The 71,467-nt window shown below is 45.6% G+C and overlaps 2 protein-coding genes and 1 long non-coding RNA gene across 10 annotated transcripts; 1 reads left to right on the top strand and 2 right to left on the bottom strand.

Annotated features, from left to right (window-relative positions):
* Positions 1-13,256: 13,256 nt before the first annotated feature.
* On the bottom strand, positions 13,257-40,705 carry LOC109281624 (uncharacterized). 3 transcript variants are annotated; one of them, XR_002088323.2, is made up of 5 exons: positions 40,299-40,702; positions 27,607-28,590; positions 26,742-27,233; positions 20,625-20,980; positions 13,257-18,381 (listed from the first exon to the last, which is right to left on the bottom strand). It is a non-coding gene; the product is annotated as an uncharacterized LOC109281624 (long non-coding RNA). The 3 variants fall into 3 exon arrangements; XR_009459791.1 differs by having other exon boundaries at positions 26,742-28,590; positions 40,299-40,705; XR_009459792.1 differs by lacking the exon at positions 40,299-40,702 and adding an exon at positions 28,711-30,756 and having other exon boundaries at positions 26,742-28,590.
* A 6,265-nt stretch (positions 40,706-46,970) lies between these two features.
* On the bottom strand, positions 46,971-49,656 carry HAND2 (heart and neural crest derivatives expressed 2). Its single transcript, XM_014594167.3, has 2 exons — positions 48,890-49,656; positions 46,971-47,764 (listed from the first exon to the last, which is right to left on the bottom strand). Exons 1-2 carry the CDS (start codon positions 49,448-49,450, stop codon positions 47,666-47,668), a joined length of 660 nt encoding a protein of 219 aa, XP_014449653.2. The 5' UTR covers positions 49,451-49,656; the 3' UTR covers positions 46,971-47,665.
* Positions 49,657-49,749: 93 nt separating this feature from the next.
* LOC132248563 (uncharacterized) lies at positions 49,750-69,174 on the top strand. Of its 6 annotated transcripts, none has more exons than XM_059721876.1 (3): positions 49,750-49,892; positions 50,516-50,602; positions 53,080-69,174. In XM_059721876.1, exon 3 carries the CDS (start codon positions 66,675-66,677, stop codon positions 67,632-67,634), a length of 960 nt encoding a protein of 319 aa, XP_059577859.1. In that variant the 5' UTR covers positions 49,750-49,892; positions 50,516-50,602; positions 53,080-66,674; the 3' UTR covers positions 67,635-69,174. The 6 variants fall into 6 exon arrangements, 5 of the variants coding, with proteins under 5 accessions (XP_059577859.1, XP_059577860.1, XP_059577858.1 ...); XM_059721877.1 differs by lacking the exon at positions 53,080-69,174 and adding an exon at positions 51,531-52,607 and having other exon boundaries at positions 49,752-49,892; XM_059721875.1 differs by lacking the exon at positions 49,750-49,892 and adding an exon at positions 49,899-50,117.
* Positions 69,175-71,467: the final 2,293 nt, after the last annotated feature.

Genomic DNA, 71,467 nt, shown 5'->3' with positions numbered 1-71,467 from the left:
GAAGGGAAATAACTTTTGCAACACAGCACAGAATGAATCTCCTGGGTACCTGGGTCCAGCCTTTGATTTTGCAGGCAACTGCATTAGATAGTTTTAGGTCAGATTCACTATGCCTGGCGCGGGGAGAGGTGAACAACCATACCTGCTAATACATTTATTGGTGCCTCACAGTTTGTTTAGCTAATCTCCAGCAAAAAAGTAAGGGTAAAGGAGGAGAAAGGAGAGGCTTAAAAATAGGTTTCAGACAAGAATACCCTCAGTAAACCCTCTTCATTTCCTAAAACTGGCCCTGTCTTCTCTGTATTTGTGTGGGGGAGGATCAGTAAAAAAAAAACATATACCTCTTATATATCAATTAAATTTGCCACTATCATTCTACACAGAGGACAGAAAGTTTCTTCCTTGATTTTTAAGGTTTGATGATATCTACAAGCCATTGTCTATGGCTAATAGTTTCATCTTCATTACACTGCACTACCTAGCAACAGATAGTTACAAACCTTTAATGTTAACATGTTAGGAAGAAATAAATATTTTGATTAGAAAATTCTGAAACATCTCAACACTTTGGGAGCATTTCCTGAAAACATTACAGTACAAATGTAGTGTGCAGTAAATGAGGGGAAATTATAATTCTTTATTAATTTATGTTCTATTTCATACAAGTTCTTACACAGTATTTCTACCTGTAATAGCTGAGGTCCTTTCAGTAGTGCATAAAGTGATGTGACCCATAGCTAACGCATGTTGTATCCAAAGCTAGAAGTGTGAGCAACAGATTACAATCTTTGTTTAGCAGTAGTGTAATTAGGGGATTCAGCAGGGCACCAGCCTCAGATGCTGATTTAGGAGGGAACCAGTATGGCCCCTTCCCTTCAGGAGTCTTTACTATAGCAGGTTCAGCCCTGCACTTTCGGGACATAGGAGCTAGGCAGGCACAGCCCATGCCCAATAGTTTATCTAGAGGGAAAAGGGGATGGAGTGATGCTCTATCCCCCTATGGGAAGCTTTGCTACAGGAAATGCAGCCCTGCACCTGTGGGGAGAGGGGAGCAAACAGGGCACTAGGAATGGGCCCTAGGGAGCCCATGTTGCTGCCTGTCTCCCAGAATCAGCAGTTGCAGCTGCTGCCAGAGTGACAAGAGCTGGGCATGTAAGACTCGCCCACCTCCACTGGGTAGCATAAGTCTCCCCCATCTCCCACCTCTGCTCTGGAGATGGCTGAGCTGTTGTTTATACACATGCATTTCAGTTAAGTATATGACAAAGAAGAAAACACACAGCCTTGGCCCCAATGTTTAATTTATTCCTTTTTATTGTTTTCTGAACCCTTAACTCGTTGTCATTTCTTCATTTAGAAACTACCAGATCACTTTTTCTCCCAAGCTGTTAAAATTGTTTGGGAGAATTTAGTGCTGGTGAAAGGTGCCTGACTCGATTCTGCAAACCAAAGTTCTCCATTATTCATAATGCAAGTGCAGCAGGGTAAGCTGCTCTGTGTCAGTATGCCTCAACCCAGATTGAGAAAAATGAGCAGATAATTCAGTCTTCTTGCTATCTCATTCTTTGGTTTCTCTACTCAGGCCAGGTCTGCACTACAAAGTTTTGCTAGAACAGCTGTGTTGGCCAGGAGTGCAAGAAAAAATCTTTCCCCCTAGACAACCTTGTTATGCTGGCAAAAACCCTGGTGTAGACATAGCAATGCTGACTGAAGAGGGCTTATATTAGCTTGGTCTTTTTTTCATTTCAGGAGTTGGTATTAATCTCTTTCTGTAGGCACATGTGGTATTTCCTCTAGCATATGTCTACCACGCACCAGCAAAAGTTCTGTAGAGCAGACGGCCCCAGAATCTACAGGGACCATCATAACATCTTCAAAAATCTCTTTTGACTGTCCTACCAACTGTCTTTTATTTCAGAAAACTGTTCTATATTAAGAGTTATTTACTAGGAGAGGGCACATTGATACCTTCTACCATCAAAGTGCTCCTAGTTTTACTGTAACCATAGGCTGCTACACATATGTACCAGTTGTGAGAGTGTTTTTTGTGACTTAAACTTTTATCCCATAGTAATCAACCTTAGATAAACCAGTCATCCAATCTTACCAACTTTTAGTTACTATCTACTGGGGATAAGTAATGTCTTATTTCAAACTGGGGTGTATCTTCACAAGGTGGCACAAAATGCCAGGCAGTCAGAAGCAGGAAAAAGGAACTGTGGGGGATGCAAATACATATTGTCCTAGATCAACCCTTTGCTGAGGGCAAAATGGTGGATTGTTCTCAAAGGTTAAGTACAGACAGTCAAATAGCCCAAGATTGAATCAATTCAATCTTCACAGGTTAGTCTAAACTGTGTAGATTGACCCAAGAAGCAAATGAAGAGAAATTCCCTTTTGAATCTGGAAAAGGCATCCACTTTTGGGCCAAGGGTAGTCCATCCACCCATCCTACAAGCGATGGTTTGCAGTGGAGCTACAACGCATCCTAGGCTGCTGGGGCACTGTGAGTTAACTTGAATCTGGAGGGGATCTGGGACAGAAGTTCAATAAATAGACATCACCTAAATCAGTTAAGTCTGATACTACATCCATTCAGGTTTATCTTAAACTGGTTTCAGCCATTTTGAAAGCAGTTTATGAGCACTGACTGGAGAGGCAGAGCTGTACTGCTACCCAGCACATCCAGTGCTACCCAGCACATGGCAGATAGTGGAATGACCTTTAGGAAAGGTTAACTGAAATGAGCGAGGGTAACTGATGAATAAGCAGTCACGAACCAAACAGCAGCACCCCCAGGATGTGGTAAGGACAGCAGATAACAATGGTTTCCCTCCTGAAAAGCCACATGTATCTTTTGATGGTGCTGTGACATGGTGAGTACAGGTCAGTATTATACTAAGCCTGCCTAGCCCCTAACCATGGGTCTACAGGTCCTCAATGCCTGGCTGTGACCTGCTGCACACCTGCCAGACCCAAATGGGGACTGCACAGTCAATAGAGGCATCTGCCTCTCTGGGCCAGCTGCCAGTGGGCTGTGGCTGCAGAGTTGGCCTTTGTGCAGCTTTACTGCCATGTGGTCCCTGTCCAGCCATCTGGGCAGCTATCACCCAGAAGATGTTCCCAGTGTGGTGGCCTGCTTTGTACTGTCAAAGCATGTCCTCCTGGCCTCAGTTAGTCAGGAGGTCAGCCACCTCCAGCTGGGTCCAAGGTGCCAGCTCTGAGCAGGCTCCTCTGCCTGGGTCCTGCCACTTGCCTCCCTAGCAGGAATTCTAGTGTTCCCTATTTGAAAATGGAAACATACCTGATAAAAAAAATCCCAAAGTCAGTCTGTAAAATACCCCGAGATCCATGTTCCTCCACAATTAAAACAAAAGACCACTATAGAGAGAGTGAGAGCGAGACAGAGAGACAGTGATCAGTTGGGCAATGTTTTACTGATATATCTACAGTGTTAGAGCAGTTTGGAAGCCTACAAGTGTCTCTGTCATCATAATAAAATGAATTCTAAATACCTATGTTTTGCTGTTTGCATTTTGGTTTTCTTACCATAGAACAGTTAGAGCTGCCCCTGACCCATTCAGTAACCAGTATGTGGGGACAGCTGCCCCTGCAGCCACAACTCCTGCCAGCAGGTCTCATCCTGTCTGGCAGCTGGGCACACAAGGTGTGTGCTGGGGGTATGTGGGGTTTGCAGAAGCGGGGGGGGGGGGGGACAGATCTGTGTGGCTGTGGAGGAATGTGGGGGGCCATGGGGTGTGTGGGTAGGTATGGGTGGATCATGGGGGGACTGTGGGAGTGGGGACTGTTCAGGAGGGGTGGGTCCCATGCCCCTGCAGGGTGCAGCCCCCCTGAACAGTTCACAGTCCGCCCCCCCCAGGGCTACAGCCCCCTCCACAGGGGCTACAGCCCCCCAACAGAGGCTATATGGCCCCCACAGGGGATACCACCCCACCTGCAGGGTCTACATGCCCCACCGCTGCTTGTTCCCCCAGCCCACCCCTCAAAAATAAAGCCCTGCACTCACCAGCAGTAGCAGTGGCCATCGGGGTCACTGGGGCCTTGGGGTCACTGGCCTGTAAGTAGGGGGGGGGGGCTGGAGGAGGGAAGAGCAGACCATGGGGCTACCCCCACTGGCTCCATCCCCTGCCTGCCCCACAAACTCCCCCATCACTGCCTTGCCTGGCCCCAACATCCTGGGGGGAAAAAAAAGCTCACCAGCAGTAGCAGTTGGGGTCAATGGGGCCTCTTGGCAGAGCTCGCTTACACAGCCCCTGCTCCCCAATCATCCCCCCCCAGCCCCAGCAGTCTGGGACTCAAAAAAACAAACAATCCCCCCCCCCCCACACACACTCACACACACTCACTCACTGGCAATAGCAGCAGCTGTTGGGGCTCTGGGGCCTCCTGGCAGAACCCCCCCCTCACAGCACAGGGCAGTGGGGACTGGCAGGGGGTTGCAGGGTGCTGCATGGTTCTGCGCGCTGTCAGGCCTCTCCGCTCAGCCACACGGCACCCTGCTGACCCGGGCCGCACCTGTGTAATGGGGCAATGGCAGTGCAGATGCCAGGTGGCCGGGCTTTTATTTTTTTTAATTGCCAGGATGCTGGGGCCAGGCAGGACAGCAATCAGGGAGGCTCGGGGGGCAGGCGGGGGGCAGGGGGCTGGATGGGGAATGATCAGGGGGCTTGGGGAATGGGCATGGGATGGGGATGGGGCCAGGTAGGGTCCCCCCATGGTCTCCTCCTCCAGCCCCGCTCCCAGGCCCTACTTACCAGCATGCAGCCTGGATCCAACTCCCTGCGGCTGGCATGCTGCCTGCCCTGCACAAGCACCGGGGTGAGGGCCAACCATAGAGACATTCTGGCTGGCTACCAGAGCATCTCTGTGGAGGACCTGAGCTTCTGGTTGCTTCAGGGCACAGTCCTGCACCATGCCCTGCCCCGTTTTTTTATCTGAGGGTATTTTCTTGACCCCTATATCCAGGGGTGTAATTTTGTCCCCGCGCTGCAAATTTGCAGCACAGGGAAGATTTTTTTGTTCCTGCACGTGCCTCTTGCAGCATCTCAAAGGTCTTTGAGATGCTGCAAGAGGCACATGTGCACACATCTGGATGCACCTTTTGTGTCCTGTTGCACCCTTATGTGGTAGCAGCATTCATGTACAGAGTTACAGACTCAGGAATATGTCTACCTGTTCAAATTTCTCCTCAGTTTATTGCTATGACAAACCAGGAGAGAATACTGGGCAAAGGGACTGCCAAAAATCTTCCTAAATCTGAATTTTGAAGCTTAGAGAATATATTATTTCAAATTGTAATGTGGTTGCAAAATTAGGACAATACTTGTTTTTACTTTCAAGAAAGGGCTAATGTTATAATGTTTGCCATTTGCAAAATATTTGTCCTAGACTGAAAAGTTTCCTTCCAAAATCCTCTCTCTCAGATTAATCTGTCTTTATCAGTGATAGCTTTTTAATGAAATAGCTGGGCACATGTATTGTGGAAACATATCACTCCAAAGGATCTCTCAATATAGTCTTACAAATGGTACATTGACTGACATGACACATCTATCATGTGGTGTTGAGGACACAAGAGGAGATCAGTATATGGGGAGGCTGTGGGGAAATAGGGAAATAGCATGTTGTGGAAACAAGGAAACAAATAAATAAATAAATAAAGATGTGTGCACACGTATTATGGTCACTTGAGTTCAAGCTTATTGGAAGAGGACATGAATATTTCAGCTCACTGAAGAGATGGTAGCCTCTAAAGGAGTGTCTAAACCCCATACTGGGGAGTCTATAAGAGGGCATAGGAATATGGAGACAGGGTGAATGAAAGAATGCGAGACTTAACAGGAACTGGATGAGGCTGAGGTGGCTATAATTATAAGTTTTGTTCATTAATATTAGCTTTATTAAATGAATAGGGTTTTATTATTTTGTTACCTTTTATTAATTATGTTTAGACATAAAGAATCATGGGATGCTCCATTGCTTCTGGAGGTACAGACAATAATAGAGAACCAAACTGCTTTTATTACTGCTGCTTGGCCAGAAATTTGTGACCTTTTCCCTTTAAATTCTGATCTCACTATAGCCATTAATTAATTGCTATAGTGCAATTAATGCCTTTTACACTCTTAGATGGATTATTCTAACACACTTAGAGGAGCTATACCTTAAATATATTAAAAGACAATTCCTAGTATAGAATGCTACGGTGTTTCTCCCAGAGAACACATTACACCTTAGTCTGCTCCAGTATCACAACTGTATTTCTATTCATTTCTTTGCGCAAATGGCTTTAACCACCAAAACATTATAGGGACACCATATTTCTCTCTCTCTCTAATATTTCAACAGCTGAGATAACAGTGTAATCTTGAAATCTGAAGGCAGGTCATTTCCAAGGAGGACCCTGACTACTTCAATTATTTAGGAAGCTGTATGTGAAAAAAAAAAAATCTGTATGTGTCTCTGACCTTTAGGTAACATTGTAGGGCCCATTTGTTCTCATATGGTATCCTTGCAGAAAAACAGAAAAAAGGGACTATTGATGGAAAAAGTGGTTGGAAAATTTTAAAAGACTACTGGGTCTTTGGAACAGTTCTATGTATTAGAGGTTGTTCTGGAATGCTTTGGTAACAAAGGCATGTACATAGTGCTCACTGGATCAGCATTTTTTCTAGTTTACAATAAAATCAATACATTTTGGCAGAAAACCTACTCTGAATTTTCCAAGGTTCCAGGATTTATTGGCTGCTTAAAAGCTGAATTATATCTCTCAAGCTGAATCAGCAGCACATAGAGGTGTCTGGGAAGATGTTCTCAAAATCAAAATAGTAAAGTTCATGTAATTTTTTTTTGTTTACTACGGTCCTTCTCTACTTCTCTTTAGGACTTTATAGACAGCAAAAGAGATTAGGAGGGAGGTGGTAAGATGGCAGTACCACCAGGGTTACTAATAAAAGCAATATATGTTATTGTACCAACACCCAATATAATGCCTGTCTAGCTCAGGTCCCTTCCAACCCTACCAACTATGAAACTATGAAACTATAAGTGCAGTGGTTGGTGGAGAGGGTGGGGCCCCTGAGCCTCCCTCCACTTTCTAGGCTAGGAGGCAGGGGGTGCTCTGCAGCTTCCTGAGGCTTCTTTACTGGTCAGAAATTTGACCAGCGTACATAAGTTATTTAAAACACTGTAGGTTGCTAAAGTGCCATAAAATACAGCACTTCAGATTTAATACCTCATTTAACAAGGGTTAATTTAAAGCTCTATACCTATTTTTAAAGTCACAGCATACCTTCTGTTAAGTCACAGTAAGGAAGCTTTTTAAATGATGAAAAAAGCAACTTCTGTACATACCCTAATAAGTCCTATTTTAAAAATGTTGACTGTAGGTGCTTCCCTGAACCAAGAATTTAAAGAGCATAGATGGTTCTTCCACCTGCCTCTTTAAAAAAGGAATGTGGAAAATCTTCCAGATTACACATCTGCTCTTCCAGTTTACATCTCAGAAGATAAGCCTGACCACAGAGGGAGCAAAAGGAAAAAAAAAATGCCTGTGGGCTGGCAGTCTAGAAACTGTAGCAGCTGTATGCCAGACACTCTGTGTGTGCTAGTGCTGGTCCATCTGCAGAACATGCACATGCCAGGTGCTTTGCTTAGAAAATTAAGGGACCAGGGAACCTTCAGAAGAAGAAAACCCACATCATGGTTAAGAGAAGGCTTTCTTCAATCTCTCCCTTCTCATGTTATCTTGCCCTGCTGTTTCTTACTTCTTTACAATTCCAGTGATGATTTCACTAATCACCCTTGCAGTGGTACTTAATGTCAATAAGAAAAAAGATTTCTTACAGTCTTAGCCTTTTCTTAACATAGGGCAATACCACTTCCTGGCATGAGGGAACCTACAAAAGGGACAAGTTATGGAGAGGATTCTGGAGATCTGAAGCATTTTGTATTTATTGTGCCATTGGCAATGTAGTTTGCTATGTTGCAGAAATACTATTTTTAAGAAAGGTATATTATAGCTAGTAATTGTAAGTGTCTCAACATGGTGCAATCCTGATCTTCAAGCAGGGTTTCCAGAGGAGTCTGAACAATTCAGTCTCGAAGACTATTCAATCCTTTAGATCTGTGACAAGAGCACAAAGTACTCTGCGTCCTAGAAAACTCCAACTAAAGGTTTTGTTTGTTTTCCTTTCCCCCACCATTTCCTATATTGCTTCTGAATATCTAAACCAACCTATTGAATCTGCCTTTGGAGTAAAATTGAAAGATTTCTTAAATTTCAATGAGCCTTGGACCAGCCAATAATTTGACATGATGTCTCAAACACAAGTTATGCTTTTGTCAGAGCACCCCTAGGAGTAACTAGGAATAATGGGTGCAAACAAGTGGAGAGTAGATTCAGGTTAGACATTAGGAAGATTTTTTTTACAGTAAGGTGGCCAGAATCTGGAATGGGCTTCCAGGAGAGGTGGTGCTATCACCTAACTTAGAGGTCTTCAAGAGGAGGCTTGATAGTCACCTGGCTGGGGTCATCTGACCTTGGTCCTCTTTCCTGCCAGGGGCAGGGGGTCAGACATGATGATCCATTGTGGTCCTTTCTGACTCTACAATCTATGAATCCATGGTATTTAATTCAAAGAGCAGTGATTAAAATTCAGTCCTTTGTGGTACACAAAAGGTTAGCTAGATGATCCAACATTGCTTTCTGGTATTAACTGTATGAATATATGAGAGCAGGGTCTGGAAGATGATTATTCCCAGCCCTGGCTCAGCGACCAGCGAGGGAGCTGAGAGCTTCCTGCTGCTGGGCCAGGAAGACATTGTCCCCGCCTGGGCTCTGGTAGCACAGCCTGGCCTAGCAGCAGGCGGCTCCGGTGGGCAAGCAGCAATCTTCTGCCCCCTGCTGTCTGGCTAACTGGGAGCCAATTTGCTCCTGGTCAGCCGTCTATACCTGTCATACTGCACAGTAATTACTCCTGAGTAAATTTGATGAGCTTTAGTTAAAGGGTCCCCACCACCATTTTTCGGTGTGGGGATGCTGATACAGGAGATGCTGGAGTCTGCTGGAGTGTGGTAATTACCATGCTTCAGTTGACTCGATTAATTGAATCTGCTGCAATGAACTGTAATTACAGTGAATCGGAGCATCCTCACTGCATGTGTATAGGTACCCCCAATGTCTCTCTGAAAGAGTTGAAGTGAAACGATGCAAGTTGATATCTTCCAGTGTGTCCTCTGTAACTCCCCACTTCAGAGCTGCTTCCAAATGGCACAACAATGGCCATATAGTAAAGCCATCTTGATCCACACAGGTCTTTATAGGGATTCATGGAGGTCATTCCCTGCAGCACAGAGGTGTTCTTTCAACTGGTGACTTACCCATTCAGATTTTGCTGAGCTCATAGATGCTGACAGACTCATAGCAGAAGGCATATGGCTGCAAGCCAACCTACAAAAAAAAAAGGAAGCTATCTTTTGAAATGACTTGAATCACCTCCCCCTAAAACCTTTCCTGTCTTGCTTCAAGGCAAGATTCAAGTAAGAGAAGGATTGTTTTGAAATCTGAGTAGCAAAATTCCTAGGCCTATATATGCCCTCACATGCCCCACAATAGATCTCCAGATTTGATTCCTGCTTACAAATTAGATTTCTTTAAATAAAGTGTGCTCTCCCTTTTTTCTCTTCCTGTCCACTATCACCTTCTCCACTTCACAGTAACTCCTGTAAAAGCAAACCTGAAAATCCAGCATCTCCAGTGTTTGTCTTAATTTGACTATTTCACCTTGCCATTGTCACCTAACTTACTGAATGTGATAACAGGGAAAGGAGAAGAAAGGAGTAGTGACATTCATCCCAAACACAGAACCCTCAAACATGATGAACAAAAATGTTGAAAACTGAGCCCCTTAATCATATGTGCTTCTACACTACTCTGTATGAATCTCTGAAAACCTTTAAAGTAGCATCCAGGTTCTGGATGCTTTTCTAATATTTCTATAAATTCCTCCCCCAAAACCTTAATAGGCTTATGTCCCTTTCTACCAACTGTTGTTTTTTGGAGGCTCGGAGATCGTTCTTTTGCCTGGTGTCTGCTTTTCTTTTTCCCCACTGATAAAAATGTGACAGGTACTTTCTCCCTTCCACGACAATTAAACAATGATATTGGAGACTGACTTCCCCATTCTGGAACAGTGAGACAAAATAATACAACACTACGACCCACTGTTCTGCCTATTTAAAAGTTAAACTTCTCTGTCCTAAGCTATATGGTAGAACAGTGAGATCCACCGAATAGATACTACTTTCTAACTCTCTTCTACCACGTATTAGACTTCTGGTCTCCCTGAATGTCCCACAGACCTGTTCCTTATTTCTGAACAGGAGAACAGAATTTGAATCTCCATATTAAAACCAATATTGTATATGTATGCTTCCTTAACACTTGAAAATGTTGAAAAATCCATCCATACTTTTTAAGTAGCAGGCCAAGACTCAGGACATTTCCATATTAATTTTGATTTTACTGTGTCCTTATGCGTTCATGATTTTAACTGAAGGGGGAAGTCAAGATGACATATTTATCAGTGTTTTAATGACCTGCCTTTCTTTGCCCTGGTGAGCTTTTTGGCTCAGGTTGCCAAGTTTTTAATGGAGGCATTTAACTCAATCTTTGTTAAAATGCCCAGAGACCTCTGGCTGAGGTCACTAAGAAATTCAAAATGATTAATTCTGATCCTGTGTGCTCTTTTTGGGAATTAAAGGGTTTTTTTTAATTATTTAATGGTGGTGGTTGGGGCAAAAATGACTTCAAGTCACATTTGGGTCCCTGGATCTTCAGAATAAGTGGTGTCCACCCTGTTCCTCTGTCCCTGAAGTAAATGAGAGTAATAAAGGATTGCAGTAGCCTCTGCCAGTTTGTGACAAGCCCCCAGAAGCCACTGTCATCAGATATGACTTGCTCTATCCACATTGGTTCCTACTTTAGCATATTTATAGCATAGCCAGATCACACAGAATTCAAGAAGGTTTAATCTGGTTTGGGGATTCTACCACATTAGTTTGGATGTCAGTTTGTGCCTCTCCAACTGTGGAAACCTGCTCCTGTACATGCCAGGATCATTACATTTTTAAGATATTTCAAATATTCTAGTGAATATAGTTGCTCAAATTAATAGTAACACAGTCAGCCAAAGCATAGGCTGAAAGAGATCCTCAAAAGGGTTTGTTAAACACTTCTGAATGAGCTAATTTGTAAAAATAAATATGTTGGTAAATAGTACATAGCACATGAACAGAAAAAAATAAGTTAGATCAATGAGTCACTATGACTTTTTCACTGAGTCCAGATTTATAAGTTATAGTAGGTTTAGGGCAGCAACATTTTCAACTACAATCAGATTCCCTTCTCTACTGTTACCAGTGACATCTGCTGATCCTTTCTTCTGGTGCTACTCAAATCCCTTTAATCCCTGGAATGTGTTCCTAATTTAATTTAATTTACATATGTGTCTGTTAACTTCACTGAAAGTACCAGCCATACTCTTCTTCTGTTAATGCTCAGTTTGGATAATGTCATTTTTCTAGTGCCTGGAGAATTTGGCTTCCTGTAAACTTTCTGAATTTGACTTTTTCCCTTCCAGTTCCACGTTAGATGTTTTTTGCTTTGCAGTTCTTTCTCTTTTATGTGTACCAAGGGATTGGTAGATGTGTGCCGCACTCTCTGGTAGGCAACATTTGATTTTAGTGAGATTTCAGTATGAAAAATAATAAATGAGTTTTTAGATTGTGTTTGAAGTGGGTGCAGGCAGGCCATGTTTTACATCTGAAGACCCATGGTCTTGCAGGAACTGAGGGAATGGAAATGAGTCGTCTGTGAAGCAAATCAAATTGAATCAAACAAAATAAACCCAAATGAAACTGAATAAAATTATGACAGAGCTAACAGAGACATATCAGTGACTTTTTTTTTTTGGTAATTGAGACTATTGTCTATGTAACCCCTGTTCAGTTTGAGGTGGTCAGAGCTGACTAGCACACCACCCTAGAATAAGGACTGTTGACTGGCACCAATATGGTTAAGGTGCTTCAGTCATACAAGGAGTCAGCATGCCCCAGAGGCAGCCTTTACTTTTTAAAGGAGAAATATCTAGAAACCCAGCACCTGTTTTAGGTACTGATATCCTTGATAAAGTTAACATCTGAACATATATTAACCAATTATTTTCTGTCCTGCTGTAGGCTGATCATTAGTTGCACGCTTATCTTCCCTGGTTTTACCTATGTCATGGTGTAGAGAAATACCAAAATGCCAAGTTTTGTGCCTTGTAGGTGTTTGTGAGGTTTTGAAGATGTGATTTGGGGGAATCCATGGGTCAATGGTTGCCTGTGATCTTTGGAGGCCCCTTCCAGAACTATGTCCCCATGTAGAGCAAATAAATACCTCCCCAAACTTGTTGACAAGTATACCATAAATTAACCCTGCAACCTCCTTGAGAGTCACTCTGATCCCCTTCCCCTGCCTAGTCTGCTGCTCTACTTTTTCCTCCCTGCCTTATCTGCCACTGTGCTGCTCATCTTCTCCTTGATTTGCTGAGTGCCACATTCATGGGCTGCCTGTGCCACTTATGGCATGCATGCCACATGTTGGCCACCCCACTGTTAGAAGATCCACAACATGTAAAACCCACTAGCCATCAGCCTTATCCATGCTGTTGTTCTGAGAGAGAGATTTTACAGGGATGTGCACCAACTTAGGGGTTGAAAACAGTCAGTGGCAGCACTCAGTACACCATAGGATTAGCCCAGCAGAAGAACATTTACTAATGCATATTCTGGATTTCAAGTATTAAAGCCTCAATCCTATAAATCCTTACTCATATTAGAAATCTTTACTAGGTGCACTCATGAGCAAGAAATCCAGATGATCGTGGGGGCTAGACTAAATCCTTATATTATTTTATGGGAAAATACAGACATCTTTAGCCTTTATTCCAAATAATAAAATGAAGGGAAAAAGAACTTGACAATTTATAAGACAGTTACATTTGTTTAATGTAAAGGAAGATTGTAACTATTTGGATAAAAAATACTGATATTAATACAGGCATTATTCGTTGTTCCTGGAATAAAATATTGGCTGGGCAGTCTTTTGTTGTTAGATACGAACATTAATTTTGTAAAATATATATTTTATATGGATATGTATGTATGTGTATATATATATAAACAAAAGATTTGTGATACAAATGTATTTAACTTTATTCTGTCATTGTATTCCTCCATGTTTTACTATTCATTCCATGAGGAAAAGGTGAGATAATATAAAAATTCTCAACTATAAACCATAAAAATAAACATAGTATAACTGCCTCCCATTCCCCTATAGCTTAATCACAAATCCACAATTTTCCTAAATTAAAAAGAAGTTAGTTTAGCTCCAACATTTAACATTGATCAGTGTATACTTATTTATCAAGAACCTCTATTCCATTAATTAGAAGAGCACCTACAAAATAATCAATATTTGACTTAAAAGGAGGCAGGCTAATGAGGGCAACATATTCCTAAATGGAAAAATCACTACAATTCAAAACATGTACATTGGCAAAAAATATTTGACATTTGAAATGAATACAGGGTTTATTTTATTGATTTCCCATGCTATTCACATGCATTCGATCTATTTATTCCATAAACAACATTCACCACAAATTACAGAAATCAAATGACAAAAATGTACAGGTACTTTTTTCTTTAATAATTACTACCAACATCAGGTTTCAGTGTGTGACAGCTGATATGACAACAAATACCCTATAGGTAAATAAATTGATGCAGAATAACATGTGCTTTTTCATTTCTTATGACTTAAAAAGAACCATGCACAAAGTGATATTAATTTAATATGAGATGCAATATAAAACAAATATTTTAGGATTTTCCCTTGCAAGGTATCTGAGAAGAATATTTGTCACATTTGACCCTTAATTTCTAAACTTATATCTGGCAAATTTCCCATATTTCATTTTTAATATAAAGTGTACTGTTTGTATTTATTAATGGTTTCAAAATATCATCTTGTAATTCTGGTGAGAACTTAGAAAACAGTGGATTTTTCCAAACCAGTTATCAAGTAAACTATTAACTTTCCAGGCCCAATTCATCAGGTCTTACTTATTCAAAATGCTTATTGATGTGCATAAGTGTTTGACTAAGTATGGACAATGATATTAATCCCTCCCCTCTTCATCTACATATATGGCATTCTGTGTTTCGTTACATCTTATCAGTCTTCTTGGGTACAGATTAGTCTTGTATAAACATCCAAGAAGTATCTGGACATTACACAGGACATCAAAGCTACTGAATCAAAATTTATGGCTGCCTGACATTTCAGCATCATCATGATGGCAGCACTACACTCCCTTGATGCAATCCAATTCACAAGACGGTTATTTCTTTAGTCATCTTAGTTGTAAGATCAACCTGAAAAACCCATATAAGAAAAGGTAAGGGATAGTATAAGAAAAGACTACTAGAGCAGCCTAAATCTGCTCCCATTGAAATCAGTGGTAAAGCTCCTGTTTATTTCAACTGGGGCAGGGTTAGGCCAATACTGAGCATTTCTTAGGACCTCCAGAATCCCTCATATAAGTAAATTATGTTTATATTTTAATATTAAATGTTTGCAGATCACTCCATCCTTTATGTACCAATTTATCTGCTAAGAGTCTCTGCATTTTCAGTTTGCCTTATAACAGCCAAGGCTACCACAACAATTTAAGGCCCCATCTTGCAATCACTTATGCACATGTTTAGCATTTAGCATAAGTAGTCCCACTGCAAAGGATGGAACTGTTCTTCGGCTTGATGTTAAATGCATGTGGAAGTATAAGATTGGGGATTAAGACCTTAATCCTACAAAGGTTCTATGAGCAGGGAACCTAATTCCCACTGACTTCAATCATTAAAGTGTGAAATAGGAGGATTTTCATTTTACGTTGAGTGAAAATCTCACTGCAACCTTAACTGTGAAGGCCGAAGACATTCTGAATTTCACTTTTTGGATTGTTCATCAGTGAGTGGAACTGTACTGTCTCCCTCTGCTAAATCAATGGAAAACAGGAGCAATCTCTCAACCCTGCTTCACTCTGGACTTAGTTCTGCAATGGGAAGTGTAACACTTTTAATTAGGACTATATGTGTTTGTACATATGGATATGTATGCATATCTGCCTATTCATAGATGGATAAATTAACTAAATATGTTACTAGGATACATAAAGGAAACCACATCCACCCAAAAATCCAATATGGAAAAACTGTTAAAAGATCTCAGCATCTGAGACTTTATTCTGTGTGTAGATAAATAAGATTACAGGATACCAGACTAATATGTTGTTCTCCTCTTGCTGGCATTTTAAAATGTGTTTAAATATAAAGCAAATCTGATCTCTACAAATAATCTGGTATTCATAATTCAATTGTATACCACAGGGAAACTTGGTTATGATCTTGCTAGTGAAACTGGCACTTGGGAACTCATGCCAGCTTTTATTTTAAATTACAAAGGGTGTGAGAGGCCTCAGCTAGGGACCCCAGACTATGATGTTAGATACAGTCACCAGGAAATTCTTTAGAAAAGCACATACAGGAAAAACTAACGCTGTTTCTTCAGTGTGCCTTATGCTGCACACATGATACATCAGATAAACTCATCAACTTGGAACCAGTATCAAAGTAGGGGATTGGTGTGTACACTCTGAGATCCAATTTTAATCTCAGTGGGGCAACATTTCATGTGCTGCCTGGTAAATTTGCCCCATTTTCCCTTTTCACACCTTTTAATAGCATATACCTAAATGTACAGACCTAAGGATCTACTCCAGCATCATACTCAACTAGTGGACTTTTATCAGTTCTGTTCCTATAACTGAGATGACTTCACTGGAGTTAGTCAGTCATCACAGCTGAGAGAAAACTGGAACCCAGTACCTTCACTAAAAGCTAACATAATTCAGTGGTAGAGAGAACATGCTGCATACACTGCAGATAGAACGGGTTGGTGGAGCAGGGTTACCTTAGGAGCCTGGTTACAAGGAAGCGTGTAAGTATTTGTGCATATTTCAAAATGATAGCTAGACCCTTGACAAAAGCAATTAAAAAAATTCCGAAAAACCTGTTTGTTTGTCAGAGTAAAGAGTACAGGACCAGTTGAGTTAAAAAGCTGAGACACCCAGTAATTGCAAAGTATATTGGCAGTGTGTTACTACAACAATTGTGGAAAACAAAGTAGGGAAAAATTGTCCAACTGTAGCAGGTGCAATATGGCACAAAAGCACTACTTGTGTGAGGAAAAGGCTCAGCTGTATTGGTAATTTCTTCCAAAATGTCTCCTCTCTTTGACGTATCTCCCCATTGACTTTCATGGAAGCAGGTTCATGTCTTTGAGAAAGATTTTAGTGTAGCAAAGGAAAATATGTTTCTCCTTTTTAAGGTTTTTTCTATTAATGTGGAAAAATTAAAAAAAAACTTTTCAAAGCTATGATTTTTAAATATTATAATCTCTTGCCAAACCTCATCAATCTGCTGGATTATAGTCTGAAAAATTCTTGTTGTTTAATGAAAAATGGCACAGGCAATAAGAAGTGCTTACTAAGGTCTTTTCTGCATATTAAGATCCATATATTCTTTACACAAAAGAGGTTTTTTTTAATGCAAAATTATGTTAGAAGGCAATACAATTCTAACAATTGTAAAGGATTATAATTGTGTGGTTAATTTTACACAGGTCCGATTATTAACCTGGGAATTAAATGTATTGAACAGCCTTCTGAGCTTCCCCTTTCCTTTCACTTGCCCAGAGATTATACATCCCAGAACCTGGTTGCGCACAGTATGGGAAACTCTAATGTGATTGTCAGAATGAGAAGCTGAGATTTCCATTTTTATTACCAATGCTTGGCTCTTAAAACATTTATCTGAATAAATTACTTTGACAGACTGGATTGAAATATGCAGGAGGAGAATTTGGTTCAAATTGCTTTTAGTTATACCTGATTCTCCACTCCGTATTTAAAAGTTTCTCCAGTTACTTTCAGTTCCGTATAATAGGAGTGCAGGATCTGATCTTGCATTTATTTTATGACCTGAGTAACAGTTTCTGATCTGAGGTCTGGTTATTTTATCCAGTGACTGCTAAATGTAAACTGGTCTGCAGGGTAGGAGGCAAGCACCCGTAATGCAATGTGGGGTGGGTAAGGGGCACCAACTTATTTGGGGTACCAAAATGGTAGCTTCCTGGGTGAGGCCATGCCAGGGTAGCAAACTGCAGCCCTCCACTGCTGCTGTTGCAGTAGCAGCCAGGTGCAAAGACCCTGTGGTGTCACTATAGTATCGATAACTGGGGTAGGCAGACTTTGCTGTGGCAGCAGGTAGGACTTCCAGAGCAGTGAAGTAAGCAAACAAACCCTGCTAATTATACGTTTGGAAAGAACTCCCCTTCCTAGGTGAGTGACGTAACTACAGGGTAATGTTCCTACTTGCTTTCTGACCCTGTGAATCTTGAACTATGCCATGCAAAGACTGAGATTCAAGGCAGAGGTGCTTATGAAGCTTTGCTAGTAAAGATTTATGTGCCTACAGTCTTTAGGCCCATAAAGGGTTAGAGAATGGTTTTGAGGACTGTAGTTTTGGACTATTTGAATTGCCAAAGTTCCTTTGCTAAACTTAGTTTAAGTCCTGATGCCTTCAGGTGACTTGTATTACAGTATGCATGCAGGTATTTTCAGGATCAGAACCATAGAACAAAGATGTCATTTGAAGTTGCAGCAGTTCATTCCAGATACCATATGTCCAAGTAGTAGCAAAACAATTACACTACATTGCCTTTCCCCAAGTAACTTTTAGCCTACAAAGAAATATAGAAAGTACTCACTTAAGTGCATTTCCCAAGTGCCATTAGGAAACATGGGGTTTATTTGGACAGCAATTTGGGTTATCACCATTCAAAGACAGGGTTCTCATTCTTTTCCCTCACAGGACCTTAAATCACCTGCAGTTCCTTATTATAGCACACTCAAATTCCACAATGCCAGTGAGTGGTGATGGCAGGTAACCTTGGGTAACATGCAGATTTTGAATAGGGATTGCTGGTGGGAACTGAGATAATGAGAGTTGCTTGATCTGTGTGTAAAGTTGGAAGGGGTTGTGCTTAGAGCTGGCAGCGTGTCACCTGCCTGGTGGTTAAGATGCTGGCACTTGGTATCTGTCAGGTTGTGGAAGATTAAGAATGAGTTTCAGAGGCTTGTAGTGGATGGGGGAAGAGCCAGTGTCACTGTCTGCTGAATGCGCCTAGTACTGGAAAAAGAAGGAAAAGGGTTAACCCAAAGCAGTCCAAAGAGGTAATAATAATAATAATAATAATAATTTTTAAAAAGGCCACCCTTTGATCTATTCCCAAGATCCCACACAGAAGGCAAGGGACCCCTCATTGCCCTCCTCTCATCTGCATGTTGAGCTAGCTAAGGCCTGTGCTCTCTCTCTCTTTCTCTCCCCCTCTTCTGCCTGTGAGAAGCCTGTAGGGATATCACTATATCTAAAGCCCCTCTCCTGCCTGTTTAAAAGAAAGGAAAAGAATAAAAAAAGTCTCCAGGAAATACATTCTGGCAGAAAAGCCCTGTGAGCCTCCCATATGCGATCCATATTGCCTGTCACACCCCCTTTGATGTTGCTTTGCAGGCAAAGGCACGGTCCCACTTGTGACTCCAGGGTAGTCCGGTGTACAATGGCGGATGAGGACAGCAGCACCACATTTTTTATTTTATTTTGTTAAGGAAAATATTTTTGTGTCCTAGGTCAAATTACACAGAACAGATCCAAATCCATTTGGATCATTTGGGAACCACATATGGGCCTGCTACCAGCAAGTATCCTCCAGCACTGCATACTTAAGAACAAGAAGCTGATAGGGCGAATGCCCGTGAAAGGAGAAAGCCCCTTGCTGTGTGGCTCCACTTATCTCCCATCCCTGCAAAAAAAGGACATCACAGGTTGTGACAGGCAAGGTTCTTTGAGTAGATGTGATATCTTTTATTAGACCAACAGTGACACTGGCTGTTCCTCCATCCACCAATCTTAATCTTCCACAACCTGGCAGATACCTAGTAGATGTGATATCCGACTGAGCTGGTCTAATAAAAAAATATCACATCTACTCAAAGAACCTTGCCTGCCTATGTCCTTAGACCAGGGATGGGCAATTATTTTGTGTGGAGGGCTGCATACTGAGTTTGGCAAGCCACCGAGGGCTGCATGACAGGCAGGCAGGGGCAGATAAATATTCATTTTCTAAATATTTTAGGGGCGCTGCAGGCCAGATAGAATGGCATCCGGCCTCTGGGCCATATTTTGCCCACCCCTGCCTTAGACCAACACAGCTACAACCAACAACCCAGCATCACAGGTTGTGAAGCATGTATATTCTGTGGCAATGGGGACCCTATGAGCTCCTCACCTAGAAATGATGATCTCCTATCTGAAGTGCTTATTCAGGAAAACCTTTCAAAAGAAAGTCGTGGATGAGACTCTTTACCATTACCTGGTTTATCAGGGGAAAAAATGGATGAGGGGAGAGGGGGAATTGCCTTATTTCTCGTTGCTTGTGATTGTTTGGTAATAGTGATGGTTTAAAATGGTGAGAGAAGCTAAAAGATAGGATCTTTTCTTGGGGGGGGGGGGGGGTTCTCCCTCCTGCTCCCTCCCTGAGAAAGGCGGGGAGCAACACCTTCCCAAAGCCGCTGCTAAAAAAATGCAGCTGTTTCCTCTCCTTGGAGCGGGGTCAGGCTGGGTCTGAAAGCCGGCTGGGACCCGCAAGCCTGGCCCCATCCTGAGCAGGTCGGCGCCGCCGGCGGAGCCCGCCGGCCCGTGCTCAGCGCGCCGCAGGGGAAGCAGCGGGCAGTTTCTCTGTCTTGCGTGCCCAACTCCGGACTGGAATCAGAGCGCCTGCTAAATTTACACCGGGATCTTCTGGGAAATTGTTGCCATAATATCACCCTCGTATTTCTTGTGCAATGCTCGCAGCACCGAAAGCAGACGACAGACAAATGAAGCCGCCGGAACGGGCTGTATAGGGGGCTTAAAACAACGGGTTGGAAGCGAAGTGCCATTTCGGCACTGGAGGAAAGCGGGTGCTTTGCAAAGCAACGCCAGCACAAAGGGACAAGACCTGGTCCATTGGTCCCTCCCACGTGCCCTGCACTGCCAAGTGCAGAGCGGATCCCAGGCGCCGCTCCCCTGTGGACAACAAGGAGCCTTCCCCAGTCATTCCTTTTCGTGATAAACTTTAGGGCCTCGCCCTGCTTAGGGGAACCTCCCCCAGACTTCCCGGGGGGCTCTGCAGACCTGCACCCCCAGCATGGTGTCTGCAGGAGAGCTGGGCTTATTATAATAATTACAGCTAAACTCCTATCGGTTCTGCATAGCGGGAGTTTGTAGTGACTCAGGCATTGAAGAGGATCTAGGAATCAAACCTCCTGGAAGAGCAGGTGTATCTTTGGTTAGACCAGCTCGATATTTGCAAACAAATGATGGTCGTTATCTACCTGCAAGCTGTCGGGCGCACTCGCCCTCCTCCAGACATGGGAGACAGCAGGGGTTGCACAAGTCCTTCTAGGTCGAAATGCAAATCCGTATTTCACAGGAGAGCTGAGCTGTCATCCTCATCTGGCAGTCGCGTTGGATCTGTCTGGAGATCCAGGCAGCCTCAGGTATTAAGAAGTGGTTTAGCAAAATTAAGTCCCAGCTGTGATCGAGATCTGGCTCACCAAGGGCTGGATCCAGAGGGTCCAGGAGGCAAGGAGAAATGTTCAAATGCCTACAGCGGACTTTGGCTCCGGCCCGATTGCCCTGACACGTTTCCACTAAGTTGCACATCCTCTTCCGTCGATGCGGTAACAGACTGCAAAGGAACAACAGGATTCCTGAATCCCTCCGAAGAAGAGACAAGGGGAAGAAAAAGATGCACGGGCTCTAAGTGCAGCTAGGGCTCCTCAGCAAGACGTCGGAAACACTTAACATGCGAATGCCCCCCCTGGCTGAGCATTTCAGATGCACCCTAAAAACCTGGCAGCGAGACTGTAGGGTCGGATCCTGCCCTTGCTGAAACCCAGGGAGGGGTCCGCTGTCATTCTGCTCTCCTCTTGTGAGCCGCCCCGAGCCTTCCTTGGGAAATCGAGTAAGTAAATGTGAGCAGAAAAAAGGGCAAGAGCTGCTGTACTGAGCACAAAGCCAGCTCCATCCTGGGCATCTCATCAGGCAAAGGCAGTCGTCATCTTGCCAGAGTGATGATGCAAAGCGATGCCCAGACCGTGAGATATTGCTCCTGTGAGCATCGAGTTTGATTTTCCTGACAGTGTTTTGGAGAAATATTATTTGATTTTTTTACAAAGACCCCTAGGCTTCAAAAACAACTCTCCTGATTAGGTGGTGTCCTAATGACGTCCGAATAATATATATTGCTGCTTGGACCGGGGCGGCAGGAGTGCTATCAAGCCCACCACACCACAATGAGGCAAAAGCAGCTGGCCAAACCAGATGCTTTTTGTTCCTAGAGCAAATATAACAAAACACCAGCACTGATCACCATGGACAGGACAGCTTCCTGCCCCACAAAGCCATGGAAACGGCAGGCACAAAAAGACACTATTAGTTAGACGATGGGAAAAAAAGGGTTTGTTGGGGTTTGATTTAAATGACATATATTTCAAAGGAAGAGCTTCAAGTATGGTGATAAACTAGAAAAGAGCTAATCAGAGAAATACTTGTGATTTGTGGTAGATACAATGTGAGAAATCGCCTCTCCCTAGGCTAAAAATCCTTCTAAAACTTCCCGAATTTAGCCTATGGAGAGGCGATTTCTCACTTTGTATCTACCAGGAATCACAAGTATTTCTCATTAAATTAAAACAAAAATACTGATTGAAGAATGTTTCCAACTATTTTATTTGGTCTAATAAAAGATATCGGATTTACCCAGAGAGCCTTGTCTGATTGACAGATGGTATTATTTGGACTGCCTTAATATTAGCAATGATATTGCTAATATTATCAATAATACTGCTAATTATAGGAATAAATCCCAAAACTTTGAATAGTTGCTGAACAGATTTGCAGAGCTGAAAAACGTTTGGTTCCAGGAGTTAACGTTATTTATCCACAGAAATGATCACCATTGTTGTTGTTGTTGTCTTTACCTCTAGTTCTGGAAATCTGATTTTAACTATGCAAACAGACCCAATGTATTTATACTTTTTATCATATGGGTAAAATTTCAGTGTGGCTAATAACATTTAACAAACTCTCTGTAACCCAAAATATATTTTTATTAAAATGCTGCCTTTTCAATCCACATCCTATTTAACTTTTTTTTAAAAACCTTTGTTTGGCATCTGGATGAGGGACATTCAGATTTGGACAGTTCATTAGGTCTGTGGCAAATGCCATCATAAATTTAAAAAAAGGAATGAAGCAGGTAAGTACTGGGAGCTCAGATGAAATAGAGAATATCACAAAGTAAAACCATGCTACACTGCTAATGGGCTCCACTCTGAGTCTATGCTTCATGGGCCTCTGGCTCAGGTCTGAAGTTTAGCAAGATGGTTTAAGAAGCACCTCTCAAACCACCATTTGTTGGCAGAAAAGTCCTGAGGGACAATGAATCAAGGAGAAGGGAATGGGGGCACCTGCAAAGGCCAGGTCACAGGCACTGCAGTGGGTTGATAAAAGCGTGGTCTAGTAGTATCTCGCAGTGTTGATGCTGGTTTTACTGCCTACAGTCTAACCCTCCAGTCCTAGCTGGGGCAAACATTGACCAATTCCTGCAGACTTTTTTCTGGCAATTTTCTTTCTTAGGGGGTTCACAAAGAGGTTTATCTGACAATGACCACAGAATCACACCAGAAGTCACCATCCTCCTATATGCTTTAATACACATCTTAGGTCTTTAAAAAGAAACAGTGAATGCAACAGGCCCCTTAGGCAAAGCCCTCTGAAGTCAATGGAAAGACTCCATTTGGCTTTCCATCAGGCCCTAGATGAGGAAAAATTAAATCCCTGCCTTTTCTGGAGGGTATGAAATAAATATGGAATAAAACATGATTTCTGAGTGTGTGCCAAGAGGAAGGATGCTGGACACTGGGCCTCAGCTCCTCAGTTGTTGAATAAGGTTAATAGCTTTTTATTGCTTCCCAAGCATCACAGATTTTGAAGCATTTATATTCTGTGGTAATGGGGACCCTATGAGCCCCTCATGTAGAAATTATGATCTCCTATCTGCAGTACTTATTCAGGACAACTTTCTTTCAAAAGGAAGATGTGAACTAGAATCTTTTCCATTAACTGGTTTATTAGTAGAAAAAAAATGGATGGGGAGAATTTATTTCTCTTTGCTTTTCTTTGTTTATTTAGTAACAGTGATAGTTTAAAATGGGGAGAGGAGAAGCTAGAAGATGGAATATTTTCATCTTTTTTCTTGCCTAGACATAGCTGAGGGTTTGTAGATTTTACTAATAAAAAAGCAAGCCCTAGCATACAGGAGCACAGTGGTTTACTTGACAGCTAGCTCAGACAGGTTTACAGTGACAGCGGAGTGGGTAAAATAGCCTTGGTTTGTAGGGAGTAGAAAAACTAGTAGTAGTGCCACATGTTGGATGTGTGTATGTGTGCCTTTGTGGAAGGGAAGGAGAAAATATGTGAAATCAGATGAACCATTCAACGCCTGTGTACTCTCCAAGATGTTAGTTACCATAAAGGCCACAGAATTGGGCCTGAAGTTGGCATCCTCATATGTGCTTTAACATAGGTCTTTAAAAAGAAACTGAGACTGCAACAGACTCCTCATCCAAAGCCCTCTGAAGTCAGTGGGACGACTCCTATAATCTATTCTTTTAGGATTCACCAGGTCCTTAGCAGTGCCTGAGCAGGCTCAACTTTTCTCTGGTGAAAAGAAATGCAGATTCAGGAGCCATTTTGTTCCCCTCACTGCTTTGGGAGAGAAACAGAAGCCAAATATAATTAGCAATAAAGTGTTTTTTAAATTATAAAGTGTTATTATAAAGTTGTTTTTTAAATAATAAAGTGTTTTTTAGCAATAAAGTGTTTTTTAAATTATTTTTATCATTGCTCCCTTTTCCCTCACTGTCACAAGGTTTTCAGGTGGCTCTGATTGACAATGAACCTTCAGGTAACAAAATTTTAAAATCATTTTGAAAGGCCCAGGGGCCAAATTGACAAACTCGGACTAGTTGGTGAAACTGAACTCAGTTCTGAAGTGCTCGGCTGCCTCTGATCAGATTTGTTAAATGAAAATTTTAAAACAAAAATTTTCACACACACACACACACACACACACACACACACACACACACACACACACATCCCTGGTTATGAAGAAACCCTTGTAATGCTGAAGAAGGATCGTTAATAGGAAACAAACCAGAAATTTCAAGATAGTCATAGAAATTATTGACTAGAGGTCCAATCTGAGGACTTCCCTGACACAAGCTAAGCTATAGAAAAGCTATAGACAATCCAACGAAATAAACTCTATTTGGGTTTTATTTTGTGTTACCTTCTTAGCAAACCGGGAGGTTTTAAACAGCCAGCTGCTTTGAGGCTGTGAGTATAAAAGAGAGAGACTCAAAACTCGTGAAAGAGGAGGCATCATCTTTACTAGACCAACTAGATGTTTACAAGCAATGTATTTTATTAAATTAATCATTTAAATATTAATATTTATAAATAGTCATAATAGTCATTAATAGTTCTAAATTAATTATGTAAATAAAATAATTTGTTTGCAAATATCTAGCTGGTATAATACAAGATATCACCTGAGTGTTGATTCCTTTTGCCTCTAGACCAATAGGGCTACAACCTGGACAGCGGACAGAGAAAGAAGGAATTGGAAAATGAAGGCGGGTTATGATAGTACAACTTTCCCCGGGCTGGTCTGGAAGGACCCATGATCTGGCCCTTTCCAAAAAATGTTGGTGCCTGAGTTTTAATATGTGCTTTGACCTGGGTCTTCCTTTTGCATGAGATGAATTGCAAGGAGATGAATTCAGGTGTAAGTTTAGAGGATGGAACAAATCACTTAAGGGTCCAAATTTTCCCCCAGAGGCTCCAAAGCCAGCAGAGATGGGGTGGAGAGGAGGTCACCCTCCAAACTTTAAGCTGCGCTGCACCTCTCTTGCAATCTTGTTTATGCTGGAATGGGAGAAGGCATTGGCAAGGGGCAGCTGAGGGATGTTCAACATATGAACACGTTTGTTAGCATGAGATAACATTGCCCTCACTTCTCTGCAGTCTGCTAAAGCTCTCAAACCGGTTATGGAAACGAAAGGACCGGGTTGCCAAACTCCGTCAGTGGACACCCAGTGAAAAGGGGGAGGGATGGCTCCAGCTCTCCGGGTCGGATCTGGTCCATTCCGATGAGGCAGATTCCCACTGGCTTCCCAAGAGTAGACACCCAGGGACTTCAAAAACTGCAGGGGAGGCGTTTTGACAGGGCTGGGGGATACTGTCTTCGTTTGCAGCGAAGAAATAGTTGTGTAAACTAACGCTATTTCGTCAGGCTTGGGTCTTAAGCAATGAAGCCGGAGTAGAGATGTTTTGCGGGGCTGGGGTTTTCAGAGCAGAAGAGATGATGCTTTGGCACTGACCATTCCCAGACAGTCTCCTAGTCCCAGGTGGGGAGATAGACAAGGGACCTCTCAAGAAAGGCCTCCCGAGACATTGATCAGGGATTGGCACCATGGCTTTCAGGAGGGAAGCCCGTTGGGATATGCTCAAATTGACGCCTGTCCTAGTACAGGGGGTTGCACTCCACTGACTCTCCGTAATGTCATTTAAAGATCTGAGTTAAACATTAATTTTCATTGCTGACCTAATCCCGAGGACTGCAACCCCCAGATTCGCCCCATCCTCTCACCCTAGCGTCCCAAGCAGGAGAAAATCAGCATTACTCTGGAAGAGGATGCTATTTCCACTGCCCCGTGCTGCTGTCAGTCAAACCCCAGGAGTCTACCGGGAAGCCAGGGCAGGAGCGACTTGAGCTCATCTGCAGGCACGGTGGGGGAGTATGTCCCGTGTCCTGTGTCCCGGCCCCTGCCTCTTCTCCATGCCGATTCAAGCCAGCCGGGGGGGGGGGGGAGGGGGGGGGGGACGGGACAGCGGCTCCCCTGCAAAGAAGCAATGACTGTATGCCCACCAAGAAGGGTGTGAATCCACGTGAAATGGTGACATGTGCGTGGGAAAGGAGAGTGGAAATCTATTTTGGCTTCTATTTTTTTCTGTAGGTGAAGACAAAACCTGCTATTGACTCCCCTGATGCGGCGTTGGGGACACCCTTTCTTTTGCTAGAGGGTCCCTTGGACATGATGGGAGAAAAGAAAATCCCAAGCCCAAGACAAAGTGTGTTTCCCACGGAACTGGATTTCACTGCCCGCAGATCTCCTCTGATCGGTCTCTGGGGCCCCTTTTCTCTCTCTCACGCACACTCACACTCATACTCACACTCATACTCACACTCACACCCACACACACACTGGACTGGGAGCGTTTAGCATCGAGGTGGAAAGGGTGATGCATGATTTGACTATGCTCCAGGTTATAGAAACTCAGCCGAAAGTCTCACGCAAAAGAAAAGGGTTCAGGAGTACCTGGCCAGGACAATTCCCATCCTGGGGAGGGAGGGCAGAGCTGCTCCGCAGGAAGTGGTAGGAAAAAGTCGAGTTGCCATCAGTGGTCTGGAGAAGGGGCCTTTAATGGGCACTGGTCACTGGCTGGCACCTTCTTTGAGGGGTTATACATCGGAGGAGCCCAGGAAAATCTCAAACCCAGCTGAACAGCAGAGAGCAGGTGCTGGGCAGATAGTGAGTGGTCCAAGGAAAAGGAAGATGAACTCCTCTGGCAGTAAATACCTTCAGAAACAATCCCCAGAGGGTGGAGACTTTATCCTTATTTAGCGTACATTATTTAGTGTACATTATTTAGCACAGCCTGTAGGTGAAACACATAATGATGGAGGGTCCCCTTTTCCCCCCGGAAACGTGTAGTCAGGTTTAGGCTGGTGCTTTTTGCAATTATATCATTTTATATCTGGAAAAATGTGTCATCGGTTTCTGGAAACACTGTATCCATCTCCATGACGGCTTCAGGGACATGTCATTAAAAAAAGGGGAAAGGAAGGCATTTTTTTCCGCACAATTAGTAAGAAACCATGTGCTCGTAAGCGAAGTTTCCGCGGGAGAGACTCACTGGTGTATGTTCACCTTGTCCCCGACCGCCCATCCCTCTGATGCTCAGGTCTGTAGGTCCGGGCTACCCGCGGTAAGGACAGGACGGTCACAAGGGAGCAGCAATGTCTCCCCGCCCCGCACAGCGGTGCCAGCCCCCCCGGAGCCCACGACCCCTGCGAGCTGAACTCCCCTCCCCGCCACTGCACTCCTCCACGTGGGGGTCCGGTACCTGGCTGCGGGGTGGCTGGTCCTTTCCCCGCCCGTCCCTGTCCCAGTGGCCTCTCACCTCGTCATCCCGCACTCCCTATAAGTGCGGGTAGCGCTGAACCGCAAGCCGGATCCAAAGCCAGATGAAGACCCCCGCTGGACCCCTTGCTCCGGATTCCCGGTGGGCTCCCCTGAGCCTTCGCATCGCCTGTGGCTCCCAACACCGCACCGCGGAGCCCAGCAAACCCAGGCGGGGAGCCCGGCCGGGCAGAGCAGGGCTGGCCCGACACCAGCACCTGGCCTCACCCGGCACCGCGCCGCCCTGCTCCACCCGCGCTTCAGTCAAGTGCTTCCTCAGTGCCTCCAGCGTTCAAAACGTGAGAGCAGTTCGGGCTATATCTATATCTATAATCAAGTATCCGTTTAATTAGGGCACGGTTAATTGCTACATCTATCTATCGATCGATCGATCGATCGATAGATAGATTTAGCCATTAACACTGCCCTAACTAAGCGGAGGTCCGCCGCGCGGAGGGGATGTCCCGAGCGAGGATGACAGCCCGTGGGCTACACCTACATTCAAGCGCTCCCTCCTGGGGGCGATCAACGGCGTGTGCAAGTTTCTCCGCTGTGCAGTGGAAATCCGGGTGCCAAAAGGTCTCGTTTTTCCATGCGGGAAGGGGGCGGTAGGTGGCGCTAGAGGGCAGGCTGCGAGCCGCGGGTCCCCGCCGGTGCTGGCGGTGGCAGGGGACGAGCCAAGGCCGGCGGGGGCTCCCGGCGGGGCGGAGTGGCCCTTCCTCCCGGGCCGGGAAGAGAGCTGCCAGGCCGGGATTGCGGCCGCTGCCGGAGCCGGGCAGGTTGTGGGCTCCGGCGTGTCCGGGCGGTCCCAGCCACGCGCCACCGAGCCCCGGGCACTGCCCTCGGGGGTGTCCCACCGCGCAGCAAGCCGGGTCCCCGCGTCGTCATTACCCTGCGGCGGCTCGCTTCTCCAGTGAAACGTCGCTTCCTTTTGGTTTACCGGTGCTTGGGATTTCCATATAACCATCTTCTTTGCTCCCAGGTCCTAAGGTAATCAAATATTGTACGTAAGGGAAAGAAATCAAATACTGTAATCAAATCTTCAAGCAGTGGATAAAAAGGTAGCAGCGCAGCTGGTTCAGAAAGACAATCAAACCTTGCTTACCTGGTTCGCCCTGCAAAATAAAAGCAAACTCTTTAAAAAAAATAAATGCTGCCAATTGTTTTCTAAATAGCACGAGGATATCTATCTATCTATCTATCTATCTATCTATCTATCTATCTATCTATCTAGAGAGAGAGATTATATGTATGCATGTATATCTATGTGTATATATGTGTGTGTACATACACACACACATTTACACACATATATACATATACATGTATACACACACACACATATGCAAACATCTGTATGTGAAACCAGCGTCGCTCAGACAAGCCAATAACAAGCACAAAGAAAGGCTGGCACAGAGAGAAAGATACATTGGCTATATATATGTGTGTGCGCGTGTGTGCGTGCGCGCTCGCGTGTGTGTGTAGATATATATGTGTGTGTGTGTATATATATACACACATAGGGCCAGTATAGATATGTAGATGTGTGTATATATATACTCACACACGATATATATAGATATACATGTGTGTGTTTATGTGCATATACACATATACATATATACATACGTGTGTGTGTGTGTGTGTGTGTGTGTGTGTGTGTGAATTTCTCTCTTTTTCTCTGCCAGCGATGCTGGTTTCCCCAAGGAGTTCAGGGAGAAATCTCGGTGCACATTGTTGTGTCAGACAGTATCGAAAAGTCCACAGCGATCGGTTTCACTGACTTCTGTGCTTAAAAAAAGCAGTTTTTGGTTCTTACAGAAGCAGACGGGGTAGCGAGCAGCTCTGTCTGTAGCTGCACAACTAAAGCTATTTCTGTGCCTAAGCGACTCTGCTTAAACAAAGAAGACCTCCCTAGCCGTTTTGTAGGTACAGCTTAAATAACTATCCGCGTTAAGAGACACAAAACCATGTTACACGGAAAACAACCTTCGTTCAAAGCCTACTAATGGTCACACGATTAATTAGGTTACTTAATCCTAATAACCTCGCTAGCATCAGTCTCAATGACCCAGCCCATTAAAACACGGCCAGCGAAACCCTATAAAACAGGCAAGGGGGATGTCCAACATATGAACACATTGATTAGCACGAGGGCTCTGAGATAACATTACTCTCGCTCTTCTGCTGTCTGCTAAAGCCCTGAAGCAGATTATGGGAATGAAAGGGCTGGGTTGCCAAACACCTCCATCGGTGAAAAGAGCGGAGGGAGGACTCCAGGACCGTTTCAGTGCATCTGTTTGGTCTTACACCCTGGGGAAGGATGTTCAGGCTGTTCTTGCTTCCTTGTCATCCTTGCAGTTCCAGGACCGAGGTAGAAAATGTGCTCACTTGCCTCCCAACGAACTGGGAAGGGGAAGCAGTGCGTGGGGACAGAGATTCATCCAGACATTCCCTGCAGTTATGTTTAGCATGGTTTTCTTCTGGATACAGGAAGCCACAGCAAATCAAAATGCAAAGTGCGCAGCAAAGCAAAATGCGTGTGGATCCAAGAAGGGAGTTAACCGCTAAAAACCATTTACTTTTACCGAAATATTTGGATAAGGAATTTCAAAATGAGCCTACGTGGAAAGCATCTTCAGAGCCCCTGGCAGGGCGAAGCGCCCGCAATGGGCAAATGGGGCAGTACCTGTGCCAGGTTAGCTGAGGTTGGCTTTGGTTAGGGGTAGGGGAGCATTAGGAGGCCGGGGTGCATATAGATCAGGCCGAGACATGGGTAATTCCGTTATCACCAGAGATACTGGTTTTCTCTGATTAAAAAAAAAAAAATCCCCAATTTTCAGTTAAAAAAAGGAATCCCAAATCCACAATTTTCCTTGATTAAAATGAAACACTACTATATCTATCTATCTATCTATCTATCTATCTATCTATCTATCGACCGACAGTGTAATAGCTAAATCTATCTAGAGATAGATATAGAATATATATAGATATGAATAGAGATAGGTATAGAGATAGATATATAGATAGATATATATAAATAGATATATATCCCTTTCTCTATCTATGTATTAGTGGTGTTTCATATAGTGGTCTATCTTATCTATCTACCTATCCCCCCCCCCCCCCACACACACACAAATAACGGAAAATGTGGATTTGGGGTTCCTTTTTTTAACCGAAAATTGGGGATTTTTTTTTAAATTAGAGAAAACCAATGTCCCTGGTTATAACTCCCCGATGGACTGGCAATCCGGCACGCTGAAAGGAGTCAAGAAACGCGGAATCAGGCCACAATAGGGCTAGTTTTTCCTATCTTGCAAACATGGCTGAGCCCCCGAGTCTGCGGATCTTACAGATAAACCACGGTCCTCCCCGCCTCTTTTTCTGCCGGAGAGAAATCTGATGCGAGGACCTGGTTTGGCGCTGTTTAGCCGGGAGCGGGACAACCGGAGCTCGCAGACTCCCGCTAACGAGACTGCCTGGCAGCAGCGGGGCACCAGCGGGCTGGCAGCCTGTCCCCTCCTCCGGCCTTCGCAGGTAGAAAGGGCAGCCCCTGTTTCTGGAGAGGGGACGGACATCCCCCCCCGCCCCAGGAGCCCTGCGGGATCAGGCCCAAAATCAAGCCAAGTCGAGTGCATCTGACACCCAAGTGAGGTGAGGATACCCGGAGTCTGCTTAGCTCCAGCAGCAAGTTCAAGTTAACTGTCTTGCAGCAGACCAGACTAAAAAGATTTTAAAAATCAATGAGAAGGTGCAATCCGGCTCAGCGAATGCACGTGTTCACTGCAGTGGAATATTTCAGGGTTGGGCTCGCAGATTCGCAGAAGTTAAGGGCTGGAAGGGGCCTCGTGAGAGCATCGGGCCCAGCCCCCCTGCTCTGGGCAGGGGACTGCTGGGAATAGACATTGGCAGCCGAGGGATATCGGGCCAAATCCTGCAAGCCTTTGCTCCGGTGAGTCCTGCTCACCTGCGTTGGCTGGGGTGGGGCTGAGCAGAGAGCCGGGCTGCACCCCCAGCAGGAGGTCTGCTGCAGCACTGTGGGATGCCACATTCTTCAGTAAGAAAATACAACGTGAGGCTCCTTCACCACTCAGTTAAATCTTAATGGCCCTCGTATCTTGGCGGGCTAAACCAGAGGCAACGTCTGTCTTGTGACGGTGATGCATACTTAGGAGATTGCCCGGGTTTCCACCAGAAAAGTCTCCCCCCGCCCTCGCTTTTTTCCCAGGGGTTTATAACTCATAACAATGTGCTCCGGGCTGAACCTTAGCATACCAGGTCCCATCCCAGGAGCGAATTTTATTTATTGGGTTATTTAATTTACAAATTAAAAAAATCCACGTGATATTTATGTAGTCCTTTTTTTAAATTAAGGGAGTTCAAAAAATCACCCACCAAGACCTTCAAAATTAAACCGAGAGTAAATATATATATTTTTTCAAAGCTCCTACGACTTCAAACAAGCTTTCTTCCGGGGGGGGGGGGGGGGATTCTGCAAACCATTTGTTCATAATTTGGACTGTGTCATTTTGGCTTGGAAACAAAACCCAAGAAGCCCATCCTCCCAGCCTACTCATTGTGCACACGTTTTTAAAAGCATATATTTAAAAAAATAAATCGGAATATTTGTACATTTATCCATATGAGGAGCTGATCTGGTGCAACATAGCATTGCCAGACGACTCTGACCTCATATGTTAGCTCCATTCAAACAATGAACAAGCTCTTGGGTCTCCTTTATTACACTTGACTACGTTAAAGGGCCAAGGACAATGATGCTCTAGTTTTAAAACAAGTTGTAAATGCAGATTTATATAGTTTCCTTATTACCGCCTTGAATTCATTCTGTTCTGCCAAGTAAGTCCTTTTGAAAATGAGACCAAAAGTTGTTTATATTGGGTAACAGAATTTAAGATGATATGACGTTTTTTAAAACGGTCTAGATCTAGTTTACAAATCATTCTAATTTCCACACGGTCTTTGAATTTTTATTGTTTTGGGGTTTTTTTCTGTCATTCTTGTCACAACAAATACAGCAGACAAAACAACACAACAAACTACAGTATACTAGTTTTAAGGTGGTATATACACAAACGAACGGACACGCATCTACTTATATGATGGCTGCATACACACAAAAGGCCCAATTCTGACTCAGCTCCCATTGTGGTTATATTTGAAGTCCGGGATCGGGTCCTTTTGTGTCACAAGTAAAGATGGATCACAGTCATTGTAGGCAAATATGTCACTACATAATGACACAATGGGATTACTATTGATTTATTTGGGGGGGGTTATTGTTTATTGTGTTGCTGATAACCAGATTCCTGCAGTCATCTGAAAATAGTCTTAAAACCGGCAGAGCCAGTATGGAAAGTGTTTGGATTATGATCTCCTGTTCTGCAGTTTAGAACAGGTGCCAAAATTCCCTTCAGAAGAAACCTTGGCTGTTAAAGATTTTTTTTAAAATAATCAAATTTAATAAAATAATCACGTTACTTATTTTAAACCGTATGTGTGCAAAGAAAATAACAGAGACATGTAAAGGTTTTAAACACCTTCCAAGCCCATATAATTTGAACGCAGCCTTAATACATTATATGACCTCATCGTGTTCCAATCTTTTAAAGAAATGCCGAGATAGTGTGTTGTGAAATATTGCTACCTTGTTGAGAGGGTTTCTGTTTTTCTCACAGCCCTTCCTAATATGTCTTCGCAGTGCTCTATGCGACATAAAAATGTATTTATCTCTAGCACCGTTCTTTCTGATCAGAGAAATTTCATTTTCTTGGGTAAAAAGCAAATGTGGCCTCTTGAAGGCTCAGATCAAGTGCACTTATTAACATGACATAAACATTTTATTATTTTCCATGCAATCTAAAATATATGGCATTTTAACATATACCCAAGTTGTCTTTTTCTGTAGAAAAACGAGTTAATATTCCTTTCTATCCAGACGCACAGATATTCTCTCTCATATTCACCACACAAGATCATAGGGGCTGGTAGGGACCTCAAGGGTCATCTGGTCCAATCCCGCACTGATGCAGGATTCACTAGTTCTGAGCATCTCAGATGCCTACCCAACCTCTTCTTGAAACCATCCATAGAACCAAAAGGAATCAGGACTTGGTAGAAGTGAGATCTTTTATTAGACCAACTAGATTTTTGCAAAAAAAAAATTCTTTAATTAAAAAAATTCTTTAATCCATAGAACCAAGAAACGCAGACACAGTGTCTTATCACACTGGGGTGAAATTAGGCCAAACCCTTAACCAGTTTTAAGAGGGAAGATGACTTATTGGTTGCATAATAAGGTGGTGGCCTGTCATAGCAGGGGCCTGCACTGGATGGTCAGGAGTTCCCTTCCAGAGCTACTTCCTACATATCCTATGATTCAAGATTTTTACTAACATGACAGTAAAATGGTAAACTTAATCACCAATGGCAAAGCCTTTAGCAATTACAGTTTTGTACGTATAAATCAGTGCCGTTTTTTACCAAAAAAAAAAAAAAAAAAAAGAATAAAAATGAGAAGTTGTGGAAAGGGATTGTGAGTATTCATGGGGATCCTTTCACCTGCCTCAACCATCAACCCCACTGCAGAGAGCTCAAATAGAGTAAGATAGAGTAGCTTTCTAAACATAAAGAAGTCATGGCAAAGTTCAGTATCTTTTGACCTTCAGTGGCTTTGCAGCAAGCATCGTTTGCCCTGCTGACACATTACGCTTGCCCCCCCCCCCCCCCGACCAGCTCGATTAAGCTCCTATTTCTAGCTGTGAGAACTCGGATCTCAAACCTATCGCTTGGCCTGGGAAATTTTGGATGTAAGGGGGGGAGGGGGGAGGGTGTCTAACTGTTGGTACATGGCAGCTGGCAGAAGCTGCTTACAGCTCTGGAATACCAGAAGTTGTAGAGAAGAAGGATTAGTGAGCAGATACATGAATATCTGCGAGGTATTCAAAGGTGCAAGAGACATTAATTTTATTATACCACTCTGCAACCTATGACATGAATAACACTACGGTTTCCAAGGTGTGTGCTTGTGTATAATTAAGGGTATAGGTTATAGCCGTGTTGGTTTAAGGAGATAGGCAGACAAGGCTCCTTGGGTGAATCTGATCTTTTATTAGACCAACTCAGCTGGAAAAACAGTTGGAAAAATTCTTCTTTGCAAGCTTTCGGATATATAAGGGTATAAATATCCGAAGGTTAGAGAAAGAGTATATAAATACCTGAAAGATTTACCCAAAGAACCTTGTCTGTCTATGTGTAATTAATGATGCCTTAATGGGGTTTTTTTGTGTCTTGATTTTTTTTCTGTCTGCACACACAGATATCTATCTATCTATCTATCTATCTATCTATCTATCTATCTATCTATCTATCTATCTGGTGTGTGTGTGTGCGCGCGCGCGCAGACAGAAAAAAATTAAGACCAAAAAACCTCATTAAGACATTCATAGATATAGGGTCGGAAGAGACCTTTGCAGATCTTCTAGTCCGACCCTCTGCCCTGGGCGGAAAAGTTTCTCTGTGTCATTTCATTCACCCCAGCAGAAACTTGAACTCGGGTCTACCGCGTGGCAGTCAGAAAGTCTACCACACAGCCACCCCAGCACTAATTACACACAGACAAGGTTTTTGGGTAAATCTCACGTCTTTTATATATATTTTGTGTGTGTGTGCAGCCACACAAACTTAAAAATTGTGACGTTGTGTCCAAATGTTAAAAGCTGGGAGTCTTCCCTTATGTCGTGGGCTTAATATATATTATAAATGAATATGATACACCTGAAATAGTAACGCAATAGATTTCGCAATGCAAGAAAAATCGTTATTCTCCTGCAGCTCTGAAAAGGCTATCTATAGTTACAAATAGATCTCCATACAGGGTCAGATGGATCAGTAGGTATAATGATAAATAGCACTTTATAAACAATTTCTTGTAAATCTGTAGTACGGGACTGCCGCAACGGAGCCTTGGGGTGCTACTGCAAGATAGGTGTATTTTTTACTGTTCAGATCGCATGCTACATAGCAGAGCTACATGATAATTTGTGGAGCCACGTGATAGATGAGTTTATCAAGCTCCTTTGCCTATCTCTCCCGCGGTCTGCACACTAATCCATCTATCCCACGATTTATTCCAGCATTCCAGACTCCGAGCCACTTCAAACAGCTACAATTAAGGAGAAAAAAATATTCCAGGCAGAGCAATGGCTTCTCCTTCTCTTCCGCCCCCCGCCCCCCAACACAACTCCCACAAAAATCAAACTGAGGTTGGGCAATATTCAGTCCTGTACCAGGGACAGCTTTCCTGTACATAAAAATGTCAGTCCTTTAAAGCTTGCTCTGCATGGCTTGAAATGGGATCTGCATGTTCTCTGAATGAACGGGGGGAGTCTTAGTTCCCCTCTGGGACATACAATTCTTAATTTCAGGCCCCAAAAAGATTAAAAAAAAATTAAAGCTGAGCCATATCTGTGCAAAGAAATACAATCATCTTTCGATGTGTCTTTCTGAAGAAGCTTTTAATGCTCCCATTGAGCCTTGTACAGTTTGACTCGTGGCAACTGACACAGCCAGTTTTACAGGCGAAAGGACAGGCAAAAAATAATCCCAATAAAAATATTAGAACTCCCTGAACAATGTATATACACATGATAAAACTGCCCGGTCATGTGATGGGGACTGGAGGATTTATCTGCGGTAGTTGGGATTGACTGCATTATTCACAAATGGCAACGCAATGCACTGTTATTCTGGACATCCCAAAGGAGTGAGGATAAAAAGGTTATAGCACACCTCGCCATCAGATATTGTGTATACGCTGCACACCATAGAGAAGGAGCATTTTAGGAATGTTTTCGGGAATTCTGTTTTGATGAGGATTTTTTCCCCTCTCTGCCTGTAAAGTCAGCTGTTGTGGTTAGTAAACTGAATAGAGGGAGCCGCAAAAACGATTCAAGAAAGGAAAAACATACCATCTTTAAAGCTATTCTATTTTTAATTACACATACACATACATGCAGAGTATTTGCAATTACTGTATATGCACACACATACACACACCCCAGCACACGCATATATACAGTATATATACATATTATATATAGATACAAATACAATTACGTCGTTTATACATGTATATATATTCATGTCTCAGTATTCCTGCGTGTATCACTACCAGAGATGAAACTTTGATAGCTATTAACCTATATACACATCACTTTACAGCAGCATGTCCCCCCCACCACTAGTGTGTATCTGTGGGTGAAAAAATAGATGTTGTTATGGGGCATATTGTTTATCTTCAGTTGTAGATGCACGCACCCTTTATAGACAGGCATATGCACTGTAAAACACTCTTAGAATCCACGTTGCCAAAAATTGGCAAGACTTCCCCACCATAGTAATACAAAGAGATTCAAATTCAGGCTTTGGATTTAGTTCAGCAAATGGCAGGATGCCCTTGCTCAGAACTGGGAAGCTGTGTGTATTTTTTCCCCATTTCCTTCAAGGACTAATAGATTTCTGAAGCTGTCTAAGTCCCGTGAAGAATATACTGTGAGATTTCCATACTTTTAGTGGGGAATGAAAACCGAGGTGATCTTGCAAAGCGCATGTCTCCTAAATAAAGATAAAATGTGCCATAGATCAGTCGTTTCGCCAGTTATTTGCAATGACTTGTGTATTTTTTTCTCGTGGCATGATAGAAAATGGTTTTAAATGATTGCAGGTCACTTGGAGCCAGTCCTGATCGTTTAGTAAAAATAACAGGGCTATTACAGAGCTAACTGACGGAGCCGGCGTGTTCATCCAAACACGCTGAAATATGCCTCGATTTAAAAAAATGCGCCCAGCTCCTCTTCAGTGCTCAGCACTGAGTTGATTAAGGCACAGACTCATGGACTGAAAAGGGGGGGCGGGGGGTGGATCGGTATGCCTGTGTGTGAGGTCCGGGTGTATCTGAACGGTGGAAATACACATAAAGCCTTTTACAAGCGTGCAAAAGACAAACTTTGCCCGCTAACCTATACTGTTCATCTCTATAAATTAAAACTGGAAATCATTAGATGCTTTAGGGCTTGTGTTTCAAATCAGTACTGGAGTAAAGTACTATTCTGGTATAAATAATTACAGCTATCTCAACGGGCGCAGCCGCTACACGTACTTAATGCGGCTTTTGTTGTTGCTTGAAACCTCTTGATCGTTTTGTGAAGTGCTGGCCGGATTCATAGAGCTGTACCTGACACACGTTTGACTCGAGCAAGGCAATAGCAGACAGTCCAGTCGTTTTCAATTTCTTGTGTCTCTAAATATAAACCGTGCCCATAAAACCCGGTGTTTCGGGGATGAAACCAGAATCGAAATGCCAGGAGAGCTGCTAATCCTGCTACCCTGGTTATTTTGCAAACCAGTCGAGATCGGCTGTCTTAGTTTAGAACTGAATACAGATCTGCTCCCCTTTCCTAAAGGCTAACAACAGTTTTAGGCTTCCATGGGGAAAACAAAGTGAATAAAAGAAATGGTTTCAATACTATACGCCCATGACCAAATGCAACATTTCCGTTCGGGGCAGGCGCTGACTCGACTGCACTAAAATACAACTATTGAACGAAGTAAAGCTTTAAATCGCGATATATAATACACCCAGCATAAACAAACGGGCACTATTGATTTCATCCTCTTTTGCTTCAGTTCCGGCGCAGTTTGCCTGCAATTTAAATATGGTCATTTCAAGTGCGCGGGGGGGAAAAAATATATTTTTGTGTGTTCCCTTAAACGTCTTTTTTTTTTTTTTGGCTCAGTAAGATACGGCTTGAACATTATCTGCTGTTGTAAAAGCGTTTTTATCACACTGTAAATTACTGCCCCATTGACAGAGCAGCCGGAAATGTAAATCACTCCATATACCTAAAGTTATGAAAAAAGCTGGTTAAGTTTCTGCAGCGTTTCGGACGCTGGGCCGGTGGGTTGGAGAAAACTGCTTACTATTTTCCCACTCCGCGCACCGTCCACAAACACAACTGTTGGCTCCACGGTGCCGGGGACTTTGATGAGAGAGACTGGACAATGTGCAGAGTCCCTGCCCATGACACCCAGGCCACAGCCACTTGGGAGGTCCTCGGGCCTAAAGCAGCCACGGCTAACTGCTCCCAACAGGAGGCTCTGTGCATCAGGCAGGGTCACAATTATACTCCTGCTAAAGGCAAGGGTTTAAAAAAGAGAGAGAGGAGGAGGAGAGGGGAGGGCTTTGGCTGGGGGGTTGAAATAAAGCCTTTCAGTGCCTCAGAGCCTGGAAGTGAGGTTAGTGGGGGAGCCTTTTACGAGCGCTATGTGTATGAAAACACTTCTACTGCTTGCATCCAGGCGCTTTTCCTTTGGGAAGGCCGGAGAAGGGGGCTGAAATGCTTTTCCAGGAGGGTGCTCCTCGCCCGCACAAACACACAAGTCTGAGGACCAGGAAGACATCTCGGCGCCGCGCTGACATGCAGCACCGGGGATATGCAGGCGGCCAAGCAAGCCCGGGCCAGAGACATGAAAGACGGGGCTGCATCTCAGTACCTGCCTCGGCTGGCTCATGCGGGTATCTGAAAGCAGCGAGCTCTTGGGTTGGGGAGGGCTCTGATCTGGGGAATGGAGGGCTCTAATCATCCCCAGATGTCCCTAATTGCAGATATAAAGCCTTCTAATATAGCGCCTCGGAATACATTTGTAATCAATGCTTTATAATGGCATCATCAAAGCTGCAACCGTCCTCGAGGAAAACGTGGGGAAACGCCAGCCGGTGTTTGGGGCCAAGAAGGAGGCTTGGCCCTGGCTGGGAGTGTGAGGTCCCGGTTGTGCTCGCACGGCCGGGCATTGCTTTGCATGCAGCGGCAGGCGGATGCGCTCCCCGAAACCGCGGGGAGAAACAAGCGCACTTCCTTTCACCGATCCTCAAGTCCGGAGAGGACAGGCGGAAAGCAGCGATCGCTTCCAAGTCCTGCCTTCCTCCCTTGCAAAGCGGCGACCTAATACTAGGGGGCCACTCCCCCACCTCCAAACCAGAGGGATCCAGGCCGGCAGCTGTGACATGCCCCGCCACCCCGCCCGGCGGAGCCCCACAGCCCGCGCTCCCTCCCTGTCCGGACCCGGCGGAGCTGCGGAGATTATTAAATCCTCATTTAGCTCAGGCGCAGCTCCGCACTCAACCTACCCCCCAGCCCCCCCGAAGCAAAGGAAGGGGCGGTGGTGGTGGGGTGTGTGTGTGTGTGTGTGTGTCTGGGGAGGGGGGGTGGACACTGACAGTCCTTGCGATCGGAAAGGAAAAGGGAGCAGGCAGATGATGCCCCGCCGCTTCGGAGGTAAACGCGCCTTTCTTAGAAGGGGGCTGAATTAGCACCCCCCCCCCCGCCCCTTGGCTCGGTGCCCTGCGAAGGCCAGCGGAGCGCGATGGCCCTGCGGACTCAGCCCTGCCCTGAGTGTTATTCGTCTCTCGTGCATCGCGGGGCGAGGAGCCCCGGGTGCAGCAGCTGATCTCTCGCCGAGGTGTCGGTAGCTCCCTGGCCAGCCTGGGGGGACTCGGGGGTGGGGGTATCCCCTCGGGCCCCGGGAGGCCCGAGCCCGGCCGGAGGCTGCACGGGCGCTGGCTGCTGGGCAGCTCGGTGCGGCCCCCTGCCCCGCCGCCCCGGCACTTACCTCGCCGCCCCGGGCTGGGGCCGGGCTCCCCGCGCCCTCGGGGCTGCCAGCTCGGGCCCCCGCTGGAGCCGAAGCGCCCTGTAGGGTCGGGACGAGGTTTGTGAAGACGCTCGGGAGGGAGGGAGAGAGTTTTCTGCTGAGAAACTCAATCTGCCATACAGTAGCGGCGGCGCCTGGGATCTGTCACTGCTGACAGCACCACGGGGCACCGCCTGATCCTCTGCACAACACCGCAGCGCCCCGCAATGCCCTCCCCCGGCTGGGGCTCCGCGCCGGGGGAGGGGCCGGGGTCATTAGAGCCCCCCCAGCCCAGTCCGGCAGCGATCCCTGCAATCCTCCTCGGGACAGGCGAGCGGAAGGGCAGGCCGAGGCATCCTGGGCTGGGGCGAAGGCCACCCCCGCCCGGCCCGGCCCCCACCCCCAGGCCGCGCTGCACCCCCAGCCGTGCCCATCTGCCCCCCTGTCCTCTTCTGCCGCGGGGCTGGGCGACCTCCTCTGGGCCTGGCTGAGGCGGATCCTCGATTTGCAACGAGGTTTTCTGCCTGCAAACCCTCCTTTTTGGCCCCTGCCTTGAAGCCGGACACTCTCAGGCCTTTTTAAACCTCCCTCTTACCCTCCCCCCCCCCCCGCCTTGAAAAACCAGCAGGTTTGGCCGGTAGCAACGTAGGGCAGCCAAGTGGAGACTCCTAGAGGGGAGGTATTCTCGCTGTTATCGCCCCACGGCTACCCCAGAGAGAGGACGGAAGGATCCAGTTGCTCGACACCGGGTGCCAAGTACCCGGGGCTCCCCCCCAGGCACTGAAGGCTGGGAGGACTGGGGCACTGCTCCCCGGCGTTTCACTACCACATCCCTGCCGCTTCCAGTGTGCAATGTAGAGCCAAGTCACCCCCCACCCCTCTTTTGCCCTGATTAGAAGGGCTTGCTCTTGTTGGGCTATGCTTGATTTCATTTCGCAAGTAACAACTCTGCAGCCCTGTCCTTTGGTAGACTTTCTGCCTTCCTGGCCGCAGAGGAGGGCAGTCCCTAGTCTGCGAGTCTAGCGCCTGCAGCTCTGAGATGGGCCCAGCTCCGGTTTGGGTGTTTTTTTTGTCTTTCCTTTTTTCTTTTGAGCAAGCCGCAGTGCTCCCCGTTTGCTCTGTGGCTGTGGTCTGCAGTCAAACGTGCAGCACACCATTTCCACCGACTTAGCAGGGAAGCCTTCCTTTTCCTTTCCAGATTACAGACAGACACAGCCGAGCACTGCGGTATCTTTTGCTACAAGCAAAGAAATGGGAGCCTATAATCTTTTAGGGACACACAAGGGCTTTTGCTCCGGTTGCTAATATTTTACCCAGAGAACTTAACCCTTCAAACACATCCTCTCTCTTCTCTAAAGGCCAGATCAGCTGTTTTCTAATACCGCCCTCCAGCCTCACTTTCTGATCATCATAGTGAAGATTGCCTTGGCCAGTTGAACAAGTGTCAGCCTTGTAAAGTGCTGGGGGTGGACGCCAAAGGGCTCACGCAGCCGGTCTGCGATCTCCTTGGAAAGCCTGGCGTGGAGGGGGTAAAATGATAAATCTAAATAATAATCATCGTAAGAAGATGCTTATGCACCCAGGTACAAACTGCTGCTTAGGGTTAGCCTCCCGCAGCTCTGCAGTAAAAACGGCTCATCCGAATTGGACAGCAGGTGCAAAGTCACGGCTTTGTTCAACTTGAATTCATTTATGCTCACGCTCATTTACTTAGGAAAGGCAACTTGTTTTACGGGGGAGGGGGCTCCAGCACGCTCGACTCATGGCAAACCCGACTGACACTTTGGAGTGTGCCAAGACGGAAAAGTTACACTTGGCTTCACTCATTTGTTCTTGCCAAGGCCTGGAGTGGAAATCTGCCTGGCTCGTATTTACTTTGGAAGACAGCGGTGGGCTCCAATCCGCAAAGAGATGCACTCAGCAGGTCATAACAGTGGCAAGGCGGTGCTGTCTATTCCCCATGTGGAATGCACTGGTGAATTAATTGCCTTCTGGTTCTGCTGTTGGGAATCAATAAATAAACCAACTTGGCTGGAAACTTCACTAAGCAAAAATCCTCTGGCCTAAAAATATGCCCCCCCCCCAGCCAGTCCCATCGCATCCGCATTCCAGCTGGTGGACTGGGCTGGAGCTGGAGCTTGGAAAGCGCTGCTGTGATTACACCCAACTCGAGAGCAGGATGGCTCCGAGCCGTCTGATCTGACGTCAGCATGTCTATGGGCCCTCGCAGCAAGATAGAGGCAGCACAACTGGGGGAGGGAAGGCTCTAATCATTCCCAGATGTCCCTAATAGCAGATATAAAGACTTATATAGTGCCTCGGAATAAATTTGTAATCAATGCTCTACAATGGCATCATCAAAGCTGCAACCGTTCTCGAGGAAAATGGGGGGAAACGTCAGCCGGTGTTTGGGGCCAACGAGGACTTCCCAAAAAGCTGCCGGCTTCTCCAGTGCGAAGGCTTTCTAGAATTTATGTGGATATATAATTCAGATAACAACCGCGCTTTAATCTCGATTATACTGTGCAAGCTGGAACAGCTGAACAGTAATTGGCCAATTAGAAATAGAAAAGATTGGAGCTCTTTTTGAAGGGGCACATATTTCATAGCCTGCCCAAAATAAAAAAGGGGAAAAAAGATAAATCCTAATTATCATAGAGCGGATTATGTTTGCAGAAATGTGGAATTCGTTTCCTTTCCAACACTAAATGAACCTCATTTTTTTGGGGGGGGGGGAAGAGGAAACAGTTAAAAATATGTTTCCAGACACTAAAGACAGGTTCCCCAACCAATAACCTCAAGTGGATGCAGTGTCATAGCACTGATCGTGCCCTTCTTATTTGAAACCGTGTCTAGTCACCTACAGCTACCATGGAAAAAACCCTTAGGCCGGTCTTGGACAATGATAACAAATTAGCGATAATTATCTACTCCTAGGAGGGAGCCTGTAAAATTTAATAGGTGGAGGGGGGGGGGGGAAGACAGAGAGGATCGCTTACTCATCTTTTCCTCCGGGAAAATTAGCAACCCCCAACTTGTTTCGGATGCAACAGGGCTCGCATAAGCAGCAGGAGCGGCAGGAGGGGCTGAAGGAAGAACCTGTGCCCAGGCTGCAGCCTCCCCCCGGAGCCCCTTGCTCGTGTCAGGGCAGAGGCGGCCGGGACGAGCTGGCTTTGAACCGCTCAGAAGCAGTGCGGTTACAGCGACCACCGCGCGTTTACAGGAGCCAACCCGATGGCAAGCGGATCAAGACGGGGCCTCAACACCCGCCCTAATGTAGACGTCTTGGAAGAGGTAAAAAGTCTTTCCGAAGAGCGACTTTCAAGGAAAAAAACCCCAACACAAAACAAAAACACTCACTGAACCAAATCCACGTCGTGTTTCCTGGTGGGCCCTGAGTCACTGTGGGCAAATAGTGACGACTATTTTTTTATGCTGTTTCCATCTGCACAGTTTAACCAGCCACAGGCTTCCCTGCTGTTCCGATTCCAGCATCGTTCTGAAGCATGGGATGCTTTTCAATAGGAAAAATCAAAGCTGGCTTTCTGCTGTACACTCCTGTTCTGATTTTACCTACCAGAAAAAAAAAACTCCAGGACAAATCCTGCTCCGAGTTATAGCCATGCGAGGCCCCGATCCCACTCCAAGAAAGTCAGGGACAGTTTGCTCTTGACTTCACTGAAACAGGGAACGCTAAATCCGGAGTGTACTGGATCTCCCCCCACAACAGCCACTTCCAGTGACTCCTTCAGTCTCCCACTTTAAGTCTTGTTGTTTGCATTTGAATTCAAACACCTGAGTGCCACACTATTTTCACATTACCCTGTGCATCTTCTACTTTCTTCACCCCCGGTAGTCCCGCTGCCCTCAATGAGCCTACTGTGGGGAGTAAAGCTTATTCAGACCGGTGAGAGTTTCTGGAATGCAGCCACACGTAAATGGAGACAACACTGAAGTAAGCCCCCCCCCCCCGCTCCCCTTTTAAAAGAGAACTACACGAAAAAAAAAGAGGTTATTTTTGAGGCAAAAGGCACACTGTACATTTCCATAGTAAATGAAAGCAGAGCTGGTCTAAGTTATCTCGCAACAACCCCCCCACCCTCTTTTTTTTTTAAACATACAGATTTCTAGAGCACTCCCAATTACACCGATTCGCTTTACACCTCTGCGCTTCTTCCATTCATTCTGGTTTCCCTCCCTTATTACCTGCAGCAGAACATGGAGAGCTTTAAGCAGTCCTTAACTAGCATCTGGCAGGGTTCCCCTTGCCATTTTCTCTGCGCTATCTGCTCCTAAGTGCCTTGATATCACTGCAAAGTCTGTGTCACTGAGTAGTTATCAAGGAGGGCAGACGCGGAATATATGAGGCGGCAAATATGTTTAGTAATGACCTTAAGAACCTAGATACAATTTCATTTGAAAGTCTTTCCCCAGATAGCTGCCGCAGGACTGGGAAAGAGCGCCTGGTTCAGCGATCAGGCTGTTATCAAGCCCACCGCTCCACTCCGCGATCAGGGGCCAGGGCCCTGACATCCCAAGCTACCATCAATTTACCTTCTACCGCCTCGCTTCCCCATTTAGCTTTTAACGTCAAAACCTACATTTTTGTCGGCTCCGGCCTGTCTAGGGCTCTCCTGATTTAGCTCCAGGAGTGATTGCTCCTGAGAAAATGGCAACATCCTCATTATGGAGCAATTAAAATAGAGACCTCTTAGCAGTTCCAGAGAATACATTTCCAAGGGGGTGGGGGGAGGCAATTGATCAGATTGGAGGACAATTGCAAAGGCAGCTCTGTTCCCAACAGCACCCTGATCCGGGGTTCAGGCAGACCGCAGGCCCAGCCGGGGCCGCTCTTCTGGGCAAGAAAGCGCGTAGAGCACGAAGCAAAAATGACATTTTTAAAGAGTTGGAACAGCAGGATTGTTACAAAGCCAGCTTGCTAAAGGAGCCGCGTGTGTGTAAGTAATACAGTCAAGAAGTGAACCTGGCTAGCAAACACACAGCCGCCCCCGAGACAGAAAAAGGTAAAACACTTTCAGTGATTCCCTCTCCAGACTGAACTCCTGACAGCAAGTACGTTGCTGGGTCTCCCAGGTTAAAGGTACCACTGGATCCGCTCAGACGAGGGTAACAGCGATAATCACACAAGGAGTAGAAGGGGCGGGAGAGAAAAGGGGAGATCTGCCACTTTATCATCACCCGGGAAGCCAGCAGGCAAGGGAAAGAAAAACAAAAGGGGAGACTCTTCTTTACAAGTGGTATAAACAAAGGCAAGTGCCTATAAACACAGACCCACACCCAAGCACAAACCCGGGACGCCTGACCCGAAAGGAGAAAGGGCACATCACTTTGGGCCAGTTGTTCTAACCCTTCAACCTCCCCGTTGTCAGAGCCGGCTGGCCAACGGGGCGAGGGCTCTCTTATCTTTTTACGGGCAATTGCAAATCTACCTGCTCTTATTGTCAGAGCTCGTCACAAGTCACTTCATTAGGCGCGAGCACAGAGGAAGGAAAGCGGGTATGTGTCCCTGACTCTGGAGGGAGAGAATCAGATTGATTTAGGTTGCATTCATTCAGGCAGCCGGAGGCCGCAGAAATATAAGACTGCGGTTTAGATGAACAGTGGAAACCCTTTAGCCTAACCCCTGAAAGCCAGGTACACTCGGGGTAGCCTCCTTGAGAAAACAGCTTTTTACACAAGTTCAAAAAAAAAAAAAAAGTTTAGTAGCTGACAACTTTGAGTTTCCAGATGTAAAAAGGGAGTGAAAGGCCCAGTCCAATGCCCGGATCATCGTAATATACTAGGGCTAGTCAATTTCGGGGCTGGTTGGGGGGAATGCAGGGTGCCATTTAAATTGCTGATATACAGGGGAGGGGAAGTGGTGGCGGCGAAGAAGGAAGTTTTACATATTTTATATCTATATCTTTATATCTGTTATATAAAGATATAGATATATCCCACTCGGAGGCAGGAGCGGGTCTAGAGACAGCAGAGGATACACAAACAAACAAAAAAGTGCTCAGTCAGGCAGACTGGAAAGCTCAGCCCAGGAGAGTTTGGGGAACCGCAAAGTTAATATGAAGTTCACCATCGCTCGTTGTAAATCTTCCATTTCTCTCCCTCTTTCTCGAGTCCCTGGCTTTGTTCACTATTTCTTACTCGACGTCAGAATTTCTTCCAAGTGATTCTGTAACAGGTAGAGCTCTAACGCTTCCCTTGGCTGTCCCCAGCCCAGACGCGGGGAGATCGGGATGGATTAAAGCTCCTTCTCCATGCAACATCTTTCTGCGCAGATTTCTTTTGTGGGAAACAACCCACCCCAGGTGAATGAAATAAACGCCCGGATTTAATCCGGACACGACACCTCCCCGGCGGTCACGGCACAGTTTTTATAACCCAGCGCTTGCCCAAGTTTTGGGAGCGACTAGTGCTTCAACAGTGCCGGACCCTGCAAGAATCGCCTGGCCTAGGCCAGCCTGCGTTTGCGGGGTTGATCAAGGTCTGCGCCTCGCTAGCAGTGAATACCAGGCGCGAAACAAGCTGCCGTCATGACTAGGTAGTTATCTTAAACTGTCTTTTAAAAATCCTGCGGCCAGGACCCCTTTCCCCTCCCTTCCAGCTCGGTGACTGGTTTAAAAATAAACTTAGAAGCCATCTTTATAATTTAGTTTACTTGCGAATATCTTAAATATCACGATAACTATAAACAGCGTCATTTAAACACATTCTGAGGTATAAAACATAAAAAGATTTCTTTTTTTTGTAAAAAAAAAAAACACACACAGTGGTTTATTGAATACTTACAACGTTTACACCTTCAATATTAATTAAACTCCACTTTCTTCTTCTTTTCCTTAAGGACGGAAGTGCACATAACAAATAACTGTTGAAAACATCTGCCAATACTGAACGACCACAACAAAATGACGACACTAAATACCAAGTCAGCTGGAGCAGTGGTGCAACTGTTTCTGCTGAAATATAACTTTAGAATCCCATGAATATTTATATCCAAAAAGGGCCAGAATTAGAGATACACTTCACATACACACTAATGCCAGGGAGTCCTTTCCCCCCCGCCCCCCCTTTTCTATCTTTACCCGTGGGGTCTGTACAGAGCAATCACATTCACGAAACTATTGAGACTTTACCCCTTACCAAGCTGGCGCTTCCTCTTCATATTAAAATATGGAATGCTTTGTCTTCGGATATCCACATGGTGGGGGGAGTGGGGGGAAATTGCACATAAATTAACTGGATGATTCCAAACACAAAAGAGTCCTCGGATCAGAGCTCTCTCACGAGTCCGGGAAGAGGAGGAGGAGACGGTGATCTCCTCGAGTCCTTCCTCACTGCTTGAGCTCCAAAGCCCAGACGTGCTGCGGCCAGCCAGTCCTCCCTTTGGTTTTCTTATCGTTGCTGCTCACTGTGCTTTTCAAGATCTCGTTCTGCGGTGACAGGGGAGAGAAACAGAGCGAGGGGTTAGCTCATTATGGGCCTTTCCCCTCTAGATCACCTCCTTACGCCGCCCCCTCAAGCCTGGAGCCGCGGGCAGAGATCTGGACCCAGGGGCCCTGCCGCTCGGCTCGGCCCCGCTCCGATTCAGCGTCTGTCTCAACTCCAGCCCGACTCGGAGGCCTGGCAGCGACAGGGAGCAACCGGCGCCTGGGCCCGGGCCTTTGCTAGGCGGCTTCGAGTGCTTTATTTTCCCCTTCGCTTTGCATCGCTAGGCTGGCCGGGTGCAGTCCGCAAGCGCGCCCCTTCACCCGTTTCAACATCACTCCTTGGTGCCACGGACCCAGATTCAGCACCTCTCCAAGATCCCATCCTGCTCCTCGCAGCCTTGGCCCATCCGATCTCGGGAAGGGGGGGGGGGGGCAGCTGGTTGCAAACGCGCATTATATTTCTGCGCACACACATGGGCGATCAGTGGCCAGTTCCCCTGCCGGGAGCCCCACTTCCCTAACAGGTCCGCGATCACCTCGAGACTGTAGCTGATCGCAGGCCAAAGGCTTGCACGTCTTGGCGAGGGCCTCTCCCGAGGTAACGTTCCCCATAAGAGCCTAGCACCAGGCCTGCCGAAGGGATCCCACCCTCCTCTTGTCCCGCACCAGCACAGCAGGAAAGCACCGATCGCCACCCAGGCTCCCCCGCGCGAGATGAGCCATCTGGATTGATAAACGCAAGAACAACCCGGGCTTTCTCCCCCGACCCTTCCCAGAGGCTTCCCTTTCTTTGAGTAGCCAGGACAGGCTGATTCCCTCCCCGGAGCCTTGCAACGCTCTTTACAGCGTTCAGAAATTAAATGCGAGCTTCTTTTTCTTCTTCTTTTTTTTTTTTTTTTAAATATAGGGAGAGAGGAGTTGGCTGGGGAAGGCTGGAGGCTGCCCCTGGGTTTTGCGGGGAAGAGCTAGGTGGGATGATGGAAGCGGGCTCCTCCGGGGGGGCAGGGGCAGGTGGGCCGGGGCCGGGTCACGGGCACCGCCGCGGGGAAGCAGGGCTCTGCAGCGGCCCCCGGGGCTGATGCAGGCGGGGGAGGGGCCCCGCTCCCCACCCCCCGGGCCGGGACTGACCAGCTCCTTCTTCCTCTTCTCCTCCTTGACGTCCGTCTTCTTGATCTCGGCCTTGAAGGCCTCGGCCTCGCCGTGCTGGTCGTCCTTGGCCAGCAGGTCCATGAGGTAGGCGATGTAGCTGGTGGCCAGGCGCAGGGTCTTGATCTTGGACAGCTTGGTGTCGGCCGGCACGTTGGGGATACACTCGCGCAGCTCGGCGAAGGCGCTGTTGATGCTCTGAGTCCTGCGCCGCTCCTTGCGGTTGGCCGTGCCCCGCCGCTTCACGGGCCGCGCCCCGGGCAGCCCCGCCGCCGCCGCCGCCGCGCCGCCCGCCGCCGCCACCCCGCCGTAGTGGGCGTGCGGGTGCGGGTGCTCGGCGCCCGCGTACTCGGGGCTGTAGGACAGAGCCATGCTGTAGTCGGGGGGGGACATCTCCGGGGGCCCGCCCAGCAGCCAGCCGTGGAAGTAGGGGCTCTCGTCGTGGCCGCAGCGGGCAGCGGCGGCGGCGGCGGCGGCGGCGGCGAAGGGGTAGCCCTCATGGTGCACCACGGGGTGGTGCGGGAAGCCGCCCACCAGACTCATCCCAGCCCCCCCCGCTGCGCTCAGCCGCGGCTCATGGGGCGCTGCCGCCTCCCCGGGCGCTGCCTCACTCCATCCCCGCCCGGCGCCCGCCGCCTGCAGCGCTCAGGGCGGCGCCCGCAGCATCCCGCGCCCGGCCTCAGCGCTCATGGGCTCCGCCTGGCTGCGGCGGTGGCTGCGGCTGCGGCGGCGCGGGCTGGGCACTGGCCGGGCTCCCCGGCGCGAGCTCCATGTACAGCTACATCTTGCGGGGGGCCGCCCGGGTTAATATATGTCGTCAGAGGCCGCGGCGGCCAATCAGCGCGCCGCAGGGGGGGGCGGGGCCCCGCGCCGGCCGCATTTGATGTAGGCTGTCACTAATTGCCCAGCTGCGGGCCGTCCATTGGCTACACCGCCCGCCCCGTCTTTGGGGGGGGGGAGGGATCTCGTTATCATGGAGGCAGAGGTTAATGCGGGCGGTTCGCGGGGGCTTTGCTGGTGGAAAACAAAAAGGGTTTTTTGGGGGGGGGCGTTAATTTTTTTTGTTTGGTTTTTGTTCTTTTAAATTTTTAAATAAACTCCTGCAAAGCCACAGACGGGATGGAGCTCAAGCCAGGTCCTCCTCCGGGGATGGCGACGGCAGCGCCAGCCGGGAGCAGCCACCAGCTCCGCGCCCAGCGAGGAAGCCGCGGTGATGCGCGCACACGTCCAGCAGAAACACTCGGGCTCGCACGTCTAGGGGAGGGGGGCACACAAAGAACTCAACGCCAGAGATCTTTCCATGAGGATGGAGAGAGAGAGAGAGAGAGAGGGAGAGGGAGAGAGAGAGGGAGATGCAGTTAGTGGACATAGTCCGGGACGGGGGTTATGTCTCGAAAGGGAGAAGATCGGCTCTGACTTCAGAGCAACCGACTTCTCCAAAAAACAGTTCAGGGCAGCCAGGAAGACGTTGATATTATAGATATACATATCACACACACATAAACTCACGCATACATACACACATACGTACATTCACACGCACGCACAGACGTATGGTAAATCGCTTTACACTAACAGTAACTCCTATTGCAAACGCTTCTCTTCCAGCGTGCTGGGCTCGTGTGCACACCCGACAGCGGTGCCTCCGGATCAATCCTCTGTGCCTCAAATCAGTTCCCCGCTTGTTTCAGGACTGTAAGTAACCGAATATTTTTTACAGCATGTTCAGAGCTTATTTTCGACTTTGTATTAACCAATATATAAATATCTCTCCGCGTTCTTGCCTCGCCAGTAAAAGGAAGCAGGCACCCGCGGAAAGCCGGTTTAACTATCGAAAGGGAATAGTTAAAGGTTGGCTTCACAGCCAAGCCGGGAGGAAATCCAGTAGATATTTCGGTATTTCGCTTTTGTAATCTCGAACCCATTATAAGAGGAAAATGGATCTCAGGTTGTAATTCACAGGGAACCTGGTAACTTTGGAGGCGAGGCTCGCGCCAAGGAATGGCTGTCATGTTCACATGGGGAGGAATATGACTAAATAGCTGTGAAATATCAAATACCCACCCGAGGTGTCTTGGCTGACAGGGAGGCTGATTCCGCTTGTATTAAAAATGCAATACTACAATACGGGCAGTGTGGAAAACGGTGTCAACAGGAGCCGATAGGTCATAAATCAAAGAGAGAGAGAGAGAGAAAGATTCAGGAGTTTGCGAGAAACCAAGAGGAACCGCAAATCTATTGCCTGCAAAGTCAGATAGCCGGAATTATCTATCTATCTATCTATCTATCTATCTATCTATCTATCTATCTATCTATCTATCTATCTATCTATCTATCTATCTATCTATCTATCTATCTATCTATCTATCTATCACACACACACACACACACACACACACTATTTCTTTGGCAAGGGAGAGTGAGATCTATATTGGGGTAACGGGCCGAAACCCTGCCAGCTGGTAGGGGAAATCAACCCTAAGCCACATCAAAACCAAACCAAATCTTCTTCTTGGGGGTGGTCACTCCTGAGTGTAAAACAAGAGTTAAGTAGGAGCATATGCAGGGCTGCTCTCTAGTTTACTTGTTGGCAATAGAACAATCTCTTTGCACGCACACGCAGATAAACGACGGGAGGAATAAGAAAACGATTGCTCCATGCGTGTTTGCAGCAGACTCAGGGTGTTTAGGATTGCTTGTCTTTCCGCACCGTACAAACCAGCTCAGCATCGCCTTGGAGTTGCAGGCTGCAGGCATGAGAAAAGACAGACGGCGCCTTACTTTGGTGTGGAAACACCCAGAACTAGAAAAAGCGGCCAAATACAAATGTATATCGTCCAATCGAGGAATGTTGAATTAAACCCAACAGGCAAGATAAAAATGTGTCTGTGCATACTTGATATATATGCAAATATAGCCGTGCTTGTGCAGAAAATCCAAGAGATGTGTGTGTATACCCACATGCATATATACACACACACATCTCTTGGATTTTCTGCACAGACACGGAGATATATATGCATCTGGGTATATAGACGCTAAACAGATTATATATAATCTCTGTGTGTATAGACGCACACACATGTACATACATGCATCTCTCTCTCTCTCTCTCTCTCTCTCTCTCTCTAAATACACATATACACGCACATATATATACCCAGGTGTGTGTGTATTATTATCCAGATGCATATATTATACTCAGATACACCCCCCCTCTCTCTCTTATATATAATGTTTAGAGTTTATATGCCGGGATATATATATGCATCTGGGTATAAAACTCTAAACAGATGTCCACAACCATTTAGGACGTAACGCCATTTTTATATTTGAAAGAACTCAACGTGAGTGATTTACATTTCGGAAGCAATCATGCCTGTGTAATGCTGGCATTTTAGGTATGAAAAACGTTGGTGCCTGCAACATGCAGGAGGCTGGAGCCGACAGATTATTTAAAAAACAAACCAACAGGCATTGTTTGAATGTTGCACTGGCCAGAGGGGAACTTTAAGACGTGGACTTTTTTTAAAAGCGTAGCGATTTGAGTTGAGACGCAAGCTCCTCTCCTTTAGGAAGAGGAGGTTCTGGCATTGCAGAGGCCAGAGGGGTCTATTTCTATGTAATTTGCCCTCCTTCCCCCCCAATCGACTCGGTCTTAATAGCACAGTGCGAGAAGTTTTCTGTATCCCCGATTGCGCTGCAGTTGTGACGGTGAACTGCTGCCGTTGTTCCTGAAACATCCCAAGAGAAGAAAGAAACGGAAAAACACACGGCAGAGAAAAAGTCCTAAAAGATACGCGAGATGCTGATCGAGACTGCAGTCCGCAGAGGGAGCAGCGTTATTCAGTCATTAATTCATTATTCCTCTGTACCGAAGGGTCAGCAGGATCATAACGACACATTTCTGTGCCCAGCAGGATTATAACTGCACATTTCCAAGCGCTACAGCTGTGCTCTCAGACTGGAACAGGAATCCACACACCGTCCTGTCACTAAGCCACGCACCCCTTGTTCTAACCTCCCTCGTTTTGGTTTTGTTTTAGTTTTGATCATCACACGCAGCCCCCTTGTGACTCCAGCCGCAGATGGGTATTTATCTGCTCACTGGGATGGATAAGTTATCCTGCATGAAGTTTGACTAACCCCCTCCCCCCCACCCTGTATTTCAGCAATGCGGAGGACTCCGCGGTATGAATTAGATCGTTGCTTCTCGTAGCGACAAAGGGTGAGCTAGAGGAGCAAAAGCAGCGATGGACCAAGCCGGGTGCGGGGCACTTTGTCCTGGGAAACTCTGCGAAGTGTCTGTGCCAGCAGGAGGAGACCTACGGAGGACGCAGGACAGCAGCATCCTCTCCCTGTTCCCTGAGTGCAATGCCAAGAGGTTGCTGCCTGCTCTTCTCCACCCTGTGCTCCACAACTTGCAGCCCAAGGACACCAAAGTAGATTTCCAAAGAATCCCAACTGCCTGGTGACTGTCCCTGTAGCTCATCGTAGGGGTTCCCTCTCTTCCCTTAGCCACACAGAAGCAGCTCCAACAAAGATTTTCCATCTCTGTTACTTGCCTTCCCCTCTCCCTGGAATAGAGTCAAAGGACATGACAGAGACTGGAAAAACATTTTTTTTCCACCTCGGTTTTGTGAGTTATTTTTTGCAAGCAGTCAGAATTAAACTAAATATTTGAAAAGGGAAGATAGCTCTCTTTTTTTGTGGAAAACGCAGTCTTTTCACATATTTATTTTTTCTGCTTACACAAGAGAGTGAAAAATAAACGGGACCTGAAGTTGTGATGAAATTAAACAGGCCAAAGGAATAAAAATGCGTGTCTTGGGTTTTAGGAGAAAGACTCCTTGCTTCGTTTTGTCCTGGTCTCAGTTGTGTATCATGATGTTTTAAAAACGGAGAGGCAGATTCTACAAAGTAGGAATCAGAAAAAAAGTCTCTATTTGAAAGAAACGAAGCAAAAATGCAAAGAAAGGCATCAACGGGGTCTATATTTTTTTTAAAGATGTGGAACTTGGGTATAGTGTCAGCTGCATCCATTAAATTGCCAATTCCTTCACAAGGCCCAAGCTCCAACTTTATTTAATAACAAACAGAATAAACCAGGATGAGCATTGATGGATAACACCAATCACGGCTAGCTCCTCACATCCTTTTAGGGATGAGACCTCTGCTCTAGAACAAATTTAAAATATTTTCCAGCACGGGTTATTTAAGGAACCCATCTCTCTTCCTTAATGAGACTTGTACTAAGCAAGGACTTCTCATGGAAGGAAAACCTAAAGGTTTTTGTTTTTTTTTCCTGGAGCAGGCAGATGATGATGTTTGATAATCTTCTTCCTGGCCTGGTAGACCATGCAGGACTTCTGCTAAATTAAGATACTGATAGATTTTCTTCCTAAATGCCCTGAACTAAGTCCAAAAGAGTTATGTGCTCAAGAGCATTTTCCTTCACCACACCCCTGCACATGTCAACTAATGCAGCATCTTGACTTCTGGAAAGCTGAGTTCCAGTTTGGAAATGTATAAATCAGGTAAACCCAGTAGCTCTCATGACAGTGTCCGACGGAAGCAGATGAACAGGAATAGCGTTTTTGATGGCAAGCCTGTCCAGTCCCTGTGTGGCTAGGTGCCCTTTAGCTCATTGGAGGAGCCAGGACTCTCCTATCTGACTACCCCCCAGCACTATCTCCCTGCAAATGTCTTGAAAAGTTTAGACGTGTCTGAATTTATAGAGTGCATGGTGTCATTGACCCGAGACCAAGTGAATTAGAAAGGGATATAATTCTCAAATGAATTTGGAAATGTCCAAGTGCCAAGTGTCCTGCAGATGGTAATGCACTCACCGCTATGCCTCCAGTTAGTTCAGAACAGTATCTCAACCCAGAAAGCTTGTCATAAAATGGATTTAAAAAAAACCCCAACAACAGGGGAGAAGTAGCATTTGAAGCCAAACCAGCCAATTTGCCTTAATGAAAATAACTCTTGCCTAGTGGGCCTAGTTAGTGCCCCGAGCTATATGCTTAAACAACCTTGGTTTCACCGGGTACAGCAGAGGGCAGAATATGGTCCAGCATGTCTGCATCAATTGCTGTCGATGGTCGGCGAGGAACCCTGGTTTGCGTTACTCTGATCAGTAATGAACGCACAAATATGCCAGGCACGATAATCTTCCTGCTATTGTGTATGCAAGAAACAGAAACAACTCGAAAAAAAGCAAAAAGCCAAGACACTGTCCACTTTGTGAGCTGCAGCGATGTGCCGTAAACGCGAAAACCATGCGCATTCCCCCACTGCATGTGTAAGCAATTATGCAAAGATTGCTTATATTTGCGAGCGAGGATGCAGAGTTGTATTTATGTCACATAAAAGAACAACAAAACCCCCGTTGATGGCCAGAAGAAAAAATAATAAAAACTTTATAAAAGTCGATATTGAACAGACAATATATCTCGGACTATTTATTAGGTATACGCTTTGTGCACATATTTCCCTTCCGCGCCCGCACTTTGATATTGTTTGCATTCCTGTATTTCTGAAGCTGCTTTGCAGATCAGTGCCGATCGGGGTGTTTTGGCCTATGTCATTGTTTTGGGGAATAATTGTTTTTCTTGGGCTCCCGTGCTGTCTCAGAGGTGCTGGGACTGGATGCTCAAAAGCACTGCTTTTATTATCCATCAGAAGGAAAAGCAGGGCTGGGTTTCCAGATCAAAAGCATCCTCATTTGACTTCAAGAAGAACCCATCCGAGCTTAGACAATTAACTGGAATTTCGTCCTGAATGTCCCCTCAGGCGCTTTCTTCATCTATCTGCTGGGACATATCGCGATATGGAATAATTATCCCAAACACACAGAGTTGGGCTTAAAGCTAAGCAGTTGAGTGCTGCACCAGGCGGGGAGCACAGTCCGCGTGTTTAGCTGCGGAGCCCACAACTCCTCTACACGCATCTCAGTGTAATTGATCTGGCTGAGTGAGGTCTTTTTGGTAATTTGGATACACCAAGTCTCCAGTTAATGACATATAATCAGGCTTTAGGTCACTTGGTCATTCTCTTATTACACACCCCTCCTGTTCTCTCTGATCTCCTTTCAAACTAAATTTCACACAAACAAATAAAGTAAGACAGGGACAAGTCCTTAACATCCAAGGGAGAAAGCTTGGAAAGCGCCCGCGAAAGAGCTCTAAACATTGGGAAAGAAAATCTGCGAGATAGGAAAAGAACATCTTATCGAAAAGGAGAGTTGTGTACAAAACTTGGGGAGAAAAGGCTCTGGATTTTGTTAAAAGTGACGTAAAATAAAAATAAAAATAATTACAAACAGAAATGTCATAACATAAACAGCAGGCAGGAGGCTTACTGGAAACTGGTAGTGTAATTTGTTGATACAGATTATACAACCGATATGTGATTCGCAAAATGTTTGTTTGCTTCATTTTAAGCAGCAAAATCGTTTCTCTTTTTCTTTCCTTTACACTATTTCTCAGAACGAAACTGAAGCGGTTGAGAACTGAAGAACTGGATTTCATTTCCTTGCCTAACTGTATAGGGAAAAAAATATAAAAAGGAAACGAAAGCTGTGGCTCTGACGTCCAATATACCTGTGTCAACACAAATATTTTACATAACTAAAGAGTTTAATAATATTGCCTTTTCTTTCTAGCAAAAACGAAGCCACTTCTTTTGGCCAGGTTCTTTAAAAAAAAAAAGCCAACTCGTTTGATCTCTATTTTCCTTAAAAATATTGTGTACATTTTATATATAACTATCAAGGCTACATCATAGCTAGCTAACTATATTATAGACACACCGTGCTAAACCTCTAATAACATGATAATGCCTTCTGAACTATCCGAAGTGTATTTAGAAAAAAAACCCGATTAAAATATGACTAGATTAAAGTTGCTTAACACTTTATACAGGAGCAGCGAGACAATATCAGCATCCCTCGACTCCCAGCACCGGAGCGAAGTTTCTCAGAGAGAGCTGAATTCCACGCTCTTTCCCAAGCATTAGCACCTTTCAAAATTGTATCCATTTTTTTGCTTTGAAAACCAAAGATCGCACGTGTATTTATTCCTCCTAGGATTCAGCCAGGCGCTAATTGAGTCTGGAAGTGGAAGTGAGCTTGTGAGAATGAATGCGTTTATAGAAAGCCCTCTTGGACAGACTTACACAGCAAGCAAACAACGGCGCAAGAAATATACTGCAAGGAGAGTCACAAGGCCTCGGTTGCTGACACATTCATATGACAAACCAGGTTAAGTGATCACTACATCCGCGACACCCCCCCCACCCCCTTTTTTTCCCCCCCTCCACTCGCGGAAAGCTCAGCTGCAATGCCAGCGCTCCGCAATGCTGTTCCCCGACACAGTCAGGCAAACGGCGAGCTGGACACAGCATCTAAATGCCCCGTCTCTCTGGGTGTCCCTGCAGTAGAGGCACTTCATCTCCCAAAGGGTGGCTGATCCTAGTCTTCCTCCTCAAAGCCTTTCCAGGACCACTTGCTCTGTCAGCAGCCCCTCGTTCCTAGACAGACAGGGATCTCTGGGTAAATCTGATCTCTTTTATTAGACCCACTCAAGCAGTTGGAACAAGCCTTCTCTGCAAGCTTTACGGGTGCAAACCCCCTTTCTCCTAGCAAATGCTGCCCATCCTCCCAAAAGCCTCCGGCAGACTTCATGGCACCCAGGCGAGGTGAGCATGGGCTGCCTCACCAGGCGTGCCTAGCTAATGCCCAGCACAGGGCCCGGCGGTGGGGCTGGGAGTGGGGCGCAGCGGTTGGAGGCTGGACGGAGCGAGGGGAGAGCAGCGCTGCTTTTGTGCCGGGGCTGCACGTGCTGCGAGGCTGAGCCCGGAGAAGATCAGCTGAAATCCCTCTGTCCCCCCCGGGGCAGGGGCCAGCTCCGGAGAGGTGACTGCCCTGGGGACAAGCAGCACCTCTCCGCAGCATCCCGGCTGCAGGGATCCGGCTCGTCCGCCCTGCCCCTCCCGCAGCCCGGGGGCTTGTCTGCAGCCCCGCACCCGGCGCGGGCGGAGCCCTGTGCACCTCGTCACGGAGGCACAGGCCCGTGCATTGCCACTGGGGCTTGCCATGTCCCGGGAGAAGAGAAAAAAAGCCAAGATCGGGCTGCTATGAAAGCTGTCAAGGGCGTTTGCTGATGAATGGGACACCCCGCACCGGGGGCGGGCGATGCAACACATCCCTTTTGACGGATGCTCCCTGCAGCAGCCAGGCGCCCCCCGCCCTCCTCTTCCCTGCTCTTTCCCCAAGCCTGGGGTAAGCCTCCCGAGGGCAGGCAAGGGTTAAGCCTCTTCTTGCCTCCCCTCCCCTCGCTTCTCGAGCCCCCCTGAATACCACTGCTTTCCTCTAGAGGTCTCATTAGGGAAACCCTAACTGCTATTTTCAACATTTCCTCAATCAGGGGCCTTTAACTATAGCTGCACAAACAAATTGGCGGCAAAAAGCGCCGATCATGTCACTAGTGAGGCCGATCCAATATTTCACCCTTGTTTGCTTTGTAATTATTGGTCGGCTTGTGAGCACCTTGCCCCACGGGGGCAAATCCCCCACCCCACCATCGCCAGCCAGCAAAGCAAGGGATGAACCCAACCCACCAGTGTTGCTTCTACAACGGTGGGCTCAGAAATACAAGCCCCTTCCCAAATTCAGCTTGTGCTCTGAAGCAGTGGGCTTGGAGAGGTTTTTCCCCCCTCCCCTCCATAAACCAAACTCTTAGATCAGACAACATTTCTGCTGCACCTCTGTCCCCTTGCAGATTTTTGCAAGTGGTTAGTCTCTCTCTTTGCTGGAATCTGCCTCTCTGTTAAACTGCTATTATGATTTGTTATATTTTCCACAGCTGCTTACTCTTGTTTGACTGTTGTACAAAGCCGCTTTAAATCTGCTGCAGGAAGAATAAAACTTAAAACTGCTTGGATGGGTTCCTATAGACTTGTGGCCTAGCTCTGGCCCATTTTAGTTCCTGCTTTACAACCCCTCTGTATAAATCAGGCCTCTGGTAAGGTTGGTTAAGGCAGGCAGGGGCAACGGTCAACCCAGCTACTATCAACACAAATAGCAGTTAACTTAATTATATCCTAAGCATTGCATTTAGCAGAAAAAAGGTTGGGCAGGACTAACAAAGCTGTTGTATTTGCTTTGCTGTGAACTGTTGGGAACATTTTATGGTGAAGGCAAATACTATAACACAAAAGGGAAATATGAAATAAATCTCTTTTTATGGATTCTCTAGCAGAAAAACAGGCTGATTCAACCCTGTTATGATTCAGTGCGTTTGTAGGTACAGTTATGTGAGTTGTATGATAAGGTATATATATAGTATATAGCACATACACATGCACTTTGATTTGTTGGGCCTGATTCTGTTCTTGCTGAATTCAATGCCAAAACTCACAGTGATTTCCATGGGAGCAGAGTCTGTTCCTCTCTGCATATAGTTCATTGCTGATCAGTCTAATTACAGTGAACTGAGGTAGCTTCAGTGCCACTTGTCCCATATGAACTGTTCTTTCAAAAATCATGTTCAGAATTTTAATTCAGAAACAATTCTATAATGGACCTATCAAATGGTCTGCTCTCCACTTACTCCTGTAATTAATTGAGTTTAGCTATCCAGTTTGATACAGAATAAGACCTTAGTTACACAGGGCCAGATTTTTAAAGGTATTTAAGGGTGCATTCCCATGAGCAGGAAGGCGCCTTTTCCCATATATGCCGCTGCTGCTTGTCCCCAGGAAATGCCCGTGCATGCGTGCTCCGGTGCACGGTGCATTGCCCTGGGTGGGGTCAGGGAGGCTTGCCCTGAGTGGGGTAGGGGAGGCCTTTCCTGGGGTCCTGAGGGCCTCTGGGGGCTGCAGCCGCAGCAATCTGGCTGCACTCAGTCTATCTGGCAGCTGGAACACAGCTCCAGCTGGCCGGGCTCTGATTTCCAGTGTTGCATGCCACCACCACATGCGCTGCCCCATTTTTTTAAGGGACAGGGGTTTTTTTGACATGCGATGCAGGTGGTATATGGTGCCACAAACTGCACATCCGTGCTCATCTGGACATGCCCCATGTGTTTAAAGGTCTGGATAGGTAGGTAAAGGGGATTTTCAAAAGGCCCTAACTTTCCTTGACATCAGTGAAATTTAACCATTCCAAACCCTTTGAGGATCCTGGCCTTAGAAGTATTTGAAAATTCTAACGAGCATCTCTAGGCACCATGGCACTTCTATAAATCTACCCTAAAGTGTCCTTAGATGATTTTTACACATTTAAAAAATTGTCCCACTATAAAACAGCTGTAAATATGTCATAAAGCTGTTTCATTCGGTACTAACAGGTTTTCTTCCATACCCCTGAGTCTATATTAATTAATGTTATTAGTCTTTCTCAGTGCATTATTTTTGTTTAGTAGAATCCCATTTACCCTTGACCATCCAAGCATGGATTAAGTCAAAAGGAGAGCAAGGAATGCTGGGTGGGTCCACTGTCTGTTATGCAGGTTTGCGTGTTTGCATAGAGCAGATGCTGAAAATGGTTGTTTCATATATAATTCAATACTTTTCTGTGTGCACATACACATTTGCATGTACTTTACTTTAGAGTAGACCTCCTTGGTACTTCAGAACTTCAGCTGACCATTCAGTTTTGTGTTTGGCAGTAGTAAAAAAACAAAAAAGGACTATTAGATATTGCAAGGAAGTGTTTTGTTTTGTTTTTTAAATCTTTACCCCTTCTTACATGAAAAAATGGATTTTTCCTTTCCAGTATGTTTATTTCATTACGACATTCAAAATATTACAATACCCTAAATTTTCCCAAACTATTTCTCAGCAGGGTAAATCAGTACATGCATGCTTCTCTGACTAAACTGCTTGTGGTACAGAAGCTTATTTAAAAGGTAGCTCTGGTATATCTACAATGAACTGAAATTTTCAGTGTAGACATGCACACAGTGCTAAAGTTAACCACATGTTTAAGTCTGCAGTGGAATGGAGACTCAGGATTTTATCCGGCACCCATTGCAATCCATGACAGCTACCATCAACTTCTGTATTGTAGAAATAGGATTTTATCTCTAATGTAAAAACCCCCAGGCTGATTTTTGAAAAGCACACATACCCAAGTTGTGCCCAGCCTTCATGTAAACATCTGGGAGGCATGTGTGAAAAAGGACATATGCTGCATAGAGCATTCTTGCATATGCCATTTTCAAATGTGTATTTACAAGACTACAGTGTGGAATAGACATCTTTTTATCTGAAATGCAGGAAATGATTTTTTTTTCTCCTCTAAATAAAACCGCACTTTTAAATGGCTTTAAAGAAAAAATAAAGAGCACAATGCTGAGCTCAGTAAGGCTATCATCAACAGCAAATTTCCACTGAAAGCCCCACAATGTCTCTGCAAATTCACAAAGATCTACCACTATTCCAAACAGCACATTCATGCAACAATCTGATTATTTTAGATATTAATTACTTTAGGCTGATGTTATTAAAAACATGTGGTTTGAGGAATACATTTTTTCGGAATGTTTCTTCCCTCTCACAATAAACTCAGCATGTTGTGAAACAACATGGAATTCCAAACAGTCATTGTGTTGTTTTAAACAGTAGCAAATGGAACAATGCTGCCCTTAATGTTTTAGTTGTTCAAACAACAATTGGAATTGGATAAATGCTTTCAGCTGGGACCACTTTCCTAATACCTTTGTAGGTAATAGGATTCTCAATATGTGCTACTGGATGACCATCAGGCACTACACAATGGGCAGACATTCAACCCTTTACCCAACATAACACAGAGGACACCATTGAAAAATGATGCATTGTTGTATCTATGCTTAACCCATTCTTTGTTTCCCATTGTTGCCATATCATCAGTGCAGCTCCATTGCTGGTAACATTTGGTGCAGGACTGATGTAGACTGATGTCCTGCATTTCATCCACAGTGGCCGGGTCTACAAGAGACGCAGACTGCGCAGTTGCTCGTTACTACTGCGCAGTAGCATCCCATGACGTGAAGCATGACCTGTGATCATCACCTCACAAATCTCAAAAGGGTTTCCACTCAACAAGGATCCCCTTCCAGAGAGCTAGATTGCACTGTTGAAAAAGCCACCTAGATACCACATGAAGAATTGCTGTGGTACAGAAAGAAAACCCCCATGAATTGCACACCACTAGTTATGGCATATCATCCCACCCTGGAACCTACACCAAAAATCCTCAAAGGATTGCAACCAGAGACAATTGTAGCAGGGTGTGAGGCCCAGGGCAAATCAGCCTGTGCGGGGCCTGGAGGCAGTGGCAGGGGGGAGGGGCAGAGAGCGGCTGGACCCAAAGCCAGCTCAGCTCTGTGGGGCCCCCCAAAGCAAGGGGCCTGGGGCAGTTGCCCCGATTTGTTCCCCCTAGGGACAGCATCCCATACTAGAAGAAGACCCAAGTCTTAAAGAGGTCTTCCAGGAAACACTCATCCTAGTCTTTAAACAAGCACTGACCCTTGCCAACCTCATCACCATATGCAAACCTCCTACAGTGACAAGAAATGTAAAACCTGTCAACATATCTCCACCCCCCGCACAATTACTACACCTCACAACAGAACCATCAGCATTCCTGGATCTTACAGCTGCACCTCCAGAAATATATATATATCTCATTCAGTGCACCAAATGCCCTGATGGAAAATATGTAGGAGAAATCAAACAACAACTTCACACCAGAACGAACAGATACTGAAAATCTATCAAAGACAAGAGTATCCAATTATTTGTGGGGACACATTTCTCACAAGAAAACCACTTTCTCCAAGCTCTCAGTTTTAATCCTCAAGGGGAATATACAAAACATTTTTTGCAGATGAGCCTACAAACTTCACTTCATCAACCTACTGGTTACAAAAAATCATGAACTAAATATAAACATTGGATTTATGAAACCTTATAACCTGACTAACATCTGTTACCCCAGGTAACCTCTCTACTATTTATCAACTATATTCTTATCACCAGGTGTACATTCCCATTCCACCCCTCTTCTGCCTTACTTTGCATCTTCACTGACAGGCATTCTCACATGCATACTGGTCTTTGGCTTCCATTCTAGTCCATCCAGGAAGAGCACACACTAGCTGCGGATGCTTTCTCAGCCTGACAAAGGGTGTTTGTACCCAAAAGCTTGCAAAGAAGAATTTTTCCAACTATTTTAGCTGGTCTAATAAAAGGTCACAAAGGTATAAAACTACAGATAGGAATTTTCAGTTCACATTTGGCCCTAGGTAGTATACATGCAAATTTAGCTTTTATTTAGAAATAGAAGATGGGAATGAGAATGGAGGATGTGCATAAACTGTTGTAAGTGCAACTCATGTACACATTTCTGAGCTAGCTTTATTTGGATGCTGCTAGCAGTGCAGTCTTGGCAACATAGAGCTTAGTGTGGATTCAAACCCTGCCTGAGACGTTGGTTAAATGCAGGTGGCCAATAGCAAAGATGTGTCATGAGTGACCCTGTTTTTGCAATCATGGGAACTCATTTATATGTGATCCTGACAGATTAATTTGTTTTCCTCTGCTTCACTTATCCTCACCATTTCTATGATTCATAGAGAAGAATAATAAAAAAGGATTTAGAGTACAAATTGAGGAACACCTGCAAAGCCATAAAGAGCAGATCCTGCTCCCAGCTGAAGTCAAGGTAAGTTTTGCCATGAGGGCTAATGGCAGCAGTGTCAGTCCTTCAAGTATTATGAAAAACAGAAGTTAAGTTATAGGACCAAAATGTAGAAACCCTGTGCTCTAAAGGCAGAAAAGTTTTATTTTTATCCCTTCATAACCAAATGTGTAAAGAGGGGGGAATGATCAACGTTGAAAACAGACATACTTCTGAAATCCAGTAACAAATCTGAAATAGAACACAAATAAATTTAATCGTTACACTTGATGAGCTGTTTCCTCAAAAGATATGCTCTGTAAGGAAAAGTTAGAATTGTTTCAGTAAATTAAAAATGCTGCAATTAAAACTATTATTAAACCAGATTAAACAAAGCAGAAAATTGCTTTCAAGCTGGAGCCAGCAGTCTCTGTCCAGTTCTATGCTCCATGTTCCCTGTGGTGTTTACCCAAAGATTATCTTGTTTATGTTATGGTTATTATACTTCATAGAAAATAATCAAGGAAATATTTCTTGTTTTATGGCAAAGAGTGGATGCAAGTTACTTTTATACAACATTCTTGGGTTTGAGATAGTGTGATATTTAATAAAGTGTTTATAAAGTGAGATATAATAGTTTATCAGATCTCAGGCAGTCATAATAACAAACCCACCCTTAGCCTGAGTGCTATGTACTGTATTTTGTAATTTATAATACAGTACTTTCTAAATTACTTTGTAGACTAAGAAATTTGCCTACCAAAGAATCAATCTTTTTGGAACTGAAGAACTCTCTTCCTAAACATTTTTGCTTTCCATACAAATCGTCATTTAAAGCTTGGATTCAAACACAAATTAAACCTCCCTCTACTTGTAGTAATATATCTATGCTCTAAGAGGTTTTAGTAAAGACAGATATTTTATTTTTATTTTTTCAATGTTCATGGGATATTTGTAATATTTTAAGATAATTTTTTCTCTAAAAAAGCACAATGAACAGGAGTGGTGAAACAGACTTCAACTGAAAGTTTGAGACTATAAATTGAGAACTAAATGAAATTATCTGAGTGGGAATGAACAACCTATGAAACTGTTAATATGAAATAGGGCATTTTAATTCAAACTCCTACCAAGTTGCTGTCTCCTTAAGTCTGGTTTGTTAGGTTCAGTTGAGTACTGAATGCAGCAGCTTCCACATCAGCAAAAATAATCCTATGTCACTAGGGCCAATTGTGCACTGACCTACATAAAACTTTTGGATACTACTCCAGTAAGTATGTACTGGGCATCTCTTTGACCCTCCTGATGGTCAATCATGAGCTCTTCCTCCAGTTAGATTGGGCTTCCTGGGATGAAGGAAGCAAACTGACAAGTCTCTCTCTATATATACATATATACAGGATGGCCCCAGCAATTTTTGGTTTGCATAACCAGGTTGTCAAATTGACAATTCCTTTTAATATGGAGAGACTGACTGCTTGGGGCTGTCTTCTTCCCACATTTCCAACAGGTACACTAAGTCACTAGAGTTGGCCATGATTTGTTAAGAAGGAATCCTTCAACTACTAGACATTGGCTTGGTGGCATAGTGAACATGTGTTTGTCTAGATAGCTCTCTCACTAGTAGGGAGTATAGTATCTGGATAGTGGATATTATGGATACTATCTGGATTTGGATACTTTACTGACAACTGTCACAACCCAAAGGTGTGATTTTTTGTTTGTGTGTGTGCTTCGGCACCGCTAAATTATTTCCCGCCAATTTGTTGCTTTCTTTGCACGGTAGAGTTCTCTGCTGCAAGAGAGAACTCTGGTGCAACGGGGGATTTCCTGCCAGATTATAGCTTCTTTTCAGTGTGCATCTCTTTTGCATTGTAGTGATACATGCTGTAAAGAAGTTCCCGCCATTTGTATTAGGATTCGCACCACATTATTGGCCAATTCCTAATGTAGGCACACGTGGTGGCTAGCGATTGGCTTGCTAGCCATACAAAAGGCTTGGGTAGTTTCCGCCCAAGTAGGAGGAGGGAGGACAAGAAAGATTCTGTGTAAAGATCTCCAAGCGCTGCAGACCCTCGCGGACCCAACGCGCCTCCCCTAAGCAGGCAATAGAGGCAATAGAACCGAGTCTATGGAGCTTTCGCTTCTCGCTTCTCCCCGTCACCGAGTGCAATCCTCGACGTATCCCTTTCCTGTAACTTCGGACCCGCGGAGTCTAAGTAACTCCAGGGAAACTTTTCGAGTCTAACCGAACCGGACCCGCGGAGCCCGAACAACTCCGTGGGAGCAATCGATTTGTTGTGTTCCTCTAGTGAGGATCCAAGCGGGAGCTGTGCCTGGAAACCTATTCAAGCCTACACCAAAACCATCTTTGGGTGTAAGTAAACAATCTTTTCAATCAACCATTACGCCTCCGTAACTAATTCTAACTCGCGTGCGCTAAACCGTCCCACGGTTCTCTCCAGCCCCACGTGCCCGGGCTGCCGGCCACAGCCCGTATGCAATGAAGACGGGCCCGGCTCGCCCCCGGCTTGCACATGGCAATGGGAATGAGATCGGAATCGCCGCCGCACATGGCAACAAAAGTAGGATCGGGGCGCAGCCTGCACATGGTGATGAGGATGGGATCAGGAGAGAACGTGCATGTAGCAACCCGGATGGGATCGGGAGAGAATGCGCATGTAGCAACCCAGACAGGATTGAGAGAGAATACGCTAGAGTTAGAATTGGTTAGGAACTGCCCTTGGCGCGATAACCAACGCCAAGTGAAAAGCTTTGAAGAATTAGAGATACATATCGCTTACCACCAGGCGGGCAGAACTGGTGAAAAATTTGTAAGTGGCCATCTGTAGCTAAAGGGAGGAGAGGGAATCTCCGAAGACGGAGCCCCGAGAGAAAGGGAAGTGTACTTGCTCCCTGCGGCGTTCAGGTGTATAATGAGATGAGCGGGTCCTGTTTAGGCCCCTCGATACTGTGTCCCTTGCCGAACCCAACCCAGCAGGCGAAACGAACCCGACTTTCACCCGGGAGTGTGCCTGATGCCTACGATATGCTCGGGAGAGTGAAGAACTGGAGCCCATCGGCCGGTTCCCCCCGGCTATGGTAATGGCTAGATTATGGGGTCGCGAGCTTCCATCCGAGCTCCGCGAAGATCTGGAAACAGAGGAATGCCCCGCAGATGAAAGAGTGGCCTTGCGGTATGACAAGGGGGGAGAAGGTAGTGCAACTATTCGTACTATAATGAATCTAATGCAGAGAAATTTAAGTTTGAAAACCCAGCTGCAGATGGTGATCCGATCGGTCAAAGAAGCGGCTGAGAAAAAGGAGCCTGAAACGCCAGTCCAAGATGGCACCGAGCAAGAGGGAGACTGTGTGGAAGAACTGGAAAAGAAGGGTGGAGCTTCTAATGAACCCATGAGAGTTCGGTCAGTGACTCCGCCCATCGACCCAGCGTCGTCGCCGGCAACCCTGCCTAGCAACGCAGTGGCGTCTCGGCCGACCACGCCTTCCTGCCGACAAAGGAGAGAGTCAAGGGGAGGAGTGCATCCGCCCCTCCTGCCTGAAACAACGACAGCAGCAGTAACCCCCGCGGGAGCAGTTCAGCCTATGACAACATCAACTCCTGAAGGAGCAGCTTGTTCTACAACAACAACTAACCAAGTTGCTACTACTTATTATGCTCGCACCAGAACTGAGTTGCAGGATCTATGTAGAGCATCAAAAATTCAACCTGAAGAGACTCTAGCTGTATGGTTGGGACGTTTAGTCATAGAACTTGGATCCGACCTCCTGAACCAAGAAGAAGCAAGCTTCTTAGTTAGACAAGCTTCGTGGAGTACAGGACATGTCACCGACATCGACATGATAACATGTAATATTCACTGGCCTATTCCACTGCCAGCGCTTGTTGCAGGACTGATTAGTCAAAAGGCCCACGTGTGGCATGCAGGATGGCCAGAATATACTGGCGCAGATCACCTTATGCTGGCAATTATTGGCGTCTCGTATTGTGCTTGGAACCCGAGAGCATGTGCGCTAGGACTAACATCACTCCAGTGAATAAGACCATGGCCTCACTGTCACCTGCGAGATCCTGGAACCGTTCCACTAACCTCTCACAGTCTAGACAGTTGCTTTGAGATTTATGGGTGAAAAAACATCGTCGTTCTTCGGAGTCTGCTCAGTCCAATGGTAAATCAACCCGTGAGTAATCTTCTTTGTCAATTGCCAAGACTGCGTGTCCTGATGGAGCCAGGATTGTCTTTTGATCGGGACTGTCAACACCCGACCAGACCTCAAGGCACCAGACGACGTGGATCCGATCTTCCACCACTGCCACCGAGAACCCTAGAGGAGCAATACATGTTTGGATTTCTCCTACAGCGTTCCGGACTTAATAAGTGGCAGCTTCGGATTTTAGGGGAATGGCAGCTAGCTTATGAGTTAGGTTTCCGGTATTTGGAAGAACCAGATGATGAATCTTTGACGACTTCGTCTAATTAAGCCATAGGAATCGTTTAAAAAATTGTTTAAGTTTGTTAAATTGGGTCATTAATCTGTTTTGAGAGTTTTCTGTTTACAGATCCAGGACTCAGAGCGTATGGCAAGGAGGAGCTTTAAGAGAGATGACATCACTGAGGAGAGTGTGGAGACGTGTGACCTCGCCACGATGCCCACTGAAGCCCTGATTGTGCAATTTTGTTATAAATCAGATTATGTGTTTATGTTGATTATTATTTCTTGATTGTTATGTAACTTGGTCCCAGGACAGCGAATTTTATGTTTGTATATTTGTTTGTTGGCTTGTTGACTCGTTTGATGATCACGACAAACTTCTAGATTGCTTGAAAGAGTACGGCATAATTTAGCTATGCTCTCAGAAAGGGGGGATGTCACAACCCAAAGGTGTGATTTTTTGTTTGTGTGTGTGCTTCGGCACCGCTAAATTATTTCCCGCCAATTTGTTGCTTTCTTTGCACGGTAGAGTTCTCTGCTGCAAGAGAGAACTCTAGTGCAACGGGGGATTTCCCGCCAGATTATAGCTTCTTTGCAGTGTGCATCTCTTTTGCATCGTAGTGATACATGCTGTAAAGAAGTTCCCGCCATTTGTATTAGGATTCGCGCCACATTATTGGCCAATTCCTAATGTAGGCACATGTGGCGGCTAGCGATTGGCTTGCTAGCCGTACAAAAGGCTTGGATAGTCTCCGCCCAAGTCGGAGGAGGGGGGACGAGAGAGATTCTGTGTGAAGATCTCCAAGTGCTGCAGACCCTCGCGGACCCAACGCGCCTCCCCTAAGCAGGCAATAGAGGCAATGGAACCGAGCCTACGGAGCTTTCGCTTCTCGCCTCTCCCCGTCGCCGAGCGCAATCCTAGACGTATCCCTTTCCTGTAACTTCGGACCCGCGGAGCCTAAGTAACTCGGGGGAAACTTTTCGAGTCTAACCAAACCAGACCCGCGGAGCCTGAACAACTCCGTGGGAGCAATCGATTTGTCGTGTTCCTCTAGTGAGGATCCAAGCAGGAGCTGTGCCTGGAAACCTGTCCAGCCTACACCAATACCATCTTTGGGTGTAAGTAAACAATCTTTTCAATCAACCATTACACCTCTGTAACTAATTCTAACTCGCGTGCGCTAAACCGCCCCGCGGTTCTCTCCAGCCCTGCGTGCCCGGGCTGCCGGCCACAGCCCGTGTGCAATGAAGATGGGCCCGGCTTGCCCCCGGCTCGCACATGGCGACGAGAATGAGATCGGAATCTCTGCCGCACACGGCGACAAAGGTGGGATCGGGGCACGGCCCGCACAACAACTAGCTTTTATAATATCCCCCATGCAAGGTAAGTCAATCATCATCATGTCCAGCAGTTTCCTATGGGATTTCCAAAAGTGCAGGATAGATGACTACGTTGTACTTTTATGGCAAAATCAGAGGAGAGGGTCGGACATTTTAGTTCAGCTGATTATTCCATATCAGGATAGAAACAGACTGGCAAAAGATTTTGGGAAAGCTTGTATGGCTGCTGATCTAGCTTGCTGGTCAATCTGGTTTGTGGATAAAGAAAAGTCTTTGCTTCACTTGCCACCTACATGTAGTACTGTAATTCATTTTAAAAAGGATTTTGAGAAAGATCATAATGTAAAAAATGTGATATCTTTCTCAGAGATTGAGATATATGCAGTTGTAGAGCTATATTAAAGAAGAGAGATGTGTGTCTGTGTATCATTTTGTTTGAGAAAATTTGATCTCCATAGCTAATTAAAAGTATGTTCCTTCAGGTTTATATACTTCTTTTAGCAGTCAGAGCTATTTATGCATTAGCGTGTGTGTAGTAGAAAACTATAATATTAAGTGGAAAAAATGCTCCAGTTTAAATAATTTCTGATGCTTACTTACAGTAATTCAGATGTCTCATGCAGTAAACCCATTTTAATAATCCACTTAGAATATGTGGCATGAGTGATAGACTCAAAGGAGTGAAAGTGGTATCCCCAAAGTAATGTCAGGCCTTGGCTACAGCAGATGGTTTTGCATGATGTTAGCTTCATCAAGACAAGCTTCCAGTGTAGACAGGCTACAGTTGCATAAATATAGTTAAGTATTATGCTGGTGCAGCTAAACAGGCACAAGAATCCCTACCCAAGAGAAAATTTTAGAAAAGCAAAAGCAATGACTATGGCAGACACTTCTGCACATACAATGTGAGGGTGGCCTAAAGACATTTTTTCTCATTATCTGCTTCCACTTGCCTGATGTCTGTTGCCATACTATAGGCTGCTGTAGCATAAACATTTCCAAGCCTGAATAGACTTTGATAGTTTTATATCTTATATTATAATTATGATATATTACAGGGGTAGACAACCCCTGGCATGTGTGCCAGAGTGTGGCATGCAAAGACATTTTGCTTGGCATGCACACCTCGGGGTGGATGGCTGGGGAGCTGCAAGATCCTTATTGTGGCAGTGCAACCCTGGTGCCTTCCCCGCTGTCTGCCAAGGTATGCATGCACCTGCTGCTTCATTACTCCACCATACTTCATTACTCCAAGGGCAATGCATGCACACTTCCTCAATTTTGCCTTCACTAAAATGCATTAATAGAAATACGTATATTTAGAAACAATAAACAATACTTTAAGTCCCCTACTAGCAAACTACCACAGCACACATAATTCTCTTCTGGGGAGGGGAAGCAGGGGATGTCAAACTTCATGGGACTGAGTTTAATTGTGTTTAATGAACTTAGTGCTTGCAAGACACTCAGATACTCTGGGCAGGAAGAAGGTATGAGCATTTTTTGTGGACACGGGAATAGAAAACATTTCTGCATTTCTCATAGCAGAAGTTTTCTCCTCTGCCATATTTGTGTTAATGTGCTTTGCTACTAAATAATCCACCGACTGAAAAGATTGTCCATTAGTTACATTAATAAGTTAGAAGGCCTGGGCTCTCTTCTCAGTTCTGCTATAGACCTTCTCTGTGCCCCTGGAAAAGTCACTTTAGCACCTAAAATAAGACTTAGATTGAATATAGGTACCAAAGTCCCAAACTACAATCCTGAAAAACCCTGTTCACCCCCAGAAATACCTGGCCAGATGCCTGGCCAGATGCTGTGGGTGCTGTGGGACATTGTCTCACCACACAGCTCCTAGTCCCATGCTATGCCCTGGCAATGGGTGCTGTAGGCAGTGCCCAGGCCCGGCAGGAGTGGGACAGCTGCACGGAAGCTCAGAGAGCCAGCATGCAAGGCCCAAAGGCATCCTCACCCATGCCACATGCCACTACCTGGGGCTTCATCTGGTCCATGGGGGAGACTGGTGACCTCGGGGCATTGTGGGGTGAGGGGGGAGGTGCAGTGGTAGGTACTCCAATATGCATGTCTACGAGGGG

The sequence above is a fragment of the Alligator mississippiensis genome, chromosome 2 (assembly GCF_030867095.1).
Source record: "Alligator mississippiensis isolate rAllMis1 chromosome 2, rAllMis1, whole genome shotgun sequence".
Taxonomy (NCBI): domain Eukaryota; kingdom Metazoa; phylum Chordata; order Crocodylia; family Alligatoridae; genus Alligator; species Alligator mississippiensis.
Note: the sequence above shows the minus strand (reverse complement) of the source record. Positions and strands in the feature narration are given on the sequence as shown.

Excerpts from the sequence above, each read along its gene's own strand:
- LOC132248563 (XM_059721876.1), top strand. The coding sequence starts at position 66,675 with ATGGTAATGGCTAGATTATGGGGTCGCGAGCTTCCATCCGAGCTCCGC.
- HAND2 (XM_014594167.3), bottom strand. The coding sequence starts at position 49,450 with ATGAGTCTGGTGGGCGGCTTCCCGCACCACCCCGTGGTGCACCATGAG. Across the intron at positions 47,765-48,889 it reads AGAAGAGGAAGAAGGAGCTG|AACGAGATCTTGAAAAGCAC; the intron begins GTCAGTCCCGGC and ends CTGTCACCGCAG.